The sequence below is a fragment of the Carex rostrata genome, chromosome 26 (assembly GCF_964058835.1).
Source record: "Carex rostrata chromosome 26, lpCarRost1.2, whole genome shotgun sequence".
NCBI lineage: Eukaryota > Viridiplantae > Streptophyta > Magnoliopsida > Poales > Cyperaceae > Carex > Carex rostrata.
In genome coordinates this window covers 813335-885423 of record NC_135943.1, presented here as the reverse complement: position 1 = coordinate 885423, position 72089 = coordinate 813335, and the positions used below count along the sequence as shown (strand labels likewise).

At 32.1% G+C, this 72089-nt stretch overlaps 2 protein-coding genes, 2 long non-coding RNA genes and 1 pseudogene across 8 annotated transcripts; 1 reads left to right on the top strand and 4 right to left on the bottom strand.

The window, feature by feature from the left end:
- Window positions 1–17472: 17472 nt before the first annotated feature.
- LOC144544418 (uncharacterized) lies at window positions 17473–24741 on the bottom strand. Its single transcript, XR_013508223.1, has 2 exons — window positions 24708–24741; window positions 17473–17861 (listed from the first exon to the last, which is right to left on the bottom strand). It is a non-coding gene; the product is annotated as an uncharacterized LOC144544418 (long non-coding RNA).
- Window positions 24742–33193: 8452 nt separating this feature from the next.
- Window positions 33194–39211, bottom strand: LOC144544253 (uncharacterized). 5 transcript variants are annotated; one of them, XM_078292703.1, is made up of 15 exons: window positions 38840–39211; window positions 38291–38564; window positions 37950–38038; window positions 37518–37618; window positions 37211–37333; window positions 37019–37088; window positions 36750–36836; window positions 36592–36657; window positions 36390–36482; window positions 36254–36310; window positions 35599–35727; window positions 35225–35315; window positions 34725–34813; window positions 34092–34285; window positions 33194–33478 (listed from the first exon to the last, which is right to left on the bottom strand). In XM_078292703.1, the coding sequence occupies exons 2-15, from the start codon at window positions 38517–38519 to the stop codon at window positions 33397–33399; spliced, it is 1500 nt and encodes a 499-aa protein (XP_078148829.1). In that variant the 5' UTR covers window positions 38520–38564; window positions 38840–39211; the 3' UTR covers window positions 33194–33396. The 5 variants fall into 5 exon arrangements, 3 of the variants coding, with proteins under 3 accessions (XP_078148829.1, XP_078148830.1, XP_078148831.1); XR_013508188.1 differs by lacking the exon at window positions 33194–33478 and adding an exon at window positions 34989–35069 and having other exon boundaries at window positions 34219–34285; window positions 38840–39186; XR_013508189.1 differs by lacking the exon at window positions 33194–33478 and adding an exon at window positions 34989–35069 and having other exon boundaries at window positions 34219–34285; window positions 34744–34813; window positions 38840–39186.
- A 10921-nt stretch (window positions 39212–50132) lies between these two features.
- LOC144544525 (uncharacterized) lies at window positions 50133–51917 on the top strand. Its single transcript, XR_013508246.1, has 2 exons — window positions 50133–50347; window positions 51595–51917. It is a non-coding gene; the product is annotated as an uncharacterized LOC144544525 (long non-coding RNA).
- Window positions 51918–54641: 2724 nt separating this feature from the next.
- On the bottom strand, window positions 54642–56961 carry LOC144544049 (uncharacterized; annotated as a pseudogene).
- A 936-nt stretch (window positions 56962–57897) lies between these two features.
- LOC144544048 (uncharacterized) lies at window positions 57898–60297 on the bottom strand. The gene is made up of 6 exons (XM_078292466.1): window positions 59863–60297; window positions 59651–59775; window positions 59143–59427; window positions 58515–58975; window positions 58321–58439; window positions 57898–58196 (listed from the first exon to the last, which is right to left on the bottom strand). Exons 1-6 carry the CDS (start codon window positions 60295–60297, stop codon window positions 58161–58163), a joined length of 1461 nt encoding a protein of 486 aa, XP_078148592.1. The 3' UTR covers window positions 57898–58160.
- Window positions 60298–72089: the final 11792 nt, after the last annotated feature.

Here is a 72089-nt window from a genome sequence, read left to right as displayed (position 1 = left end):
TTATATATATATATCTCAGATAACTTAAATACATATAAGAAATGAAATATATATCAGAAAATAGCATCTGGATCGGTTTTTAGCAATAAAACCGATCCAGATACTATCAGGAACGGTTTTATTGCTAAAAACCGTTCTTGATAATTTTTTTTTTTTTTTTTTTTTTTTTTAAGGTAGCATTGTAAAACCTGGCCAGCTTTCAAGTATGTTTTTTTTTTTAAAAGAGGTTTATAATTGAATTAATTTCTTTAAAGAGGTCAAATTAAAGATATTTCATTCCCTATGTACATCCTATATATGAACCGTCTGATAAAATTCGAATCAATATGGTCTTGGTCTAACCATATATATTTTGTTATCTCAGGTAATATGAATTCGTTTCCATTTGTTCATGACATCAATTAAGCAATTAATTTTATGGTATTAATTTATAAATAACAAATAAATAATTAAACAAACAATTATACAAACACAAACAAGTTGTTAATTTTTTTTTAAATAATCTCTGGTTATATATATATATCTCAGATAACTTAAATACATATAACAAATGAAATATATATCAGAAAATAGCATCTGGATCGGTTTTTAGCAATAAAACCGATCCAAATACTATCAGGAACGGTTTTATTGCTAAAAACCGTCCTTGATAATTTTTTTTTTTTTTTTTTTTTTTTAAAGGTAGCATTGTAAAACCTGGCCAGCTTTCAAGTATGTTTTTTTTTTTAAAAGAGGTTTATAATTGAATTAATTTCTTTAAAGATGTCAAATTAAAGATTTTTCATTCCCTATGTACATCCTATATATGAACCGTCTGATAAAATTCGAATCAATATGGTCTTGGTCTAACCATATATATTTTGTTATCTCAGGTAATATGAATTCGTTTCCATTTGTTCATGACATCAATTAAGCAATTAATTTTATGGTATTAATTTATAAATAACAAATAAATAATTAAACAAACAATTATACAAACACAAACAAGTTGTTAATTTTTTTTTAAATAATCTCTGGTTATATATATATATCTCAGATAACTTAAATACATATAACAAATGAAATATATATCAGAAAATAGCATCTGGATCGGTTTTTAGCAATAAAACCGATCCAAATACTATCAGGAACGGTTTTATTGCTAAAAACCGTCCTTGATAATTTTTTTTTTTTTTTTTTTTTTTTTTTTTAAAGGTAGCATTGTAAAACCTGGCCAGCTTTCAAGTATGTTTTTTTTTTTAAAAGAGGTTTATAATTGAATTAATTTCTTTAAAGATGTCAAATTAAAGATATTTCATTCCCTATGTACATCCTATATATGAACCGTCTGATAAAATTCGAATCAATATGGTCTTGGTCTAACCATATATATTTTGTTATCTCAGGTAATATGAATTCGTTTCCATTTGTTCATGACATCAATTAAGCAATTAATTTTATGGTATTAATTTATAAATAACAAATAAATAATTAAACAAACAATTATACAAACACAAACAAGTTGTTTATTTTTTTTTAAATAATCTCTGGTTATATATATATATCTCAGATAACTTAAATACATATAAGAAATGAAATATATATCAGAAAATAGCATCTGGATCGGTTTTTAGCAATAAAACCGATCCAGATACTATCAGGAACGGTTTTATTGCTAAAAACCGTTCTTGATAATTTTTTTTTTTTTTTTTTTTTTTTTTAAGGTAGCATTGTAAAACCTGGCCAGCTTTCAAGTATGTTTTTTTTTTTAAAAGAGGTTTATAATTGAATTAATTTCTTTAAAGATGTCAAATTAAAGATATTTCATTCCCTATGTACATCCTATATATGAACCGTCTGATAAAATTCGAATCAATATGGTCTTGGTCTAACCATATATATTTTGTTATCTCAGGTAATATGAATTCGTTTCCATTTGTTCATGACATCAATTAAGCAATTAATTTTATGGTATTAATTTATAAATAACAAATAAATAATTAAACAAACAATTATACAAACACAAACAAGTTGTTAATTTTTTTTTAAATAATCTCTGGTTATATATATATATCTCAGATAACTTAAATACATATAACAAATGAAATATATATCAGAAAATAGCATCTGGATCGGTTTTTAGCAATAAAACCGATCCAAATACTATCAGGAACGGTTTTATTGCTAAAAACCGTCCTTGATAATTTTTTTTTTTTTTTTTTTTTTTTAAAGGTAGCATTGTAAAACCTGGCCAGCTTTCAAGTATGTTTTTTTTTTTAAAAGAGGTTTATAATTGAATTAATTTCTTTAAAGATGTCAAATTAAAGATTTTTCATTCCCTATGTACATCCTATATATGAACCGTCTGATAAATTCGAATCAATATGGTCTTGGTCTAACCATATATATTTTGTTATCTCAGGTAATATGAATTCGTTTCCATTTGTTCATGACATCAATTAAGCAATTAATTTTATGGTATTAATTTATAAATAACAAATAAATAATTAAACAAACAATTATACAAACACAAACAAGTTGTTAATTTTTTTTTAAATAATCTCTGGTTATATATATATATCTCAGATAACTTAAATACATATAACAAATGAAATATATATCAGAAAATAGCATCTGGATCGGTTTTTAGCAATAAAACCGATCCAAATACTATCAGGAACGGTTTTATTGCTAAAAACCGTCCTTGATAATTTTTTTTTTTTTTTTTTTTTTTTTTTTTAAAGGTAGCATTGTAAAACCTGGCCAGCTTTCAAGTATGTTTTTTTTTTTAAAAGAGGTTTATAATTGAATTAATTTCTTTAAAGATGTCAAATTAAAGATATTTCATTCCCTATGTACATCCTATATATGAACCGTCTGATAAAATTCGAATCAATATGGTCTTGGTCTAACCATATATATTTTGTTATCTCAGGTAATATGAATTCGTTTCCATTTGTTCATGACATCAATTAAGCAATTAATTTTATGGTATTAATTTATAAATAACAAATAAATAATTAAACAAACAATTATACAAACACAAACAAGTTGTTTATTTTTTTTTAAATAATCTCTGGTTATATATATATATCTCAGATAACTTAAATACATATAACAAATGAAATATATATCAGAAAATAGCATCTGGATCGGTTTTTAGCAATAAAACCGATCCAGATACTATCAGGAACGGTTTTATTGCTAAAAACCGTTCTTGATAATTTTTTTTTTTTTTTTTTTTTTTTTTAAGGTAGCATTGTAAAACCTGGCCAGCTTTCAAGTATGTTTTTTTTTTTAAAAGAGGTTTATAATTGAATTAATTTCTTTAAAGAGGTCAAATTAAAGATATTTCATTCCCTATGTACATCCTATATATGAACCGTCTGATAAAATTCGAATCAATATGGTCTTGGTCTAACCATATATATTTTGTTATCTCAGGTAATATGAATTCGTTTCCATTTGTTCATGACATCAATTAAGCAATTAATTTTATGGTATTAATTTATAAATAACAAATAAATAATTAAACAAACAATTATACAAACACAAACAAGTTGTTAATTTTTTTTTAAATAATCTCTGGTTATATATATATATCTCAGATAACTTAAATACATATAACAAATGAAATATATATCAGAAAATAGCATCTGGATCGGTTTTTAGCAATAAAACCGATCCAAATACTATCAGGAACGGTTTTATTGCTAAAAACCGTCCTTGATAATTTTTTTTTTTTTTTTTTTTTTTAAAGGTAGCATTGTAAAACCTGGCCAGCTTTCAAGTATGTTTTTTTTTTTAAAAGAGGTTTATAATTGAATTAATTTCTTTAAAGATGTCAAATTAAAGATTTTTCATTCCCTATGTACATCCTATATATGAACCGTCTGATAAATTCGAATCAATATGGTCTTGGTCTAACCATATATATTTTGTTATCTCAGGTAATATGAATTCGTTTCCATTTGTTCATGACATCAATTAAGCAATTAATTTTATGGTATTAATTTATAAATAACAAATAAATAATTAAACAAACAATTATACAAACACAAACAAGTTGTTAATTTTTTTTTAAATAATCTCTGGTTATATATATATATCTCAGATAACTTAAATACATATAACAAATGAAATATATATCAGAAAATAGCATCTGGATCGGTTTTTAGCAATAAAACCGATCCAAATACTATCAGGAACGGTTTTATTGCTAAAAACCGTTCTTGATAATTTTTTTTTTTTTTTTTTTTTTTTTTTTTTTTTTTTTTTTTTTAAAGGTAGCATTGTAAAACCTGGCCAGCTTTCAAGTATGTTTTTTTTTTTAAAAGAGGTTTATAATTGAATTAATTTCTTTAAAGATGTCAAATTAAAGATTTTTCATTCCTTATGTACATCCTATATATGAACCGTCTGATAAAATTCGAATCAATATGGTCTTGGTCTAACCATATATATTTTGTTATCTCAGGTAATATGAATTCGTTTCCATTTGTTCATGACATCAATTAAGCAATTAATTTTATGGTATTAATTTATAAATAACAAATAAATAATTAAACAAACAATTATACAAACACAAACAAGTTGTTTATTTTTTTTTAAATAATCTCTGGTTATATATATATATCTCAGATAACTTAAATACATATAACAAATGAAATATATATCAGAAAATAGCATCTGGATCGGTTTTTAGCAATAAAACCGATCCAAATACTATCAGGAACGGTTTTATTGCTAAAAACCGTTCTTGATAAATTTTTTTTTTTTTTTTTTTTTTTTTTTTAAAGGTAGCATTGTAAAACCTGGCCAGCTTTCAAGTATGTTTTTTTTTTTAAAAGAGGTTTATAATTGAATTAATTTCTTTAAAGATGTCAAATTAAAGATTTTTCATTCCCTATGTACATCCTATATATGAACCGTCTGATCAAATTCGAATCAATATGGTCTTGGTCTAACCATATATATTTTGTTATCTCAGGTAATATGAATTCGTTTCCATTTGTTCATGACATCAATTAAGCAATTAATTTTATGGTATTAATTTATAAATAACAAATAAATAATTAAACAAACAATTATACAAACACAAACAAGTTGTTTATTTTTTTTAAATAATCTCTGGTTATATATATATTTCTCAGATAACTTAAATACATCTAACAAATGAAATATATATCAGAAAATAGCATCAGGATCGGTTTTTAGCAATAAAACCGATCCAGATACTATCAGGAACGGTTTTATTGCTAAAAACCGTTCTTGATAATTTTTTTTTTTTTTTTTTTTTTTAAGAACAACTTTGAAAATAAAATAGTATTAGAATCAGTTATTTCAAATAACCAATTCTAATACTATTTTTTTGTATATGGCATATGGTTCAATTATATGGTTGTTGTATATGTAATTAGTGTGGTGATTAATAGAATATATATATGGTTGTTGTATATGGCATATGGTTCAATTATAAATATTTTTTGATGAAAATTAATGTAATTTATATTATTAAAATTTATGTGATAATATAATTAGTTATTTGACATTGATATTTCATTTTGAAGTCATTTTGACTATTGAATTTTTTTATACAATCATGCATGATGCATCAATGACTTGTGCCATATAATAATATACATAGGACTTGAACCCTTGTTGTGTGGGGTTGTGAAGGAACGAATACGAATATTAGCATTTGGTCGATCGGAACCGTTAAAATGAAAGAATGTCATATTAATTTCACCATTATAAAATTTGATACAATTCGGGATTCGTGTACTAGTTCATCAAAGCAAAACAATATAGCAACATCGCACGGCCGTAAATAGTTTACGTTGGATCAAAACTTACAGTTGTCGGGCCTTCGGCACTTTTACGTTATTAATGTTCCATGTTATATCTTGATCATTTTAAAAATTATTACATGTCATTTAATTACAGACCCACCGTTGGATGATCATGCAGAAATGAACGGTCTGCATTCCATTTAACAATTTGATGCCATTAATAATAATAAAATTGTACAAAATTGATCATAGTAGAGTTGATTTGGCCATACAAACACAAATAAATAAATTTGATATTTTTCACATTTTTCTTAATATTTATCTGTGTACATGCATTATCAACAGAAAAGAAAATAAATGGTAGCCGTTTGATGGTTGATAGACCATCAATATGAGTGGGGTTTACCGCAGTGATCTTTCTTATATATAGTATCAGGATCGGTTTTTTATAAAAAACCGATCTTGATACTATTTTTTTTCAAAGTTGGTTCTGCAGCAAAAAAAAAAAAAAAAAAAAAAAAAATTATCAAGAACGGTTTTTAGCAATAAAACCGTTCCTGATAGTATCTGGATCGGTGTTTTATAAAAAACCGATCCTGATTTTTTTTTTTTTTTTTTGCAGAACCCATTTTGAAAAAAAAATTTATCAAGATCGGTTTTTATATAAAAAACCGATCCTGATACTATTTTTTTCAAAGTTAGTCCCGCCAAAAAAAATTAGTATTAGGATCGGTTTTTTATAAAAAACCGATCCTGATACTATTAGGATCGGTTTTTTATAAACAACCGATCCTAATGATAACTCCCTATATAACCTGCTTAGGGTTCTTCTTATTTTCATTCCGCGCCTCTCATTTTCAACTTAGCGTCTCTCTCACTGTCTCCGTCTCTCCCTCTGTACTCTTTGTGTCTCTCTCTCTGTCTCCGTCTCTCCCTCTCCTCCGTGTCTCTCTCTCTCTTTCTCTCCGTCTCTTCCTCTCAAAGCCGAGCCTCTCGCACCTCTGGCTCGGCCGATCAACTATTACGGTATTAACTTTATATAATTTTCTCATTATTATGCTTTAAAAACACATTTTTTTGTATTTTTTATTGTAAAATGTTTTTCCATCTAATTGTTACATTTGTTTTTATTTTTAGGATCTTTTTTAATCTCAAGTGATGTGATTGCAAAAGAGGTAATTATTGATTTTTTTATTGTTGTGCTTTACATTAATTGCATAAATGTGTGTTAATTGAAGAAATAGCTCAATTAGTCACTTGTATGTTTGTTAATTAATTTTTTTTGGATTTAAATTTCTTGTTATAATATGTAATGCTTCACAAAACTTTGTATGAACATGAATTTTTTGTAATAATTTAAGATGTGTATGATATTTAATTTATGATGTGTATATGATATTTGATTATTGTTTCTTACTGTGCAAAAAAAAATATATTTAGGATGCTGGCCAGCAAAATATATATGGAAGCTGGTCAAATAAATAAAAATATTTTTTTTAGCTTCAATAAAACATCAGGATCGGTTATTTTAAACAACCGATCCAGATTACTACTATTATGATCGGTTATTTTTTTAAAAACCGATCCAGATTTCAGATCCTCATTCCAACAAAAAAAAAAGTATCAGGATCGGTTTTATATAAAAACTGATCTTGATAGTTCGTATCTGGATCGGTTTTTATTTAAAAACTGATCTAGATATGAAATTTTTAATAAAAAAAAATATTCGAAAATATTATCAAGAACGGTTTTTATATAAAAACTGATCTTAATAGTTCCTATCTGGATCGGTTTTTATTCAAAAACTGATCTAGATATGAAATTTTTAATAAAAGAAAATATTCGAAAATATTATCAAGAACGGTTTTTATATAAAAACTGATCTTAATAGTTCCTTTCTGGATCGGTTTTTATTCAAAAACTGATATAGATATGAAATTTTTAATAAAAAAAAATATTCGAAAATATTATCAAGAACGGTTTTTATATAAAAACTGATCTTAATAGTTCCTATCTGGATCGGTTTTTATTCAAAAACTGATCTAGATATGAAATTTTTAATAAAAAAAAATATTCGAAAATATTATCAAGAACGGTTTTTATATAAAAACTGATCTTAATAGTTCCTATCTGGATCGGTTTTTATTCAAAAACTGATCTAGATATGAAATTTTTAATAAAAAAAAATATTCGAAAATATTATCAAGAACGGTTTTTATATTAAAACTGATCTTAATAGTTCCTATCTGGAGCGGTTCGTATTCTAAAACGGATCTAGATAACTACTATTAAGATCGGTTTTATGAAAAAACCGATCCTATTAGTTTCTATTTGGAACGGTTCTTTAAAAAATATAAAACCGATCCTGATAGTATCAGTATCGCCTTCATCAGGATCGGTTGGATTCCGTTACTGATATGTGTATATAACCGATCCTGATTCGAAAATATTAGCTTGAGACATTTACATGAAATATGATAAATTTGAAAAAAAGAAATTATGGTACTTCCAAATCAGTGATATATCTAGAGGTGCTATCGGCTCGGGTCGGGTCCGGATACTATTATATTTGGACCCATACTCTAAAAGTGTTCGGGTTCAAATTTCGATCTGTACACTTATTTGTTTTAATTCGGGTCGGGTCCAGATCCGGATACCTATTTATCCGTAGATATTTCAGGCCCAGTCTTTCAATTCCGGGTAGATATATACCTATAACTTGTTTGTAGATTATCGGGTCCGGTTTGGATACGGAGCGGGTATATGTCACAAAACAATCAGGAGGATAGAGAGAAAATAACTTTTGGAAAAAAAAATATTGAAGAAGATATATAATTTTTAAAAAGTAAAATATTAGAGATGACGATTTATTTTTCTATGTTCAAAAAATCTATTAATGGAATACTAATAATTTGTAGAAATGACATATCAATGAGAGCAATAAATTTCCATTATTATGCAGAGATATCAAGGAAAATATTGAAGGATGTATCTATAGTAATAATTTTTATTTAAAAAATTAATGCGGTTGTTATGGAAGGAACAAATTTGGCATCCATCTATGTGTGTAAACATAGCGAATATGTCACTGCATTCTATTTTCTCACATTCAAAAAAATACTGGGCTCACACCATAGTTTATGCAAAAATTAATATGCAAAGTTGTATTTTTATATATTAATAGTTATTAATATATGTTTTATCGGGTATTTATACCGGTATCGGGTCGGGTTCGGTTATGGGTCGGATAATTAAATGAAAACCATATTCTACCCATTACAGTATCGGTTTCGGTTCGGATCCGGGTCAGATATTAAATTATTAAATTTGTAACCATATCCATAATTTAACTGATTATATTTTTTAAACCATACCCTATCCAAATTAATCGGATCCGGGTCGGTTCCAAGTCGGATACGGTTCGGTTCCGAATCAGATTCGAATAATCAGATAAAAGTAGCACCTCTAGATATATCATGAAACTGAAAAAACTAAAACAACCCTCCTAAATTTTCAATTCATCCGAGTCCGAATTGGAAAACTTCTTATTTCCATTATTGAGATGTCCAACATCAAATAAAAAAAAACACAAACAGAGTGTGTATAGTGTGAACTCAAATTCTCTGCCTCCCGGGTGCAGGAAAATTCTGCCCCCTCTGTCTCTGCAATTGGGACCGTTCACTGTTCATTTTTGGACTAGGGGTTCACTAATAGTGACTTTGGGAGCAGAAATTTTTTACCCCAGGAGCAGACGATTCGATCTCGTATAGTGTATAGACTTCAAAATTAATTTCAGACTTGCATGCATGTACTGACAAAAAATGGTAGCTCACACTAAAAAAACAGCTTTCCACCACAGTATTCTATGAAAGGTGGTACATCAGCCGGTTTAAACAAATCAAAACAATTGGTGCAAATTCTATAATTACCTTCCCCACATGACTACTTCACAAACCCAAATTACACCCGATTGACTTTATTTTTTTAGTCACATCTAACCACTGCTGACGCATGTACTGTTTAAGAGATTCCCAATAAAGATTCATCTTAACTATCTCTCACTGTCACTCAAATCACGATGGAAATTGAATAGGTTGGTTAAATTTATCGTTTAAAACAACTTGATATATTTTAAAGTGGTTCTTGAGATTAAGCTTATATACTTTTAATTTTTCTCTCGCATTGATTTCAATTACTAAACCAATCCACTATATTTGACTATGTAAAACCTTAAACTGACTGCTGCTACAATATCACTAAATCATAATGAAATTTGTGAGTAAAAGGTTCGCTGACGGCCAACCCAATAATTACTCAAATTATATATATTAAATCAGAAAGAGTGATGCAAAATCAAAAGAATGTATATAAATAGATATATGTATCATATATGGTCAATATATGAAAAGCTCATAAATTTTAAATATTAAGACATAACATTAATCCAACAACCATTACGGCAATAAAACACATGGGTGTGTTTGAATGAAGACTTAAGTTAATGAGAATAGTGAGCTAATTCAAATTTGAGATAATGAGCTAACTCAACTAAAAGTTGAGTTAGTAGAATATAACATGCTAACCCACAAAAGATAAACAAAATAGTTCATTTTTGCTAATCCAAACACATTCAAATATAAAATAATAGTTCAGAATAGTAACTAACCCGAATTAGCACTATTTTTTGCCTCATCCAAACGCACCCATAAAAACTAGGGAACAAAAACTTCAAATATTTCTAACAAAAAATTGAAGAGCAGTGCAGGACTTCTTTCTGAAGTAGAAACTACTGTCGAGCCAGCTTATGTCTAAGCTTGTCGAGCCTTGCATCTTGATCAATTCACGCAATCAGGCTTGTTCGGATGCCGACAACATTTACGATTTAAGGGATCACAAACATTATTAGATCTTGTTGCATTTTGTGCAGATAGCTGAGATGCTAAAAGCAGCAGCATTAAAGCAAAGAGGATGAAAATTGCAAATCTTCTTTGATTCATCTTGAACAGCATACGAAATGAAATAACTCGGCTAAAAGAAATGTTTGAAGGGGCACAGATATATGTGCAATGTTATTCCACATTACTGTAGCCTGTAGGGTACTGCAGAGTACAGACAACTTAAATTGTACAGGCAGGAAAGTCGATAAAGGGACCATTAGGGGCGGAGCTACAGGCAGGAAAGTCGATATAGTTGCCTATCCCTGTATTTTGAAAAACACTACCATATTGGTATATAATTGGGTTAGATTTGAATTTTGCCTATCCAATTTAGATTTTGCCTACCCTGAACTGGGGCTCAACTCTCCGTGAATTAGTCGGGAACGATTAAATAAGAAAATTTATTAGAAGGTCTAGGTTTGTGCTTTGGGACAAAATGTCGAAGTGATTTGGAGGACGTGTGCTGTTGGGGAAGAAAAAGTATGGTTCATTTGATTTTTTAGTAGACTTGTTTCACTGTATTATTCTTTCAACACTTTTGAATATGTTTCATGGTTCATGATAGACCAGATTCTGTTATATAAACTGAGTACATTTATTACTATTCTTACATATGGGTATTTCGGAAGTGTGGTGCTTAAGCTCTCCCAATGTAACGGGTCAATTTCATATATTTTTATGATTCGCCACATGTGTACTCATAAAGACACATTATGCAAAACATAATATAAATTAGTGGATTCTTACATATGTCCACTGAGTTACTGACTCTTTCTTTCCCTGTAATTTTGCTTAACTATAGAATGCTATGTATGTGTTATACATTATTTATCGATTAATTAGTATAATATTTTGTACGCTTGTATTTAATTATTTAATACACTAGTGGATTATATAAGTGACATTTTTGTCTTTTGAATAAATTATTATTTTATTATTTTTTCCTATAATGTTAACACGAAACAATTTTTTTTTCATTTGCTTTTCCATTATGTGTAAGAATTCATTAAACTCTCTTAGTTTTATATATCAGTGTTATATAGTAGATTATTAGAGTGTAATATATTGTCTTAATATAATTTTTGACAAAACAATTATTTGCAAATATTTTCTATTTTTGAATAAAAGATAAGGTTATTCTGGAAAAATTCAAGTTTCTACTCCAATTCAGCCGACTCGCATTTTTTTCATCTGATTTCTATTTCATGGTCAACTTATCGATTTTACTTGCGATTCTAATTTTAGAACTGTGATTTTATCTCGATCTTTTACTGAATTGTTTGGAAAGAAAAGAAAACTTTATTTTTTAAAAAGGATGTCTTAGCAATTTTAGTATTTAATAAGAAAATAATAATGAATTAAATAAACAATTAATAAATAATAAATAATAAGTTTTGCCTACTCGTGATTAAAATCATGATTATGCCACTGGGACCAACCAGTGGTACGAAGTTTCAATTTAGGATTGACTTTTCTCCACCACGTGTCCACGTGAACTGATAGATCTGGAGGCATTCATTTATTAATCAGAGGATTTAGATAGAGCGCTAAGAATAGCGCAAAAATTCTATTATTGAGAGTTTAGAGAATTTTTTTCTCATTTAAACCAATTTTGCCCTCAATAAATTCTTGTTCCAATCTTTATCTTAGATTAAGTAACTATTAATAAAAGAAATATTTGAGACTTCACAATACAAATGGCAGATCTTGTATATTTATAGAAATCATAAATAAGTAATGCAATCATTTTGATTTTACCCATATGATCGATCGTGATTAAATTATAAATAATTAAGTTACTTTGTCTTCAAGATTAATATATTAGCATTAAAATACAATAAACTAGGGGTGCAAAATTGCAAACTGGTCGGATAATATTCGTCGATCTGTATTTGAATTTTTGTAGATTTAGGATATGGATACGGGTGCGGATATGAGTTATTAAGATACATATATGAATACGGATAATTATAATTATTCGTATTTGTATTTTTTTTTTTACTTTTCAAATATCCATTTGTGCAGATTCGATACGGTTACAGATAATGTACCGTATTTGTATTTTTTTTTTATTCTCTTGTTTTAGAATCATATATATTTAGAGAGGAATATTTTTATTTTGTAAGTATCTATTGATTAAAATTTTACTTATGTTGGCTATTAAGTTATGTCAACGAGATATATATCTTATAAGAGGATAACAAGTTTAACATTAGAAAAATATTATTTTGTCAGTTTAATCCCCGATATGTATTCATGTCCGTTTAATATCTAATTTGTATCCGTATCTATTTAGTATTCAATCTATATCTATATCTCTATCTAAAAAATAAAAACAAACACAAAATATGATTTTTATCACTATCCAATCCGGATTGAATCCATTTGCTCGCACCCGTACAACAAATGATATCCACAAAATGAAATTATCTTTTGTAATTGACAATAGAATACTGAGAGAAATATCTAAGGATTATAAACTTTCAAAGATTAGTCAATGACTCTTCAATTGAAAAGGTTTCAAAATGTAACATGTTATATATGTATTCATAATTTTAATTGTATATATTGGAACTAATCAAATTTGACCATTTTTTTATTCAAATAATTTTTCTTTGATAAAATAGAGAAGAATTTGTTGTACCAATAATTTTTTTGACTAATCTCAATGAATTATCTTATCAATTAATTATTTAGAAAGTTTCTTTGGACTGTTCTAAATTTGAATCAATATAGATTTGTACATGTATAATTTTGTTTCTTGTTTCACTCTATTAGGCAGAATTAATAACATTAATTATTTAAACAAAAAATAAAACTTCATACCGTGTAGGCATTAATTCCCCTTCCATAAGTGATAGTAGGAATTAATTAGAACCAGAATAGGAAAGCATTTAATAAGGGGCAAAATTGTATTAAAAGCAAAAGAATTCTCTCAGCACTCAAAAGTAGAATTTAAGCCCTCAAAATAGCACTCCTAAAAAAAAGATTTATGATTAAAGTTCGGAATAACAACGGAACTACGGAATAGCTAGATTAAAAATTTTATGACAACTCATTCTTAAGGCGACACAACGTCAATACTAAGGTAATTACTTTAAATAATGAGGAGGGTTCAAATGCCTCCATTTTTTGTGCCTCCATCATGCCTCCATTTTTAAAAACTTTAATAACTCAAAATTTAAAACTTAGAAGATAAAATAAAACCGTTGGATATGATCTACATCATTTTATCTATGCACGTGTAAAAAATTATGGCATTTCAATTTTGTTTTGGTTGTCATCAAGAGCTTGTAAAAATGGAGGCACAGTGGAGGCACAAAAAATGGAGGCATTTGAACCCTCCTCTTAAATAATTTATATAGTATGTTGAAATTATCAGTGTAAATAACAATATGTGTTTATTGGACGGACAAAACACCGTCAAGTGATTAATCGAAATTTTACAAATAATTTTGTATTTTTATTAAAATTTTGTGTATATATTTTTAATCATTAAAAATGATTAATTTAACTCGTCAAACTTATCAAAGAAATTTATTTTAATTTAATTTCATTGTTTATTAATAAAATTTAATGAAATCATAATTTAGAAAATCTCAAATAAGACAAAAAAAAAGTATAGTACATATAACAGATAAATGAAGAAAAAACAAACAATAAAAATGACCAATTAATTAGCAGTATAAATGAAAAAGAGACGATTTGTAACAGTTTCGTCACCGCCAACGACTAATCGGTCGATCAGTCGGACTACATAATTGTTTTTTGCAACACTGGAAAATATTATAAGGTTACAAATATAGATATATTCTCAATTATTTTGATACGATGCGTCCAATTTGAATCAATTTAAAAATAAATTAAGCATTTATACTGAAATTATTAAAACTCTATCCTTAAAATTTTAAATTGTTTAATGGAATGCAGAATGCTATAAGAAAATAAATAAATTTTTCCACATTTAATACGCGTATTATTTGAAAAATTAAAAAAAATCTAAAATTTTAACCTTTTAATTCAAATAATATATATTTTCTAAAATGGTAAATTGATGTTTATTCAAAAAATATATGTTTGAACTATTATTTTGTTTACGTACGTTAGGTGACCTGGTCAACTGTCAACATGGTACATGGGCACTCGGCACTCCCAAGCAAAGTATAAAAAGTTCTTCTATGGAGTACGGAACATTTACTTCAGCTCAAGTCTTCGGATGAGTCAACTATAGGGAATTTCACGTATAGCCCTCAAAAACTTCAAAATTACGATTTTCTCCTCTAAATTTTGAAATTACATATCCTCCCTCTAAATTTCAAAAAATCACATATTTACCTATTTTATTTTCTTTTATATTAAAACACATTCTAAATTTATAAAATACATATTTTACCATTTTATTAAAAAACATAAAACACCCATTTCACTTCAATTTGAATCTGAAGGTTCCTCTACTGTTTGAATTGCTTTAAGATTTGTGCGTGCTAGATCAGCACGAATATTGAAGCAATGTGCAAAGATCTTAATGCAATTCACACTGATCAAAATTACTTTGATATCCGTGCGGGCTAGATTAGCACTAATATTGAAGCGAACACATAATAATCGTATTGCAATGCGCGCGGATCGGACGGTAGAGGAACCCTTTAGATTCAAATTGGAGCTCGATGGAGCGTTTTATACTTTTAATGAAGATAAAGTAGGTATTTTATAAATTTAGAATGAGTTTTAATATAAAAGACAATAAAATGAGCAAATATGTGAGTTTTTTTAATTTAGAGAGGGATCCCCTCTAAACTTAATTAAAAACTCACATATTTTCAAAATCAAAAGGACGAATACATAATTTCAAATTTTAAAGGATGAAATACGTAATTTTGAGGTTTTTGAGGGGTATACGTGAAATTCCCCCATAAATATAATGCATTCCTCCTGCATGTGCTATTTAGATTTCCATTTTTTTTTCCCAGTCGACTAAATCAAACAAACGATTACGCAACTGATTTTATGCACACAAGTTAACTACCATTACCAGCGTCAGCAAAATGTACTGAAGTGAACGTAATTTGTACATCATGTTACGGGGCGTCGGGGCGGATACAGAGAGGCTCAAGTTTGAAATATTTATTAGATCTAGTGGTAAATTAAACTTGTGCTTATTTCTCAATAAATTTGTGTCTAACTCTGAATCACTTATTGTGTCGTGATTAAGTCAGATTTTTAAGTGTCATGCTATGCTATGATCAAATTTAGAAGAATGATGATGGCACATTAGTCACGCTTTCACGCGTGACTGGTTTTTCACGTTTGGACATATTGGACTATTTTTTCAAAATATATATTAGTTTATTCAAGATTTACTATTCGATCAAGATTTAACAATCCTAATTACACGTGACTCATGTGACCATATGTCACGTTATGATTAAATTTTTCGCATGACGCGCATATCATGCAAACTGTCACAGCATGGGACATGTGACCGGCAAATATGTCGTGTCGTGACCGAAACGTATCGTGTCACTATGTATCTGGTCATGCCATATCTTTTTTAAAATTCCTATCTGCTACTCCGCTCTTATTTGTCAAAAAAAACATTTGCACTATTATCAGCAATTTGTGCCTACTCTTCATCAAAATTCTGAATCCGCTCCTAATCATGTATAGACATGTATTAGTTAAGAAAAGTCCCAGAGTAAAAAAATAATCTGACTATCCAATAGTACTAAAAAATTCAAATATCCAAATTAATTCTAACCGGCCCAAACTCAATTCGGTATCTATTGAAATTAGAGTGATGCTTCTATGGACATAAGGACTTATTTGTAAAATAAACATATTTTTATTTTCAAAGTTCAAACAGTCGATCCGAACCGTTCATCTTGTTCTCCGTATTAATATGTGCTTGGAGACTAAATTTTACATTTTTCTGAATTTTTTTACTATTTATTAAGATGGGTACAAAAAATATCAAATTCAGACCATTGAATTTTGTACCCATCTTAATAAATATTAAAAAAATTCATAAAAATGTAAAATTTGGTCTCCAAGCACATATTAATACGGAGAACAAGATGAACGGTTCGGATCGACTGTTTAAACTTTGAAAATAAAAATATGTTCATTTTACAAATAGGTCCTTATGTCCATAGAAGCCTTTGCCTCGAAATTATAGGGGTCTTCTTTGAAATTTGTGCCTAGTTAAAAGAACGATCCGAATTTATCACTTGCAGTTTAGAGCATCTACATCCCTGAAACTCTTGGAGTTTCTAAATAACTGTTAACTAATTTTTAGAAACTTTATCTCTGAAAGTTTATAAACCCTCACATCCCTGAAACTCAAAATTAGAGTTTCTTAATTGCCACATCATCAAATAAATTACAAGAGAAAAGAATTTCAGCGAATTATTTGGCCACGTCAGAGTTTATAAACGGTTTCTTATTAAGAAACTTTGGAGCAAAGTTGCTAAATAAGAAACTCATCTGCATTCCTGAAACTGGTTTAGAAACTGCCACATCAGATTAGAAACTCTAAGAGTTTCAGAGATGTAGATGCTCTTAGATACCTAGGATGATACGGATTCAAGAAAACTAGCCGCCTCATGAGTTCAATTTCCTGCTGCCTGACCAATTCAACTATATATACAACTATCAGACTATCAGAGACATTTTCAGTTTGAACGTCTAAAATCGTGGAAACAGACTGGTCACGAAAAATAATAATTCAACAAAATTACTAATTAATAGCTTGAAAAGCTTAAAACTTTAAATTATCATATTTTCAAAATTAATAATTCTAACAAACCCTGACAGCAACATAACACATTGAATCATGAAGATGAAGATCCGCAAACATGTTTGACTTTAACGACTTGACTGGGCCCAATATATATTTGACTATCGAGGATCCACAAACCGTCAGATCACAATGACTAATATTTCATCAAAATTATTAATAGCTAATAAAATCTTGAAATATGAAAATAACATATTTTAAAATTAATAATTCTAACCATCCTTACAGCAACATAACACAACAGGACGTGCAGAAAAGGTTCACATCAATATATGCACCAAAAAAAAAAGAGAACTACAACAGTTTTGAAGTAAAAACTACCAAGGAAGAAGCTTATATTGAAACTTGTTGCTTAGACTTGCATCTTGATCACTTCTTGCAATTGGGCTTGTTCGGGTACCGGCAACAATCACGATTGAAGGGATCACATATGGTATTAGCTGCAGACAGCTGAGATGCGAACAGGATTAGCACGAAAGCAAGAAGGACGGCAGCTGCAAAACTTCTACTTCTCTGATTCATCTTGTTATTAAACAGTATGCTGATGCTGCCTGAAGAACTGAAATAACTCGGCTCAAAGAAATGCTAAGGCTGAGGTTTCTCGGATATATTTAATAAAAGTATCGTAGGGTATACCATATACGGACTAGCTAGGGAATAGGGACTGCCTTTTATAGCCAGAAAATTAGAAAAGTCGGGAGCCGTGTGTAAACTTTTAAAAGTCTTCCTTTTTTTTCTTTTTTTTTTTGTGGGTGGGGGGGGGGGGGGGGCATTGAAGTGTGTAAAAGTCATAAAGTAGGAAACTGCACTTTATTTTCCTGAGAGCAAGGAGATAAATGGAACAATTAATTTGAAGGCCTCGGGATGAATAGTCAATTCAAAATGAAATTTAGACAAGAGATGGACGATAATTTACTTATTAATTAACAGTAAGTACAGATAGAATTATATAGGAAAATATATATAGCTTGCATTGCATGCATATATATATATAGTTCGAGACAAGAAAAAGATAACTAGATTACACTCATACAAAGTATTAAGGCAAGTACAAACTGCTAAAGAGGCATATAATATAAATTTTTAAAGAGCTCTTATTAGTTTGACAACATCTTCATAAATTAAGCACCGCAAGGGGGATCATTCGCACCGCGGCAACAACCTGTTAACGGGTCGCAAACTATACCAGAATTTGCTCCTACTCTCAGAAACAACTGCGAAGCCAAAAGGAAGCACCCCAAAGCAATGAGGACTGCAACGACATCAATAAAATTCTTAATTTGGTGATTCATCTTGCAACGACACCCAATTGGGGAAATTTAGAGAATGACAGAATGATTTAATTAATGTGACTGTGGTCTTAGCAATGCGCATTGGTTTATATGTATGCTATTTATAGAGATAGTTAACTTAGATCCCAGGTAATCGTGTGTGGCTCATCTTCTCATTGATTTTCCTTTTGTGGAATAAATGTCACTAGATTAATTGAACCTAAACTTGTCGATATCTGCACTGGGTGTGGAAACATCATATTATTCCTTTACTCGTTGTTAGCTTGTTTCATTCTACTCTTTGGTTTTCCATCTTGAACTTTCCACCAAGTGCTCATATTCAAATTGTCAGTTGCGGTCAATTAACGGAACATTAAATTATGTTTGGATGGTCGAAAATTAATCAACGTTCTACGGCAGTCATAACTAAAACCAAAGAATAAGAAATTTACTCTTCATTAAGCCGGTCTACGATCGTGCGGGCCAGCCTAAGTTTAAGTCTGCCTAAGATGACATAAGCTTATAACTTTAAAATCGATCCAAGTTAAATTATTTATTTAGATATTTTAACTATTTTATTTATACGTCCTTCCCTGCTGCCAATAAAAAAATAATATTAATATTATCTCCCTGCTGCTTAATTTAGGCATCATTCTCTTTTCAGTCTCTTCAAGGATTAAGAAAATAGGTGAGGTTTTGTCCAAAGAACTTTTGAACAAAGTCTTATTCAAAGTCGGATCTAATTTGTTCAATTAGTGTAAAAAATTTACTTAGAATGTTTGAATTTACGAAACCATTTAAATTTATCAAATTTTAAATATGTTCACACAAATTTTAATGTACGTCGGACCGTCTAAATCTGATTTTGGATAAAATTAGTACAAAGTCCTTTGAACCAAATCAATTCCTAAGAAATAAAAGCCTAATAAAAGTCATGAATTTAAACATCTCGGCCTGATCATGTCCAACGCATACTTTGGAAAAAGCAAACACTTAGCATCGATCATTAGTTTGTTGTGCAAGGGTTGCTTGAATACCGGACCCCTAACTACCTATCGTTAAAGCAACCGCTCTCACAAGCAGGGGAGAATAGAAGATTAAACCAAAAGAATTACACACAGCAAAGAGCAGCAAGGAAAATTCTCGTCTTCCAGATTAATTTTGGCGAAAAGTAATTAACTTGCAAGAAGAAACTAAATGGGGTTTAGATAATTGCGTAAGAGATTTTTGACGAGATTGAAACATAACTTGTATCTATATATATACTTACTGCATGCATTGTTGTAAATTATCGAGTTATGGTCACTTAATTTTTATTCACAAGGAGTGCATAGACCTCCAAACAATGATAAATATATTATTGATGATTATACTATTATTGCACACAATAAAGATATTTAAGTTTCACAATTTTTAACTTATGCACCATCTCCATCCATCCGATTCTATTATCTTTTCTTATTTGTTATAATATGACTATATGAGGGACCATATTTCTCATATAATGTGTTTCTTTGTAGGAACTTTCATGCAGTTAATTGTATTTATTATATAAATTTTTAATTTTTAAAAATATTTTTTTTAATGTTTAAAATTTTATTTAATTGCATGACTTTTTTTTTAAATATTATAATTAAATTAAATTTATTTTAAATATATACTATTATTTTTAAAGTCAAAGTCAAGTATGAGAAACAATTTTAGTACAGGAAATTCCATTATTTTTCCATCGCTTTGGTCAAATTTTCAACTCCTCGCATGTTGAACTTTCAACCGGTTAATTATTTATTAAATCATTATATACATATGGACGATCTCGCAAATTGAGGAAATACGAATGACAGGTGGGCCTCCCATTCTCCGAAGCTCCAACTACAATGGATTTCTTGTATAAAGTTACAAACACAAACAACGATTGTATTTTTTACACTGACACGTTCTATACAGAAGCGGATTCAAAAATTTAGTCCGGTTAGGACATTAATTAGATTTAAACAGTTAACTGAGTTTAAATTCATTAACTAATTAGATACTAAATAAAAAATGATAAAAATAATTCAACCCATAATTTTGTATAATTTTAATTTTTACTAACAATTCCATGTATTATTACCATTTAATCAGAGCAACCGACCAACCGATTGCTTCCAAGATTAATTTGTATCGGTTCAAAAATTAACTCAATTTCAGAGAGTAACTACTGTCTAGTGAAATTATTTTCATTTAGTGTCAATGTCTTACAAAACTTTACTAATTCAAATTTGAAGGAATCATATCTTCTAACATGTTATCTTCAAGGTACAACTGTGTGAGGTGTCACTACTCGCTGGGGCTGGCGTCTGGCGCTAGTTTGGAATTAAATTAATTAACATATAAGGTTCTATTAATAAGTGATCCCTCTTTTATATTAAAATAATTAAAGCTTACAAACTTAACATATAAGCACGTTTTTTCTCTCAAAAAAAAAAACATATAAGCACGTCTCATAATATAAATCAGTTCGAATGATTTAAATTTAATTAACGATTAAATAAATTATGTAGATTAATTTTAACCATTTGAATTATTCGTTTAAAATCATTTTGATGAATTTTGTTCCACAAAACTCAAGTCAACGTTGCTCCCTCCCAAATTTCCTTCTCATCTTTGTATAACCAAAGTAGGTTGCACTGACCGAATCCTCATCGTCTGCATTAACTCAAAAGAGCATCTTTTGAGTTAATAGATATCAGTCATCCAATTATAAACGGAGCACATTCGGCCCACACTTAAAACATAGGGATCTTATATTTTAGTGCGGATCTAATTTTTACGAATCTCAAAGCTAATCAGACGGTCCAATACATTAACTCAAAAATTCCTTTTTGAGTTAATGCAGAGGATACGAATTCGCACTGACCAAAGAAAACTACAAAACAGCATGCTTATGTTTGCTGAAGAAATGAATCAATGAGGCGGTTCACAAAAAAAATACATGATGAGGAGGTTTCTGATTTCTAGCATATATCTCTCTCAGAAATGTATTGTAGGGGAAGGGAATAGGGAACTACTTATAGAGTTCAGATCCTCTGAAATTCAAATTTTGAGTTTAGATGTGGACCGTTCTATCAGGGATAATTCAGGTCAATCCGACCTGATTATATTGTACGGAGTCCTTTGATATTGGTACCAAAACAGATTTAACAGTCCGGATCGAAACTCAAAATTGGAGGTACTTAAGGTGGTGTATTTTTTTTTTTTTTATAGGCAGAAAAGTCAGGATCCGTGACTTGAAAAAGTCAATAGTAAGAAACTACACCTAGACCTTAGCTGACGGATGCACGTATTAATTTACGCTTCGGGTTATTTGTGCCGGAAAGTCTATTTTGGAAGTCTATTTTTTATTGTATGAATCAAGTAATAGTACGACTCAGTCGAAAGGTGATATCATTATAATAAGAGTGAGTCTATGGTACTATGCATATCATGGATTGGTCCGTAATACAGCTCAATATTTGATTTTTAAAAATTCTAACGGTCGATCCGAACCGTTCATCTAATTCTCCATGTTAATATGTGTTTGGAGACCAAATTTTACATTTTTTGAAACTTTTTTACTATTTTTTTAGATATTTAGAAAATCATTTGATCTGAAAATTCTGAACCAAATCGTAATATGCATAGTACCATAGACTCACTCATATAATAATACAAAGATAAAAGAAGAAAAGCAAAGCAAATTACTTGAGAATTTTACAAGTAATAGTACGTTCCTCGGTTCCTGTTTATATAACTTGCCTCTTTCTCTCGTTGTCATTGCCTCATTGGGCGAATCCAGGATTTTCGTACTGTGGATAAAAATATATCGAATCAGATTTAAATAACTAATGAAGTTTAAACCCATTAACGAATTCGTACTGTGAATATAAATATATTGAATCAGATTTAAATAACTAATGGAGTTTAAACCCGTTAACTAATTAGGTAATCGATAAAAAATAATAATACTCTAACTTATACTGTCCAATACTCTGACTTATAATTTCTGATTTTCTATCATATAATTATAATTACCAATCATAATTCAAAAAAATTATTTCAATTTTAATTCTAAATTTAACCTGAATTACAAATCATACATTCAGAGGGAGGCAAAAAAAATTTTCAAAGAAATAAAATCGATCAGAACATTCAGATCTCTACTAAAATTCGAAATCCAGGGAAAACAACTGCCCTCCTGAATGTACATGGGTCCACCCTTGGTTGTTAGTGAATCCCCACTTTTCATAATATATATTGTGTGTTTTTTTTTCTCTCTCAACACAATTTTACAATTTTTTTGACATGGACTCGTGATGTGAAAATTCCTAATTATTAAGAAGAGGTTATTAATTTCTCTTCGGTTCCTGTATATATATATATGTTGTTCCTGGGAAGTATATATTTATAAAATCTTTTGTAAGACATTTTGCGTGATATAGTTATTACAACCTTAGAAGGAATATTGTGTGCTTTGGAAGTTTTTTATTTTGATGGCTTCTTCGTTTGTTGATTTGCCTTTCTAATTATTTATACAATTATGCATCGATGTTTTTCTATTATGACGGTGAATAAATTAAATTAGATGAAGAAAATAAGACACTTATGTTCTTGCAATATGATTGCAATGAATGAGGTTACAACTAAATTGGTGTTGTTTTGTGTGACTAACTGGTGTTCTATGCATGAGTATTATCTTGTAGAATCAATTCCTTTTTTTCTTTGACAAGTTAACACTAACTAGATTTGAAATGTTGTCCAAATTAAATGCATCACAAAAATGCAGTAATATTTTTTTAAAATAGCGGAGATACACCAATTTCATATTAAAACCAAAAAGACTCTTGTAAAGGTATTCAAAATGAAGACCTAAAACAAGTGCCATAAGTTTTACATCTGTTAGTACAGCAAACTAAAAGCATTAATAGAACATCCACTTAAACAACGTTAGTATAAAGCTGGGAGAGATATCAACAAAAACATCCAAAACAAGTCAACTAAAGTATAAAGTCACTCCCTCGCTCCATGCAATAGAATCATCATCCTCATTGGCTAGTGCGTCTTCAAACATTGGACTATTGGAGTGGAGTGGTCTTCTAAACTTTGTACTCTGTTACGAATTAGTCACTCAAGTTTGATTTGTACTAATCAAGTCACTCAACTTTTCATTTGTCTCAAATTAGTCATTCAACAACTTTTTCATCTAAAATACTAACGGAATATTCTAATCATGTTAGTATTTTGGACGGAATATGCTCATTCCTTTAGAATTTTGGACGTAATGAGCATATTCCGTTAGTGTTTTGGACGGAATGAGTATATTCCGTTAACGTTTTGGATGAAAAAGTTATAGAGTGATCAATTTGGGACAAATTAAAAGTTGAGTAACTTGATTGGAACAAATCAAAATTAATTGACCAATTCGTGACAAAGTATAAAATTTAGTGATCTCCAACGAAATTTACTCTTTTTTAAATGATCAAGATTGTTAAAATAAAATAAAATAAATAGTAAGTGTCCCCTGTAGTATTAATTGAATTATAGCTTACAAACTTAATATAGATCAATTCAAATAATTTAAATTTATCGTTTAAATCAATTATGTAGATTAATTTTAACCATATGAATTAATCGTTGGAAATCATTTTGATTAATTTTGTTCAACAAAAAGTCAAGTCCACATTGCTCCCTTGTTTCCTTCTTATTTTTGTATAACCAAAGTAGATCGCACTTGACCAAAGAAAACAGGGGCCCTCGTGTCGTGGTCAATGCCGTCCCTGGCTCCCGGCTTTTAGTACACATTAATACCATGAAGAGAATGATCGAATCAATGTACAAAAAATATATATATTAAGTGCTGCAACAGTTCTATTTGAAGTAGAAACTAGAGAGGAGTTCTGAAGCAAGCAGAGACATTGCATCTTGATCAGTTATTCCTGCAAGACGGCTTGTTCGGATACTTGCAATAATCACGATTGAAGGGATCAAATGGTTCTAGGTCCAGACGACAGCTAGCTGATCAGATGCCAACAGGACTAGCACCAAAGCAAGGATTTCTGCAGCTGCAAATCTTCTACTAGGCGGAGGTTTCTCAGAAAATTATTGAAGGGGAAGGAAATTAGGGATTTACTAACAGCCACGGTAGCACCAAAGCAATTTTATGCAAGAAGGTCTGCAGCTGCAAATCTTCTACTAGGCGGAGGTTTCTCAGAAAATTATTGAAGGGGAAGGAAAATAGGGATTTACTAACAGCCACGGTACCATCCGTTAATTCCAGAAATAGGAAATTGGAAATATGGATTTCTCAGAAAAGTACCGGTACAGCCACGGTATCATTAATTCCAACAACTATGCATACATTACAACAATTGAACACATAAAAACTAGGGACTAGGGAACAGAAACATCAAAACATATCTAACAGAAAAAATTAAAGAGCAGTACAAGACTTCTATTTGAAATAGAAACTACTACTGATGTGGCGACTTGTTATGAAGTTTGCCGAGACTTGCATCTTCACTTTGTGCAACCGTCCTTGCCCTCGTTCCAGCAACATTTACGAATGGGATCACAAATTCTAGGAGGTTTTGCAGACAGCTGAGATGCTAACAGGAGAAGCACCAAAGCAAAGAGGATTGCAGTTGCCAAACTTCCCTGATTCATCTTGTTCAAAGTCATGCTAGCAGAAGAATTGTGAAATAACTCGGTTGGAAGAAGTGTTTGAGGGCTCAGATATCTCTCAGAAAAGCATTGCAGGGGAAGGGAATAGGGAACAACTTATATAGTCCGCATCCTCTGAAATTCTAGTTTTGACTTAGACGTGGACCGTTCTATCAGAATTACCTGACTATATTGTACGGAGTCCTTTAATATTCGTACCAAAACAGATTTGACGGTCCGGATCTAAACCCAAAATTGGAGTTACTTTAGGTGATGTGAATTCCTTTTATATAGGCAGAAAAGTCAGGATCGATCCGTGACTTGAAAATGTCAATAGTCGGAAAGTCGGAAACTACACCTTCTTCCTTATTAGCTGACGGATGCACGTATTAATTTACACTTCCAGTTCCGACAATTGAAAAAATTAGGGTGATTTGTCAGTGGACGATCTCGCTTTGAGGAGACTGAGTTTATTTTATTTGAGATTGTAAATAAATATAAAATTACTAAATTAGGAACTTTGTGTAAATATTTTTTTTTATTAATATATTTGTTAGCATTCTCTCCAACCATAAAAAAAAAAAATGTTATTTTTTTCTTTGCAATATAACATAACTTATTTCCGAAATCATTCAATAATTTACTCATGATCATAGTACTTCTCCGAAATAATTTATAGAGGAGCCTGGCTCCTCCTTGCCTCTTCCTCCCATTGTCATTGTTGTTAGTGAATCCCCACTTTTCATAATATAAATTGTGTTATTTTTCTATCTCAAAACAAAAGTTTAATTTGTCATGAATTTGTGATGTGAAAATATATTCCTGATTATTAATTAAGAAGTGGTTATTAATTTCTATTCGGTTCATGTATACATGTTGTTCCTGGGAAGTGTATATGTAGTCATAAAATCTTTTGTCAAGACATTTTAAGTGATATTGTTTCAGCCTTAGGATCATGTTTGATTGAGGTATAAACTATAGAATAAAGGATTTAGGTCTTACTTAAATCGTCAAACGTGATATAATTGAGTCACACTAAGATAGCAAAAGTTGATCTTTAAGTCAGCCTAAAACGTAAAAAGTTAAGCCACCTATCAAGATAGTTTAACGTTTAGTCCACATCTATGGCTTAATTAAGCTTGCAAATATTAAGTATAATATAATTCAAATATTTACAGATTGTCCAGCAAACTTGTTTTTATATGATTCTTGAATTGCAATAAATTTATATATTTGTCTAAATAAGAAATTCATCCCTGACTTCAATTTTGTAGAATGGAAAATTTTTATTGTTTAAGAAGAAATGTATATTTGAGTCGTTGAAGTTGCTATAAAATATGTTTTTTTTTTCAACTATCATAAGTACATAATTTGATTATGTATAAGATTATAAAATATAACATATAAATATATACATTAAATAAATCATGTACCTAATATCATAAAATATACAAAATTATCATTTCTAATCCCACCCATTTAAATTATCTGATTATAATATTAACTAAATGCCAATTTTAATCCCATCTATAATTCTTAATTGTTAAATATTGCTTTGATGTTATGCTATTATCTTTTCTTGATTTCATATAATAAAGTTATTATTTCATTACTGCATATTCAAACGTACGTTGTATTTTGACCTTGAATATATTGTCTACCAAAAGTCCAAAACAAAATAAATATAGTGTTTTTAATAAATAAGCGTAAAGAAAAGAAAAAAAAATTACAGATCCTTGGCAATAAAAGATTGTTAAAGGGTTTTTGAATGTTTCTTGTTTATGAGAATACTCTTTTTTTTTTTTTTCCTTTGATTCCATTTCATGTTTAATAAAGCTCTACGATCCCTAATTTCTTCTGTTTCGTTTTTCTCGTGGCCCGTGGGCATCTGTAAAATATCTCTGAATAAGCAATAATTAATGAGTGAGTCTATGGTACTATGCATATCACGGGTTGGTCCGTGCTACGGCTCAATATTCGAGTTTTCAAAATTCTAATGGTCGATCCGAACCATTCATCTTGTTCTCCATATTAATATGTGTTTGGAAACCAAATTTTACATATTTTGAATTTTTTTTACTATTTTTTTAGATATTTAGAAAATCACTTGATCTGAAAATTCTGGACCATCCAAAAACAGTGATTTTCAATAAATCTAAAAAAATTGTAAAAAAATTTCAAAAATTGTAAAATTTGGTCTTCAAACACATATTAATATGGAGAACAAGATGAACGGTTCAGATCGACCGTTAGAATTTTGAAAAGTCGAATATTGAGCCGTATTACGAGCCAAATCGTAATATGCATAGTACCATAGACTCACTCATAATTAATTATGATAAAAAAACAAAGAAAACCCCTACTGGTACTAGCAGAAAGCTTATTTTGCTTATTTCCACTCATGATTTTTTTTTTAAATGAGAGGTTATATTGATAATTATGGCTATTAATTATATAATTAGTATTATAAAATTGATATGGATAACTAATTGGCAACAAAAATAATTTCTACATATACTAAATGTGGTACATAAATAATATTTTCATTATTTATTTATTTTATATTTTAATAATTAATTTTTGTCGTAATAGTTGGTGTATTAATATGGCTATGCGAAAATTATTGGCGTAATTGTTGGCGTATTGTATATTTCATTTGCACTAAAAATAGAAGCTATTTTTCGTTACTGTTTTGTAATTTGTAAAATATTATTTGAAAATTCTGGAAATTAACTTTTAAGCCCTTGATAAGATTTCTTAATATCTGACAGATTTTATTAATAAATTGAACACTTGAAACATAAATACGAGATTAACACGTCATGATGCAGCCGCTGCCTTATTTTATTCAGAAAAAAAAAAGATTAACACCCAAATTTTTGAAAATCATGTTGAACGGTTTGATCGATTGTTAGAATTTTTAAAACAAAAATATTAATCTGTAGTATGAATCCATCCGTGCTATGCATGGTTCCATAGACTCACTCTTGTTAAAAGATAAAAAATTGTTAAGTAGCACCTCCTTCTATATTGAATTGATTAACTTTTACAACTTAACATATAAACACATCCCTCATAATATAAATTAATTTGAGTGATTTAAATTATCATTTGAATCAATTATAAAGATTAAATTTGACAATATAAATTGTCTAAATTAATTTGATGGGTTTTGTTCAACAAAAACTCAACTTACTGTTGCTCCCAATTTTCCGTTCCATATTTTCAATTTCTTATAAACAAAGTAGGTAGCACTGATCAAAGAAAACAGGAATTCGCAACTCTGAGATATCTCATATTTTGGGTGACTTTTTGAGAAATCTCAACAGTTGAAATACGTTCTACACGAATCTCAGAGTTCAAATAATACTGGCCCCTGCGCTATCCCCGAATAGACACCTGACACGTGGATCGCGCAAAACTTGAGATATCTCAGGATACGCACTCAGAAAACAGGGCCCCATCTGTGTCAATTTTGTCCCTGCCTTACTAGTAGTACGACGGTACAACTGTCGCGTAACTATCAACGAAAATTAAAAAGGTACGACCGTACAACTACAAGCAACATGTTCGACTTGAATAATTGAACGACTTAACCTAGCCCGATATATTTGAATATCCAAAATCCGCAAACAGGTCAAAATAACTAATAATTCGTCAAAATTATGAATAGCTGAAAAATCTTAAAACATAAAATTAACATATTTTAGAAGTTAATAATTCCAGCAATTCTTGCAGCAACATAACACAATAACAAGAACAAAAAGGATAAAATCAATGTATTGCGCTCTAATATAATTAAGAAAATTCCACCTTTTCTTGAGCAAACTGCTGCACATAATATTTTACACTTCCGAATTCCAATTTATTGTGCCCGAATTAATATAAGAAACTTTTTTTACATTTCTGCCTATTTTTTCTTTTGGTGCTTTTTTATGTTTCAAGAAAATATCTCGTGCGGGTTCTGAATTCGTATTCTCTACTACGCAAGATCTCGTTTTCATAGTTCTGATTGTTTGATTTCAAGTGAACAAATCAAATTGATTAGATTTTTTTTTTTTTTGAAGGTTAGACGATTAGATTTAAATTTAGAAAATCCTATGATGTATGAAATAGTAGTATTTTTATTTATTTATTTTAAATTAAAATGGGTGATATTACCATATTCCCGTCGGACCTTGAAATAATTAATACAAAAGATAAAAAAGGAATGCAAGCAAATTAATTTAAAAATTTATACAAAAATGTAATAATCAAAATTTAAGAAGAACATAATGAACGATATTTTTTTTTCTGAAATATCACATAACTTTTCTCTTAAATCATTCAATAATTAACTCATTAGAGTGGTTTTTTGAAATATCCCGTATCCGTACTATGCTCGCACTTGATCGTGTGGTGCCATGTTGTCATCTATCTACATCACCATCGCCTAGACAAGTATAGTCACAAGATTCGCAAATTAAATCCGAATAATTTGTTTTTCTGATGATGCCGAACCGAATGTCGAATTATTCGGTTTACCGAACTTTAATCAAATTAAATCCGAATAATTCACAAATTTTACAAACTTTTTATGAATTTTATGAATTATTTGCGAATTTTTTCTGAATTTTTCTCAGGACTTTTTTTCTTTTGCTCTCTTGCAGGACTGAAATCTCTAATCCGGATAATTCCTTGAATTATACTTAAATCATTTCCGAATCACAAATTTGTAATCTCACTGAACCGAATCCGAATAATTTGTCACTGTGCACTATGCTGACAAGTACATATATAGACACGACAGATAAATGAGTTAGGCTAATATGACATTGGTGTTATTTGAAACTAAATAACACCAAATCTTAAACCCTTAGATCTGCTTTAAGATTCGTACAAAATAAAGTGCTTGAACAGTAAAAGCGGATATTACGAATCTTAAAGCAGATCTAAGGGTTTAAGATTTGATGTTATTTAGTTTCAAATAACATCAATGTCATATTAGCCTAACTCCAGATAAATGCCGTGCGAAAGACCGTATTTTAGTGTAGTTGTCTTTCCCTAAAATGTGGGCCCGATATTTGAGAAGAGAAGCCGTATTTTTCAAATATCGCTTTTCATAACATGATTAGGAAACCCATGATTCAAAAAGAGATTAGAAGGACGCGCATTCAAAAATATACGGCTAATGACAGTGACAAAAATGCTCTCTTCGAGCGGATTTGGCAGTTTTTCCATGTCGGACTTTAATAAACAGAGCTATATGTATTATGAGAAGGAATCTAAGTTACAACAATTTTTGGATTACAACAAGTTACAACAAGCATTTTTTACATTTTTAAAGTTTAAATCGTCGATCCAAATCGTTAGATGTGATCTCTACAATAAAATGTGTTTGGAGACCAAATTTTACATTTTTTGAAATTTTTTTACTATTTATTAAGATGGGTACAAAATTAAATGGTATGAATTTGACTAGTTTTTTTATCCATCTTAATAAATAGTAAAAAAATTTAAAAAAAAAATTTGGTCTCCAAGCACATTTTATTGTAGATATCACATCTAACGGTTTGGATCGACGATTTAGACTTTAAAAATGTAAAAAATACTTGTTGTAACTCAAAAATTGTTGTAACTTGATCCCTCTTCATATATTATATACTTGTATTTTCGCTTAGATATGGAGTGTGAAAGTTGAAGAGATTCGACGGACATTAGATCAGATTCCATTGCACTCTCGATCTGGACTGTTCAATTCGCGTCGTGCGTCTGTTTAAATTTACAGGACAGGTTAAATCGTTCAAATGCCGTGTTAGTTAATTATATATTAATTTTGTATAACTTTTTAGCTCATTTATTATACAATCATGTGTAATTAAGTTAGAATTCAAAATTTGTTTAATTCACTTATTTTGTAACTTTTTTTTACCGCAGAAAAGTTGATGTAAATTGGATATAAACACACAAGTTATGATGTAAATTGAATAGCTAGGTTGGTTAAATTTATCTTTTAAAACAACTTGATGAATTTCAAAGTGGTTGTTGAAACTTGAAAGTAAGCCTAGCTACCTTTTCTGTCGCTTTGACTTCAGCTACTAAACCAGGTCGACTATATCTGACTATTAAAAACCCCACAAACAAATCATTGCTACAATATAGCACTAAATCAACGTAAAAGGTTGGTCGACCCAATACATTAATTCCTCAAATTATATATTAAATCAGAAATATAGAGTTACAAAAAATCATAAGAATGTATTTGCATGGAATTAATCAAGGGAGAAATAGACATATTTCATAGTCAAAATATAAATAGCTGAAGTATCTTAAGAAATAACATTAATATATCTTTAAAATTAATAATTCCTACCATTACAGCAATAAAACACATAAAAACAAGAGAATAGAAAAATCAAACAGATAAATAAAAAGTTAAAGAGCAGTGCAAGACTTCTATTTGAAGTAGTAGATTATCCTCTTATTTTGAAGCTTGCCGTGACTTTCATCTTCATCGGTTCCTACAAGACGGCTTGTTCGGGTACCGGCAACAATAGCGATTGAAGGGATCACAAATAATTCCAGCTGCAAACAGCTGAGATGCCAACATGAGTAGCACTAAAGCAACAAGGACGGCAGCTACAAAACTTCTACTTCCCTGATTCATCTTGTTGAACACCATACTGATGCTGTCTAAAGAAATGAAATGAGTAGGTTCAAAGAAATGCTTCAGGCTGAGGTTTCTTCGATTTATCTCAGAGAAGTACGCAGGGAAAGGAACTCGTGACCTTTTATCGGCAGAAAAGTCAGGACTCGTGACCTGAGAGTCAGAGTAGGAAACCACACCATCTTTTCCTGAGAAAACATTCACTTTTTACTTTTGTCTTTTTGTACGTTTTTGTTTCAAATAAATAAGTCCTGTGGGCCGAGTCCGCATCGTCTGCATTAACTCAAAAGAGCATATTTTGAGTTAATAGATATTGGCAGTCCGATTGTAAACGGAGCTTATCCGCCTCCGTCTAAAACATCAGGGGTCTTTAATATTAGTGCGGATTTAATTCGCACGAATCTTAAAGATGATCGGACGGTCCAGATGTATTAACTCAAAAGATTCCTTTTTGAGTTAATGCAGAGGATACGAATTCCTGGACCCCGAGTCCTTGTTAGCTATTTTAATTAAATCGCTTGTTTCGGCTCATTCCTACTATATAAGCTTAAACAGCCACTAAAACTTCAGTTGTTGTGGCCCATTCGTTCTATTTATCACCTCCTTGTTTGTTTTTTTCTTTCTGACGCTAGCTGATTTTGTTGGGCCACGATTTGTTTCAATGGTATGCACCGTATGGACTTTATTGAACAGATCAGATAGAGACTAGCATTCATTAGTTGTACTGCTTTTGTTTTTTATGGGGTGCTTCCGGAAGAATTTTATGTCCGAAAACTAAATTTTAAGAAATAAAATTACAAAAATTTGAAACGTATAAAAAAGTTTGAAAATTCAAGCGATTGATACTTTCACGAATTAATGTTCGTTTGTGGGAAACTTTGGTTATTTTGAAAGTAATATTACTCGGAATTTTCTTTTTAGAAAATATTTTTATGGTAGTAATAATGGTCATGTTAAAAATGGTAATTTTGATATAAAAAAAAAAAAATCAACTAACAGGCAACTCTGTCCCTTGGATTCATATCTAATGGATCAATTTTATTCTGGATGATCCGTCTTCCGAGAATTGTATTTCGGGAGTTCTTATATAGTGATTATACACATTAAAAATTAATAAATAATGCAAAGGTTTATTTTGGGTCTGTACAAATCAATTCTCTATCCCACAGATTATTTCCACAACGTTGCTTCCCTGCAATTATTGGAAATATAGGTGGTATAAATTTTACCCTTTTCACACTGAATTGTAACTAGACAAACATTCGTACAGTACTTTTACAATAGCATCCTACTGCTATTATGCCTCTGCAGCTTGAGAAGTCTTCTTCAAATTGGCTTCAAAATGTTCAAGATACTCTTTGCTATTTAGTTCTGTCAATCTGATAGAAATGAAAGACAAATCAGACGTTATTAAAGGTCAAACAAAAAATTTAATTCTCAACCTCAGATCAAGTTGGTCCTAATTTTGTCTTAATAGACCCCCCCCTAATCAGACAATTCTCTGTAGACAAATCAGATGTTTACTACAAATACACCCCCCTAATTATGCAGCTTTCGTCTCGATTTTGAGTTTTGGATGCAATTTATGTTCCTCAATTGTGTCTATTGAACCCAATAACACCCAAAAAAATGATTGCCAGTAGTAAAATCAGGAGCCAAGTCAACCAGTACTGTACATATTATAACAATAAACAGGCAAAATGCACCAAAATAAACCCCTTCTATACCTCTGTAATTCCAATTTTTATTAATATAAGTACCCTCTATCGTGCTATTTTGCCTCAACGGCATCAATTAACCTCACAATGGTACAGATACAACAAGGTTTCCTGTTTTCCCTTGATTTCTGCAGTTAAGCTTCAATTTAATCCAAAAACTTTTGCATTTGCATCCAGTTTGGCCTGAACACGCATATAATTATCCAGAACTGGTATTGATACTACAAACTGCTGCTACCTAAAGCTGGTACAGAGTCCATAATTACAAGCTTACCTACTAATGGTGCGGTCCTTGGCAAACCCGAGTTCATTATCTACACAGAGTTCAAGATCATCTGTTCTCTGGGACCGAGATGAAGACCTAGGAGAGAACTTCTTTGCATCAGCAATTGTCACAATACTCTCAAATAATTCAACTGGAGATGCTTCAGCCGTGCATAGCAATCGCCCCTTGTTCTCATACATCACCTATCAAATATATTTCTTTCATTTTGAGGAAGGAAAAGAAATAATGACATTTATCTCCAACCGAAAGGTCCTTCTCTGTATTTTATAATAATTTAAGTTTGGTGCAAACTAGACCTGCAGAAATAACATTACTGCATGTGCACCTTTTTGCACACAGTTCAAGCCCATCAAAAGTTCCTAATGTGATTTAAGTTATACAAAAGAATATTTGTATATTCATAGTTAAATACCACATATGTACCAATTTACTAGAGAAGCATTTCTGTAAATATGAAAACGTACTAGAAGAAGCACTGTCAAGGTTTCACAATTTTCCATTTTTTTTATGTGCTGTTTAATTTTTGCAGCTTTTTGAAATTAATTTAGCAAACACACCAAGTAACAAACGATTAATACATTCAATTCTAATAGATGATTAACATAAAAAATAAAGGCATACGTCAACTAAAGTGACAAACCGATAAGCTGCTGTCCTGTTACTTTGCCCAAACTTTGGCACACCTTCGAGCGCTAGTGTATGGAACTTTTCTGAACAAATTTAAAAGTAATATAATTAGCTTTTAACTCAAAAAGCATCACCTATTCACAACATATTCCATACAAGGAGCAAATTTTCATGTGTACCACTGCCACAAAACAAGTAACCTCAGATAATAATCACAAATATCAACAAAACATGTAATTTGAACCAAAACCCTCATACATTATGTTGGCAAACTACTCACAATGCCCTTGCTTTCTAAGGACGTTGTCTACAGAGAATTGGCATAGATAGCAGGGGAGACTGGGCATCACCATGTGAAAATATTAAAAACACAATATCATACATTTTTGCAAAAAAAAAATTCGTCAATTTTTTTTAAGAGTAGCATCTGATATGTGTTAATGTTTAGAATGGGGAACATGAGACTAACATCAATCATAAGAAACAATCCTTACTGAATAATCCGAAGTAGTCAGCTGCACCTAAAGGCCTGTCACATAGTTCCTCAAATGGAAAATACGCACATCCATTTGCCCCGAGTGGTACCTAATTTAAAATTTGTTAGGCCAGTCATCACCATGTTATCTACTGGTAGCGTACACTCAATAAGAAGAATTTCAGTATTAGTTCTGTTTTCTTTGTTATTAATTTTGTTATAAAGGTTCTAAAATTTATAACTTGCCAGGTTTACTGGAATAAGAGCAAGTCTGATACAAAACCTGATCTCTACAGTTGCATTGACAGTACTAAAACCTAAACCTGTATTCCAATTTACGACTTCAAAAATATCTTTGTATCTTACTGGTCAGGTACTAATAATGTACTTTACCTCCAATTTACGACCCATTATAACTTCTACAACTTGAGGCCTTGGCTTCTCATCTCCAACTAATTCTTGAAATTTCTGTTTTAACAGTTGATTGTATTTGCTTCCGACATAATAATAACCTTGCTCAGCCTGCATAAGATAAACTAATATCAATTATTTTCCTGAACAGTTCCATGTGTCCACCTTCAAGATGTAAAACTACCATAATTCCTTCACATTTGCTCAAACGTACACACCAAGACTGCCTACCCCCCCCCCCCCCCAACCCCCGCAAGAAATGAGTAAATAAATAATATAAAAATCGACCCGAACCAACCGTCTGCAATAGGTTCAACTAAGAAACTTTATGGGAAATTTTGAGATCCTCGTGCAAATTCACCAATGTCAATTTTGTTGAAGTTCTGCCATGCATTTAATATTGAGCTTATTTGTTCAAGATGGAAATAATAAGATTTTTTGTCAGATTCATCTCTGTTCCATCCATTTGTTCAAATAACAGAAATATATCATAAAAATTTTAAAAATAAAAACAAAGCAATAGCATATTGCATTTGCTACATTAAAGTATCCTTATCTTGAATAATAATTAAGATTTTAGGATCCAAATGAAAATATATGTATCGGAAGTATGGAAAGAATAAGAAATTAAGCTTACTGAGCCCATCTTTCGGTAGTCAGTTGATGAACCGATTTCATGAACCATACATCTTTTCTGTATTTCAATTTTAAAAAAGAAGAAGCATAAATAACAAAATAGGGTAAATTGCATATTGTAAGATCTTAAATTATACCTTTAAGGTTTCAATAAAAGGAAGAAAAAGGTCCCTTTGTAAGCCGCCCTCATACAGGTTATCTGGAGCTCGATTTGATGTTGAAACAAGGATCTATTGTTAAGTATTCAAAACAATAAATATGATGAATAACATGATAAAAAAATTGCAGTTAAAACTAAAAGAGGACAAAAGTGGAAATTATAACAAAATACAAACATACAACACCCGTGCTGAAGAGATGCCTAAATAGCCTATTTAGTATCAACGCATCAGCTACATCCGACACCTATTATAATGTTAGTATGCAATTAGATCGGCACAAAGGTAAGGAGGTGAAAAGCAACCAATATAACATAAGATTTCACTTAATTAACATACCATAAATTCATCAAGACATAAAATAATGGCCTCATCAGATATCTCAGCTGCCACCACCTCAAGGGGATCAGTTACACCTTTATGCATCTACAATTACAAAAAAAGAGTTGGTCAATTAACTAGCAACATATTTTCATTTTGTACAATCAACCTACCTTTCAGAAGCTTACAGAAAATGTTAAATCAAGCAATTGACCAACTTATGTATATTATATTTAGTATTAACTCAATCAAACTTGCATATAACTTAACAAGCAGTAAATTTGTACCTGCAGGCGGCTATGAACATGCAACATAAAATCATGAAAATGTATTCTTTTCTTCCTCCAATTTAATGGCCTGTATCAAAATAAAAACAGTAAAAGAATATATATCAATAAAACAAGAAGTTCATATAATTTTGAAATAAAAACACTTGAAATTGATTAAATATGCAGTGTGCTGACAAGGAGTGTTCTTACAGTTGCTCATAAAACAAGTCCATGAGCATGGTCTTTCCCGTTCCGACACCTCCATATAGGTACAAACCTTTTACTGGTGCATAAGTTGATTGAGGTATGAGCCTGGACCACAACCACCTACTCCTGTTTACAAATAAAAAATGATTCAATTTGAGAGCATGATATCATTATACCAGTGTGCCCGTAACAGTATCAGTTAAATTTAGCTTCAAAATATATATGAATTTGAAAACAAGCAGGCTTCAATTTTTTTTTTCACTAAGCTGAGGTATAGAAAGGTTACGAACTTAAGATTGTCAAACCTAACCTCCCTACTTTCTCAGAAGAACTGTAACGATCCAATTGGCACTCATCCTCCTTTTCAGTAAGTTCATCATAGAGCCTTTGCAGTAGTTGGATTGTATCAACCTGAAATTCATACATAAATAATCCATTTAAGACTAAAAGGAAAACAACTACCATCAAGTTCACCAAAGTAAAACCTAATATAAACATGGAAAAAACAAAAGAAGTATTAGTCAACTGCTCGTGATGATATATTTCTTATGAACAGTGCTAACCTTTCAACTTGTAATTTTTGTAGAGTATAAGTATAGGTGTATTATCCTTACACACACACAAAAAAAAAAAGAAGCATGCAAGGAAAAGGGCATTACTGATCATGCAAGCAGGGTAATTGGAATAGAACACAAATTGATAATTTCCAAACTACCCCAACCCCAACTAAAATAAATTTCACCTGGAAGTGGTCACCTTCAATAAGTTCTCCTGATGCAATTCTCCTCTCATACTCCACTAGTGGGCCTGCTTTCTCACCACAAGAAGTAGCTAAAATCATAGCAAATCTTGAATTAAAAAGATCCTCTTGGATTAAATAGGAAATCAATTGCATGAAGCAAGACTCCAAGAAATATGGTACCGGTCATGAAGTAACATTATATAAGAGGAAGTAACCACCTGCAATCTACTAAAGTACTACTTCAATAATTGCATTTTTCCTTTTCTGTACACACCCAATTCAAACCAATTGCATGCAATAGCAGTTGCTAGAAATTCCATAAAAAGATGTAAAATATAAACCTATATCAGAGTCTGCGCTGACAGTGGAAGAGAAAGGCCTTGAAAAGACCAAGCTTGGTTTTGAATTCCCAGCAACCTTTTTAGAATGCAAGTACTTCTCCACCAAATAACTCGACAAATCCCTCCTAATTGGAACTCTCTGGTTTCCCACTAATTCATTTGATGAAATTTCTCTGTACATATGAGAGAAGCACCGGGTTTGGCGAATAGCTCGAGGTAAAGACCTCATCTCGTGTAAACAGGTTGGTTTTCACCTCAATTGGAAGAAATAAACCTGAAATTAACAAAATTCAGATTAATAGGTGGATAAAGCGAAGAATCGGAGTATATTCTAGTTATTAAAAAAAGATCAACTTTCACTTCAGAAGAAAAAAATATACAAAAAAAATTGTGATTGACCTCAGAAAATGACACTTGAGTAAGAGAGAATTAAAAATAATAAAACAACAGTACAAAAGTAAACTTGAGTACATACTTGTAAATAAAGCAAGTAATAATTTGGATAAAACAAGGGAACTCGGACAGGTCATCCAAAAGCTTCTCTTTTACCTTAAAAATTAGGAGCTTCTACCATAGCAAACAATAGTCCATTGTTCTATCAGCTCCCCACGATTCGATCCGCGATTATTGCGCGATTTTCCAAGTTGACTGGTTGTAACTTGTAACTTGTGTTTTGATTTTGCCCGAAAGAAAGCTTGAATCGGAAGGGAATGAGTTACGCCGATTCTTCCTTCCTAGTTTGTTTGTAACAAAGATTGAGTCTTCAGATTGGATTCCTTTCCCGATTATCCGGATGGGGTTGAATAGTAGATGATAGGAATTTGTAAAAGAGAGAGACTCTTTGATTGGGGGCAGCGTGCCGTGAAGTGTGTTTCGTGTAATTAAAAGGAGGAAGAAGATGGTGCTGTCGGCTGTCGCATCATTGTATGTTTTTCGTATAAAATAGTCAGTGGGGAATATTGGTTGTGATGTGTTTTTTTGCCGAATTTTTTATAAATACCCAAAACTCATAACAAATTACCGAATCTAATCCGTTTTTCAACTTATTTCGAAAACTAGCCAAACCAGTTATTGGATAACCGGAAAAACAATTTCTTTCCGGGTCACGGGTGACCGGATTTGGAGCAAGAAACCGGTTAACCATTAACCGGAAATATGTCATGCAACCGGTTATTGGTTAACCGGATTCTAGGTCCGGTTAATGGGTAACCGAAAAGGTTTTTTGTTAAGTCCGGTTATTGGTTAACCTTTTTTTTGAATTTTGCTTCTTTTTTTTCTTTTTTTTTTTAAAAAAACAGAAATTTCTAATTTGTTTATTTTTTGTATTAAAATATTAGAAATGTTGAATATATTTCTTTAAAAATAGATAAAATACAATATAATTTGATTTATTAGAAAGACTGCAACAAATAACTCGGATCAATATTTTTCATGCCGGATTTTTCGCGGTTGTAAGAAAAATTAATATATTTCTTTATGTGTTATTGGAAAAAAATAAAAATGCTTAGATTCTGAGTTATTGATCCCGGTTCAAAAGTCACTTCTAGGTAATCCAGAAAATATTGTCATCTTTCTAGTACATTTAATTTATAAAAATTTGTATCTATTTTGAGAATTTTTTTTGTAAAACAATCATTAAATAAATTAAAGTATTTGTTTTTTACAAAAATAGATACAACTTTTTATAAATTAAATGTACTAGAAGGATCACAATATTTTCTGAATTACCTAGAAGTGACTTTTGAACCGGGATCAATAACTCACAATCCAAGCATTTTTATTTTTTTCCAATAACACATAAATAAATATATTAATTTTTCTTACAGCCGTGAAAAATCCGGACTGAAAAATGTTGATCCGGATTATTTGTTACAGTCTTTCTAATAAATTAAATTATATTGTATTTCATCTATTTTCAAAGAAATATATTCAACATTTCTAATATTTCAATACAAAAAATAAAAAAAATTCTTTTTTTAAAAAAAAAAAAAAAAGCCAAAACCTGTTATAACCGGTTTTGGGTTTTTTTTTTTTTGCAAATCTAAATTTTTTTTAATTTTTTTTTTTTTTTGTATTGAAATATTAGAAATGTTGAATATATTTCTTTGAAAATAAATGAAACACAGTATAATTTAATTTATTAGAAAGACTGTAACAAATAATCCGGATCAACATTTTTCAGTTCGGATTTTTCGCGGCTGTAAGAAAAATTAATATATTTATTTATGTTTTATTGGAAAAAAATAAAAATGCTTGAATTGTGAGTTATTGATCCCGGTTCAAAAGTCACTTCTAGGTAATTCTGAAAATATTGTGATCCTTCTAGTACATTTAATTTATAAAAAGTTGTAACTATTTTTGTAAAAAACAAAAACTTTAATTTATTTAATGATTGTTTTTCAAAAAGAATTCTCAAAATAGATACAACTTTTTATAAATTAAATGTACTAGAAAGATCACAATATTTTCTGGATTACCTAGAAGTGACTTTTGAATCGGGATCAATAACTCATAATCTAAGCATTTTTATTTTTTTTCCAATAACACATAAAAAAATATATTAATTTTTCTTACAACCGCGAAAAATCCGACCTGAAAAATATTGATCCGGGTTATTTGTTGCAGTCTTTCTAATAAATCAAATTATATTGTATTTCATCTATTTTTAAAGAAATATATTCAACATTTCTAATATTTTAATACAAAAAATAAACAAATTAGAAATTTCTGTTTTTTTTTTTAAAAAAAAAAGCAAAATTCACAAAAAAGGTTAACCAATAACCGGACTTAACAAAAAACCTTTTCGGTCACCCATTAACCGGACCTAGAATCCGGTTAACCGGTTGCATGACATATTTCCGGTTAATGGCTAACCGGTTTCTTGCCCCAAATCCGGTCATCCGTGACCCGGAAAAGAAATTGTTTTTCCGGTTATCCAATAACCGGTTTGGCTAGTTTTCGAAATAAGTTGAAAAACGGGTTAGATTCGGTAATTTGTTATGAATTTTGGGTATTTATAAAAAATTCGGGTTTTTTTGTTCCATTTAGGATTTTGGAGGTTTCCTTTATTTTTTGGGTGAATTCCTCGGATGCCAATTGAAACTTCTGAAATAATTTATTTGTTACAAATTTATATTTGTTTATATTTTCATCAAAATTCAAAAAACTTTAGTATTCTTTTGTTTTCATTTATCAAAATAATTTCAATTGAAATGTACTTAATTCATCATTTGTTCTTTACTTAATTATAATTTGATCCTCATTGCTCTAATTAATAAAAAGAAAACTAATCATTATACTCAGTCTTTCAATTAAAAAATTAAAAAAAAAAGATTAATCATGAAAAATTAATATGGAAGATTGGAGAGACTGTTGATATATTTTGTTTATCCTAGTTAGGGAATGAGGGTAAAATAGTAATCTTAATCTGGGATAATGATAAATAAGCCAATCATAGTATATAATATTCTAATTAAGTTAAGAAAATGGAAAAAATATTTTAGCTTTGATGGGGAACTAAACAATTCTAAAACCCTTTTTTTTTTTTATCAAATTACATAGATGGCCTACTAATTAACAAAAAAAAATGTAATTAGATATTGTTTAAAATAAAGTTTTGATTTAGCAAGTTTATAATGTACAATTTCAAGACCCACATGATAAGTTAAATGAAAATTTGTTTAAGGTAATTGATGAGCAAGTTTATAATATACAGTGTCATGATCCACATGACAAGTTAAAACTGGTTTAAGATAAAATATTGATTGAGCAAGTTTATAATGGACAGTGTCATGATCCCCATGACAAGTAAAATCAAAAATTTATTTTAGTTATAATATTCTTATCAATAATTCTTATTTAACATGTATTGCATGTTAGTGCATAATTAGTAGTTAACATGTTGAAGGGTTCCATTCTGGGGAGCATGTGTTAATTATTGAACTTGAATTTAGTCTCTAAACATTCATTTATTATAATGTAATGAATTTGTAGTGTACCCATATAAGCATTTAAAATAGCCAATTTTCCCCATCAAAACATCATAATATCTAATATACCCATAAAAACTGTACATTATTTCTTATGTCCTTTTTATCTATTTAACTCTTTATTTATATTATGTTGTTTTAATGAGAAAATGGACTATTCTAAAAGTTTACATGGGCAATTTTCCCAAAAAAAAAAGAGTTGATTAATTATAATTATCATGCTCTTTAAGAGTATTGTGAATTGATTTTGAATTATCCGGAAATGACAATAACATCAGCTGTCATCTCCTCCAACCACGTCTCTGCATTTCTCTGTCGATGGAGACTATCAAATTGCATTCAAACCCTATCAAACTTCGATCAATGTGTACATCCCTTTCCTTATAGGTTTATTTCAAAATCATGTCATAACTCCCTCAAAAATCCATCCAAATCCCCCATGAATTTCAAACACATGTTAATCCGTCAAACACACCGCCAATTTTTAAAACCAGTTTCACATATCAAAACTCCTCCAAATATCATAAAAAAAAAAAAAATTAGCAAAGATAAATAATGAATATTTTTTGTTTTAATATGACTTGTGCTGCAAAATACATTTCAATGAAAATCTATTTTTTATTTGTAAAAATAATTCGTGTTTAAAAAGGCTTTGTTGTCTAAAATTTTATTTTTATTATTTTAATAGTATATTCTTAGGGAGAGCTTGAGAAGTTACGTCTGACTTAGTCTATTATTTTAATATAATTCTCCAATAATTCTCCAATTCTGAATTTTAAGTTTTAGTAGTGATTGGGATGTTTTGATTGACTTTGGCTCCCTCTGAAAAAAATTTTGCCCCTCTCTGGATGTTTAATTTATAATTCGAATTAAATTTAGGGTTAAAATAAAAATAAATTTATTAAATTATGATTAATAATTAGAATTATAGGTTAGAGAATTATAAATTATAAGTCAGGGTATTGGAAAATATAAGTTAAAGTATTAAATTTTTTTATCGAGTACATAATTAATTAATGGGTTTAAACTCTCAATTAGTTATTTAAATCCAATTTGATTTTTTTTTGGTCTCAGATGAAAATTCAAGGTCCACCCATTGAGATGAACACATTTATAAATAAGACCATCTTTATTCTATAATTATAAACAATGACAACTTTTTCTACATTAGTCATTTTAACAATGAAATCTTTTTCTAACCTTCTCATTTACACCACCATTAATTATAATTTCAGATGGAGAACTCGCTCAATAATTTTACACAAATTCAACGCTAATTATAATATTTTTATACAAATTTAACGCTGACGTTGACGTGGCATGAACAGTTCCAATTCCACGCGTCGCAGCTTCCTGCGAGAAGAGTGTACGGCACCTCCAACGAGGCGCGAGCAAAATTGAACAAGTTCTTTAAAAAAAAACAAACAAATAAACAAAATACTTTGGTCCCACTTGCTTGATTGGCCACAACCAAACAAATGATGTTGAATCCATTTTAGATCAATACTATTTAGTTCTTTAAGCAAATAAACAACTAAATAGTTGTGTAAGTGCTTAGTTTATATGGAGGCAGGGAATGTATTGTTTACATGTAATTGCATAAATAAATGAACCTGCAATATAAATCTATAATTTGATCAGAATTTGTATAAATAAATCTGCAAGATAAGTCTAAAATAATAGTTTTCAATGAAATATTGAAATTTATATGTGGATTTATAATAATAATTCACCTTATTAAGTTTACATTTGAATTGCATAAATCTGCAAAATAAGTCACAAAAAACATCTTATATAATATATATTTATATTTACATGCGGATTTATAAAAATAATCCACCTTATTAAATTTACATTGAATTGCACAAACTGATTTCAAAATTCATTAAATTTTGATAAGTGGTATTAATTTATTAAATGGAATATTCTATTGAGCTGAAGCTAATGTCATACAAATAATTTAATTAAAGTAATTATTCTTGTTTGCACTTTATAAAATAAAATAATTATTTTCACTCGTATTATGTACCTATTTTATTATTTTAGATTAGATATCTTAACTAAAATATCATTTACATAATATGTACTGATACAAATTCCGTAATGAATAATTATGGATTCGTATTTGAATCTCAAATTCTTATTAAATACGGATTTAAATGAAAAGCTTGTAAGATATTGATAAAAGAGGAGGGTTCAAATGCCTTCATTTGTTTGTTTTCACTATACTTTCATTTTTGAAAACATTAATAAATCAAAATTTAAATTATAAACGTCAAAATAAAATCGTTAGATGTGATTTATATTATTTTTTCTGTGCTTATAAAAAAAATCACATTTTCATTTTTTTTTTATGTGAATCTATCATTTAAATAATCAACGTCTAGAAATTATCCATATTATTACATTTTTACAAGTTCTTGACGACAACCAGAACAAAGTTAAAATGTCACAATTTTTTACACATACATAGATAAAATGATGTAGATCATATCTAATGATTTTATTTTAACTTTTAAATTTTAAATTTTAAATTATTAAAGTTTTTAAAAATAAATGCATAATAAAAACACAAAAAATAGAGATATTTTAACCCTCTTTTATTAGAGGTATCAAGTTACAACAAGTTACAACAAGCATTTTCTACATTTTCAAAGTCCAAATTGTCGATCCAAACCGTTAGATGTGATCTCTACAATAAAATGTGGTTGGAGACCAAATTTTACATTTTTTGGAATTTTTTTACTATTTATTTAGATGGGTACAAAATTCAATGGTCTGAATTTGACTAGTTTTTGTATCCATCTTAATAAATAGTAAACAAATTCCAAAAAATATAAAATTTGGTCTTCAAACACATTTTATTGTATAGATCACATCTAACGGTTTGGATCGACGATTTGGACTTTAAAAATGTAGAAAATACTTGTTGTAACTTGATCCCTCCTCCTTTTATTATACTGTAATACTTTAATTTCTGGATAGGTAGATGAACAGTTCCACCGCAAGTTTCTCTGCCATACTTCCAATGTAGCTAAGTGTATAGTGGATCGATCTTGGTATCTCGATACAGAAGCTAAAGCTGCTAAACGATGTCTTCTTACATGATAAGAGAAACAGAGAATCAAAAAACGACGGTACTGCATCTTCCGAAATTTTTATTAATATAAAAATAAGATAACAAATTTCACATTTTACATCAGTTTTTCTCAAATTTCTAAAACTACATAATCCGCAAAATGATTTACCAAAAAATTATTGAATTTCTGTTTTTCTCAAAATTCTAAAACTACACAATCCGCAGAACAATTGATCCGAAATTCATAAATTTCCGGTGAATTATTATGCGGATCTAGAATACAACTTTTTGCATAATAATTATGCAGAAATCCTATTCCCATTGAATAAGTAAGTGGAAATAAGATTTTCTATTTTCTATTTCAATTAAATAGAAAATGCTCTAATTTTTCTATTGCAATATTAGAAATATCTGTATATTTATTGAAAAATAGATGGAATACTAGAATTGAATTTATTAGAAAGACTGCGACATATAACACCTATCAATATTTTTAAGGCAAGATTTTTTGTGTCAGTAAAAAAACTAAAATATTTTTTGGTGTCTTGCTGGAAAAAATAAAGAAAAAATAAAAATTAATAACTCAGTAACACAATGAATTATTTTTTATATGTCCAAAATATTTCTTATTAATAAATCAGATTCAAAATATTTTTTATTTTTTTTCCGGTACCACACCAACAAATATTTTAGTTTTTTTTACAGCCACAATAAATTATGCTCGAATAATGTTTTGTAATACTTCTAGTACATCTAAATTATAAGGTATTTCATCTATGCTGTCTGATGTTTGTTCTAGGTTATTTAAATTGTATGTTGCTCCATTTATTTTAAAAAAAAATCCGTTGGATTGATGGGATATCATGCGACAGAGCCGAAGGGAGAATTTCTAGAGAAATAGATTGAGTACCTTAGAATTTGAATGTATTAGAAGGATCACGATAATTTTGTTATTTGAACCGGGATCAATAACTTATATTAAAAAATATATATATATTTTTTTCAATAACAGGCCAATAAATATTTAATTTTTTTTACGGCCACAAAAAATTATGCCTAAAAAATGTTGATCCGAATTATTTGTCAAAATCTTTCTAATAAATTCAATTCTCCATCTATTTTTCAAGATATAAAAAATTTTAATATTTCAATAGGAAAAAATTAGAACATCTTCTATTTATTAATTAAAAAAAATCATATTTCCTCTTAATTATTCAACGGAAATAGGATTTTCGCAAAATTATTACGCTGAAGTTGTTTTTCAGATCTGTAGAATAATTCACCGAAATGAATTTCCAGTGAATTATTCTACGGATTGTGTAGTTTTGGATTTTTGAGAAAACAGGTGCATAATGTGAAATTTGATTTTTTTTTTTTTATATTAATAAAAATTTCCGCTACATCTTTGTTGTGTTTCGGCTGTTTGCGTTGCTGAATTTAAGTCGCTGAACCAACTCATTTGGGATGATAACTGATTAATTATGTGCATTACAAATTAACTGTAATAAATTTTAAATTTAATTGAACTGAATTGCTGTCCATACAGACCATACTGTGAGCCAACGATCAGGGAGCGTCAAATCAGAACTGAATTAATTAGTATTTGATCTAGTGGTAAAAGACAACATTCTCTACATCGGAGGTTGTGAGTTTGAATTTCGAAATCCGAATGTGAAGTCGTAATTTTGTAAAAATTAAATGGAAGTTAGTAGGCTAGATCTTTACCTTTTTACAAATAACAAAATATATTTAACTTAATTGTTTGACATTTTCAGATACTAAGTTATAATATTTTTACGTATGTTCAGAGCTCTGTTCTGTTTTATACATATATTGTATGCCATTATATAACAATAAAGTTTTAAAACTTTATGTTCTATGTTATTATTTATATTTGACCGAGTCAATTCATTAATATATTATTTTTAAAGCCCTCAATTACTTAAATGGAAGATATTGCAACATATATATTGAGATAGATAGAGAGAGATTCCAATTCATTTATATTCTCCGTCATTTGTTTTCACTTTTCAACGAACGGTTCAAATAAAAAGGTCAGTCATTTTGTTGCTACCCCTTCTGCCCGAAGTCACGCTGCTTCTCTCCCATATTAATCAGTGTTGTAAAATTTGTCCGTTTAGGCTGATTAATTATTAGCGGTGATCAAATCGATATGAATTTTTTCACTAATCGGCTGATTATTTCTGCTTAATCGTTTGGTGGTACTCTGTCCGTCTGATGACCGCATACCATTTTATACAACACTGATGTTAACAGCGTGGGAACGGTTCGATACTGATCGAAGCCTTTCAATCCGAATTAAAATTTGTGTGTTCTTAATTTACATAAATTTAAAGTTGTGCGCACAAGTGTTAATACGGATTGAATAGTTCACATCAAAAATAATTTGATCTGAAGTCATCCATATGAACTCACGACAAAATTTAGGCCGGATTGAGCCCAAAAAAAAAGAAAAAGAAAGGAAAGAAAATTTAAATTCGTTTCCCACCAACTCAACCGAAATCTTTTTATCACCATACCACTTACTCATCTGGATCAGCTTGTGAAATATTCGATCACTGATCAGCTCCTCTCCATGACCAAATATGCCTTCTATTAATCATTTCTGGACTTATTTTTGTTTCTAAAATGGAAATTCTGAACGCAATTGAAGCTGGACGTGTAACCGATTGGACTCATCGTATGGTTTTGGTATTTGATCCGGTACAAGATGCATGAAACTTTTGGATTACTTAATACCTATGGAGCAAAAATGGGAATTGATGTTCCAAAGCATTTCAGAAATTAGAAAATTAAAGATAGAATTAGGATTCGTTTGTGGTGATCATAATCATACTTTGTAACGGCCTAAAGCAGTTGGTTTAATGCCGTCACAATCGGAGATTTGGCCAAGAGAAGCATATGAATCAACATGTCAAGAAGCTGGTGGTTTAGAGCTTTTCAGAAGAAACATAGAAAAAGATTATGTTAATCTTATTTGGAATATCAGAAAATAAATTTGACTTGTGGTGAAGCTAGACACATGCTAAGGTACTAGTGTAGCCAATATTTTAGAAAATAGTTTAATGATTTCTTTCAACAAACTGAACAATTAGATGAAAATTGGCATATTGGAAAATACAAATATATTTTGGGCCGAAGTAAATGCTGATCGATTAAGCCCAATTTGGTGATCTGATATGATTACATTTGACACAGTCCAATTTGAAAGATTGGATATGACACAGCCCAAATCATATACTTTTCGTGACACTCAGAAAGTGCAGTTAATTTTCTTTTCTTTTCGTGAGGTGCTGTTTATGTTTTGTTGTCGATCGGGAATCTCACGTGGATGAATTAATTGTGCTCTCTCTTAATATATATTATTTGAATTGTAATTGGGAGTGACGATCGTTGTTATTTTATTAAGTACTTTGCACAGCCTAACTGCAATATATTGTTTTATATATTTTTACAGAAGTGACTGAGTTTCAGGTCGATCAAAAGGAACTTTTTGCACCGTTTACAAGTAGACCTTAATTTAAAAATTAACTACTTGGTAGTCTCCACCAAGTTTTGTTAATATAACCTAGGCAGTCTTTACTAAGTTTTCAGAAAAAAAAAAAAAAAAAAATCTACTTGGCTGATCTGTAAATAGTGCAACTGTAGTTGACTGTTTTTATTTATTCATATTTGCTATAGGAAGGCGTATGAAATATGCTTTGGCATATAATTCTATCCGTGGCAAACTAGTTAAATATTAATTGTGTGAATTGGTTATGGGGCGATTAAGATTGAGCAATTATAAAAAGAGGGGACCTATTTTAAAAATAGGTGGAATTTTTGTCCAAAAGACTTTGAACAAATGATTAATTATCCAAAGTTGGATCTGATTCGTGTCAAAATTCATACAGACAGGTCAAACTTATTAAGTTCTAATTTCATTCATACAAATCTCGATGACACAGATCAAACGATTTTGACCCCTTTTTAAATAAAATTTGTACATAGTTCTTGAGACAACCTAATTCCTATACAAAAAGAAAAGAAACAATGCAGGTAGTACATTTTCCGTAGATTTTATAGAATATCTACTTTTAAAACTTCAGTGAATATACTCTTCCACCAATATATTTGACAAATTTCTCATACGGACCTCCATTGGATAGCTTCATTTCCTTACATTTTTCTCATTCATTCCTCCCTCTTATTTACTTCGCCTAATCAAAATTATTCCTCTTCAATATAATATTTGACATAGATAAATACAATTGTGAGTATAATTTGAAAGTCCTCATATGAATTAAAATTTGAGCATATTTAATAAATATTTATTGAAAATGAACAGTTATATAAATCTAATAAGGGAATTTTTTTTTATGTCACTCCAAAACTTGAAAATTATCAAATTACCACCCCAAAACTTAAAATTATCAAATTGCCACTCTAAAATCATTCAAATTATGAAATTGCCCCAATTATACATCTAATATACATATTTGATTAAATTTATTCTGAAAAGTATTGTATTAAAAACGTATTTTAATATTTCTAATTTTACCCTTCAATTCAACAGATAAAATTTAAGAACTTGATCTCTCCAGTCCAACAGAGCCCTTCATCCCCTTCGCCTCTCTCTGTCGTTCCTCCACCTCTCTTGTGAACTTCTTCTGCCTCTCTTTCACCCTAAACCCTAAATATGGTCTAGGGCTAACCCCTTCACCTCTCTTCCTCCGCCTCTCTTGCTCCACCAGCACTTCCTCCGTCGATCCTCCTTCCTTCCACCAACCTTCCACCATCCATCGCCATCGGCCACTGGTGGAGAATCACACGACGTCCTCCTCAGAGATCTCCACAACTTCGGCTCAGCCAAGCCACTCCTCTCCGATGGTGTTGTGCCCCAACTGTGGCCACAAAGTGATCAAGCTCGTGAGCCAAACTCCATCGAATCGAAACAAAGTGTTTTACAAGTGCCAAAAAAACACAATGGTATGTAATTTTAGCAATTTTTATTTAGATTAAGCACTAAAATTTGATTCCATGTACTTGGTACTTTAGCCGATTTTTTTTTATTTCAGCGATTTGTGACTAGTAGGTAATCAGTGATTTCTTTGATATTAGCAATTTCAGCGATTTTTGAAACAATTAGTCACTACTGTAGGAGAGGTACTGGTATAGCTGTCTGTTGTAAGGGTAGCAGGGATTTTTCTGAAAGTTGTCCAATTGGTCTGAAAAATTAGTCCAGTTGATATTAACATATCAAGTAATTGGTATCATGCAATTAAATCTGCATGCAGTTCTATCTTAAAAATATGGTATAAACTGGAACAGTTGGTCTGAAAAATTAGTTCAGCCAGTTGAAATAACAGGTCTGAAAAATTGGTGCAGCCATTCAAATCTACTTTGCAATGAGAGCTTGGAGCACAAAAATGATAGTAAAGTGTGACTGATCGATACCTGACTTGTCTATCCTTTCTGATCCAGCAAGATCAACCATAAGCAACTTGCTTTTGAGAATTATAGGTACATTGTTAGAATTTCAAATGTCATATCTACTGGTAGCCACGAGGTTCCCTCATTTTCATCTTTGTACATGGACCTGTTCATGGAGTATGATATTATAAGATACTTAAGCGTAAGGGATCATCGTACTAGTTCAGACAATACATTACAATCATACCATTTTTTAGTTCAATATTAGTTAATATGCTAATGAGGAGTAGGTGAAAATGCAAAATTCAAATCCAACTAGAAATCATAGTCTATAGAAAATTCATTATTTTGGTGTCTTGACCCAATTTATTTTTTCATGAGACTTAGTCTATTTCCTATAACTATTTGAGAAAATATTAGTGTTGTATTAGTTATGGTCCATACCACTAAAATAGCATGGTTTCTAGATACAACTAGACATAAATATAAACAAAATAGTAGCTTTAAGTACTACACAGAATCGAGGCGGTGCACTTGTTCTTATCACTATATTTTTACTTCATCAGTGATCACTCATGTACCATGTGCTTTAAAATTTCAGATGTAGATTGCATTGAGCAATTGTAATGAGCAATTTCTGATGTAGATTACATTGAGGCTGCATACACACCTATTAGCATAAAAAAGGCATCTAAGTTGGGGTATTGATAAAGTAACTACCATGTATTTATGCTATGTGCAATTATAGGGGTAATAGGGTTAATTTGGATTATAGATAATGAACTTTTTTTTTGTAATTGTAGTGGAATCATAGTTGCAATTTTTTCATGTGGGAGGAGTACGAGGAATTTCTTTGCAAATTATGAATTGTGAAACAACGGAGTGATGTCGAGCATGTGGTATCAGACGTTCGTAGAAATAAAGCTCAATATGATGTTGAGATGGGAGAATGGAAGGAACACAACTCTCGCCTTGTTAAATTAGTGGAGCAAATCAAATTTCTCGTTGCTATCATTGTCTTTGTGATGGTCAGTATTTTAGTTGTAATGATATGCAAGTAGCGTTGATGTTTGGATGTTAGAATTTTAGGGTTCTGTTAGACTTTTAGGGTTATGTTTTAATTTTAGCTACCTTGTTGAATTTTCTTTGTAAAGTTGACAATGTTTGAATGCTATTTTGTTCAATTTTAATTCCAACTATTTTGTTCAATTTGATATATGATGATGTTGCCATATTCAATCTATTGTTCTGACCAATTTGAATACCAAAACATGTATTTAGAACCATCAAATAGCGACCATTGCATTGAATATATATAGAATGTGGTACTGCTGCGCTTTTATTCTTATTTTACAGAGAAATTGGTGAAATCAGGGAAGTTTCTGACATTCTGAGCTTTTGACGCGACCCGCATCATGGCCGACGCGAGTCGCATCACATCCTGACGCTACCACGAGATGCGAGGCACATCAAGCAGGTCGCACTGCCAATTCACGCGAGGCGCATCACGCAAGTCGTGCTGTCAACTCATGCGAGGTACATCAGACAAGCTCCAACGCGAGTCGCATCACTGGTGATGCGACTCGCATCGAAGTTTCCCAAAGCATGAAGCGGAGGCCCAATGACAGCCCAGTAAAGGCCCAAATTTGAAGGATCATTTGGGGAAAGCTATAAATAGACCACCCTCTGCCACTGGAGAGGGAGTTCAGAAAATTCAAGAATTCAAACCTCAAGGCCTTTGAAGTGTCGCTCAAGAAAGAGGAGGAGTTGAGGAGGGAAGATTGAAAGATTCTTGCTAGATCCATTTCTTCATTCGGTTTTATCATTATTTCTTCTCTTATCTTTTTCTTTATGATGTTTGAGTAGATCTTTCTTGTTTCTAGGGTTGATGTAATCTAAAATTCTGTTTGTATGCATTGAACTTGAATTTGAGTTTTTCTTGTGTTTGATTGCCTGAGTATTATTCTTCCATTGCTTGATTGAGATTGTTTGAATGAATCTTGATGTCTAATGTTGAATGTTTCTTGCAATTAGATCAAATATTTGAGGTAGATTTTAGATCTGAGAGGTGAGATCAATAGTAACTGAGAGGTGAAATTTCCATCTATTGAGAGATAGTGGATACCTTTAGCAAACCAGACAATTTACTTAGGTTGAACACCTGTAAACGAGAGTTTGAGGTTGTAGACCTAAGAAGCTGAAGTTGTACATCCTTACCAGGTTCATTAAGCCAATAAACGAGAGTTGAGGTGTAAGAATATTAGGTACGGTCAACAGATCCTTACACAAGCAGATAACTCAGAAACAGGCCAAATGCTGCATTCACTCGAGGACCACGCGAGTCGCGTAGGATACCACGCGGGTCGCGTCACAAGGGTCGCGTGAAGGTCCAGAGAGGAAGAGTTGAGGATGAAATCTGAAATCCTAGAAACTTCGTTTTAAAATCAAAGTAAAACCAAACGTTTAATTGTTTTCTTTTTCTGTTATTGAACTTAGGAATTTAAACAAATCAAACCAATCTTTTCTCAAAATCTAGTACCTAACTGAGACAAGCAAAGGTTTAGAGTTGAACTGTACCGTCCCTGAGGATCGATACCTGATTGTACTCTTGAACGAAAGTTGTGCACTTGCAACCTAATTCGAAAGCTAAATCACAGTTTAAAAGGGTATAGCTAGCTGTACCTGAAACTTTGTGTATACGTTTGCATGTGAACATATGACATGTGATTTGAATTATAAAGTCAAGTCCCTGGGATACATACATATTTATTCATAATTTTGTACATTTTATACATGTTTGTTTCATTAATTTTAATCATGGGGTCTGACAGGTCCTGTAATTTTTTTTTTGTTGAATACCAGACTTTGGAAATTAATTTCCAACAATTGGCTGAACCAAATTTCTTGTTCTTTATATAGAGATTCACTCGAAGTCATGTTCTATATTCTTGAGAAATTTCAGACCCATTAGAAGTTCAGAGCCATGTCAAATAAATATTTTCATGAATGGGTATTTGCTGATACCAGTGCTGGAATATTGCAGTTTTTGTAATTTTCAGATGTGAACTTTAAAATTAGCTAATATATAGCTAGAAAATGCTAAAATTGTGAAATTTGATTCTAAATCGTGTGTTTTGAAGTCTCTATCCATCTATCTTTGTTTTTACCATATTACCTTTTTATCAGTAGGTTCTGTATAGATTTCAGATGGTTGTTTTGTGGGCTGTTTTTTTATACCAGTTTCACCCTTGCCGACAGGCAATTTTGTGATTTTTATTGAGAACAATTGGTTGGGCCAAATTTGGAGTTCTTTATATGAAAATGACCAGCAAATCTTGAACTATATGCAGATTTAAAGGGTTCATATATTCTCGAGAGACTAACATTTATTTTTACACATGTTGTATTTATTTTCACAAAATTTCCAATGCCCAAGCATGTTCATAGAGATGAGCCATATCATCACATATTTACAGGAACACCTATAATACAAAACTTGGGTTTTGAAATCCAAAACCATTGACAAATGTTGCAATTATTTCCACTCATGTTGACGCAAAGCGATCAAATGAAATAGAGAAGAATCCCTGAGAGTGAGAACTGGGGAATACTGAAATCCTGATTGCATGCGAACTAGAAATTTTGTACACATCTGAGCACTCATGCCAATCACCATCACAAGTCAGTAGGATCCAAGCACTCATGCCAAACCAAACCGCTTAGCCACCTCTTACAAAAAAAAACTTCAAATTTATGATGAAGCTGCTTCTTTCATGCAAGATCATGAAGTTCAAATTGGCCCGTAGACATTCATTAAAAACACAGTGCAAAATACAAAAGTAACCATGCTGCTGCTGAGAATAGCACTCTCATTAAAAACATTGAAACAAACTAACTAATAAATAGCTACCATATCCAAGTTTTCGGTAGATAAATGATAAAACAAAAACAACAAAGAAACCTAAAAAAAAAACAATAGCACTCTCAACCCTCTGTGTCCATTCGAGTCTTTCTTGTTCTCTTCCTACACATAAGAAAACATCAAGTTTATTATTTATTTGAAAAGTAGTTTGACATAATAAACTCAGAAAATCAAAAAACAATGCAACAATACCTCTTGTTGGTGCTTGGTCCAGAATTGGAGGCGTCTTCTGTATCACCGGGAAGTGGAGCTTTGCATGTTCTTTCTTGGTGGCCATATTGCTTGCATCTCTTACATTGGTGTTGTTTTTTGGACCTCTTCTCAAGACAACCAGGGATCCTTTCTTTTTTAAGCCTCCCGGGTGGTCTCTTCGTCTTGGGTGGATGAATCATGAACCTCGGATCATGCTTGATCCATTATGGTTTATCGGTCATGGGTCTGATTACACCGGCATATGCAACTCTGAATCTATGAAGTGAATAATAGTCGTGTACATAATCCTTAAGACGGGCTCTTTGAAGTGAGCAAATAAATGCAATAGCATGAATGCATGGTGCTCCACTGATTTGCCACTCTCTATAAGTGCACTCTTTTCTATCCAACTCCACCGCATGCCTCCAAGCATTACCATCCGAGTCCATTCCACTCACTCATGCACACTTATCACCACCTTTAATAATGCTCACCTTCCCGACATTCCTGCCTTTGCATTTAATTGCTTGATCACATTTGGGAGAATCACATCTTAAAGTTTGGCACCAACAATACTCCTTTTGTCAAATGTCACCATTAATCATTGCCTAATCTGATCAACGATATGCAAATTCTTCAAGTCTTTTATCCAACTATTGAAGCTCTCTGATATTATTAATATACTCACACTTTTGGTAGCTCCGAGAACTTACTTCTACACCATAGTTGATTGTGATTCTTCTCGAGATATGTAATAGCCTCCAGTGATACTTTCTTAATCTCACTCAAATGGTGTTGGCACTTTTCTATAGTGTACGCCTTCGCTATAGGCCACATATGAGTAGTTAAGACATCACCACGGTACCTATGCTCCGAATTGGGAAATACACTTGCAATAGCAGCTGCTAATCCCTTGCATACATCCGAAGAGATAACCAACCCCGGCGGAGTTTCTATTGCATTCCTCAACTGACTCATAAACCATGTCCAATTCTCCGTAGTTTTTTGTATCAAAAACTACATATGCAACTAGAAACAACCAATTATGCCCATCAATATTGGCAGCAGTTGCTAGTTGTCCCTTCCACTTGCCTGTCAAATGAGTCCAATCAACCCCTAAATATGGTCTACAACCTTGTACAAACCCGTCTATGTAAGGTTTTAGAGCCACAAAAATCTTGCTAAAAAATATCTTATTGTCATCACTTTTGCAATCTATCTCAACAATGCTACCGGGACATCTCTTCTCCAACTCCGCCTTAAAATTGTACAACAATTGGAAGCTCTCCTCCCACTTCCCGTGGATTTGATCAAGAGCAACTTGCCTTCCCGACCAAGCTTTTCTATAAGTCACCTTGACATGGAACTCATTCTCTAACTTATTTTTTACTTCCTTTGCTCTAGCCGAGGGATGCTTTCGTAACTAATCGCCCACCCTATCAAAAACCCAAGACTTAGAAGCCATCTTTCCGTCAACCATGGTAGTGGATGGACATGTATATTTAGCTGGTAATAACTTCATTTGCAGTTATAAAAATTTAAAGTTATCATTACACAGTACATTACAAATTTGAATTACATGTAAATATACCTAAATTTTGCATAGAAACCATGAAAGTTTTTTTTTTATCTTGGAGTATAGAAGCATAAATTCTCAAGGACAATCAGGATGTTTGCACCTTCCTATGAACCTTTTCTTGTTCGACTTCAGTGTATGGACTTCAAACTCATTTTTAATGGCAAAATGCCTTATTGCCTTTCTGAAGGCATCGACATCGGAAAATAATGCATTAACCTTTATTCTAGGATTTTCAGGGTCAAATGCAATGATAGGTTCGCACTGCACAACATCATCTACCGTTGGCTCCTCGTGCACATTATCCTCAACAGCCTCTACTGTTGGCTCCTCGTCCACATTATCCTCCTCTGGATCAACGTGTACCCCCTTGATAGCATGGTTAGCACCCTCATGAGCAAGATCACCCTCAACATCGAAACTATACAGGATCTCATTGAATCCCACATAATCGTCAAGGTTATCAGATTGATCTGACATATTACATCCCTGGGAGCTCCCTATATGACTTTGACTACCAAGTGCTATGGTTGGTGATGGTTGGGATGGAGTGCATGGATAAATGGAATTCGTACCACTACATTTCGAGCTTCAATCCAAATTACAAACTACTATAAGAAGTGAGATTTTTCTTTCATTTTGGAACATCCTAAACATCTCTGATATTTGTGACTCAGACACTACTTCCACATCTCTATCATCATTTTTGTCAAACATCCATATCTTTGGTGTTTAATAACTCCCCCAACATAGATCGTCAAATAAGTCACTCCTCAAATCACACAAAGAGAATCTATCCGAATCCACCACCCATTTTAATGTTTTCCCTTGACATAATCCTTTTAACTGTCAATTGGCTTTTTGAGGAATCCTTCAATCTTAATCACTATTCTAAATGTAGTTTCTGGGTCATACCTATACATAATTATAGAAATAATGTTAGATTACGCACAATGCAACATTCATTCAAATTGAAATATAAATTTTACTCGCTAGGAATCCATGACTTGTCCATCTTATTCACACCCAATGTTATAAAATGCGGTTTCTATGCGGTATGCGGAAGGCCCCATACCGCATATACGGTATGCGGCCGCATATGCGGATTTTAAAATAAGAATTCATATATATTTGGAATACATAGTAATACAAATAGGAATAATAATTTATGAGGAATACAAACAACATAATACAAACACAAATTGCAAAGCATAATACAACCATAAATGTCACAACTCACAACATATACAAACAACAAACAACATAGACAATACAAATAAATCTAAATAAAACATAAGTTAGAACACAATTACCCTTCTAAATAAATAAAACATAAGTTATTACCCTTCTTCCTCAAGTGATACATTTAAATGGAGTTCTTCATCATCGTCGTCGTCATCATCATTATTGTCGTCATCATCATCATCATCAGTAATATCATCATCTCCTATGTCATCAATGCCCACCTCGTTGGTATTTCCTGCCAATGGTGTAGAGGAAGAAGTTGAACTTGAAGCTAAACCAATTTCTTCGGGCAAATCTAAGGCTGAACCCCCTGTCCAATCCCTCACATATTCATCTTGCTCTTCTTCTCTTGCACACATTGGATCAGATTTTCTCAAGATCTTCCGATCATTTATGCGTGCATTGAATTGAACAAAAACGATATCATTGAGACGTTACACCTCTAGCTTGCCCCTCTTCTTTGAATGGGTCTGTAGAAGTTAAGGTGCATATAAAAAAAAAACAGAAGATTAAGGTGCATATAAAAAAAACAGAAGTTAAAGTGCATGTCAAACCAAGTATATTAGAGGATATATTAGAGGAAAAAAACAGTACCCATTCGAATGTACTCCAGTTCCTTTCGCATCCAGAAGCACTGCATGTCAAACCAAGTATTTTGATGGCTATATTTCTTAAATAAGGTGCTTCTGAACCATGGATAGACCACCAATGAGCTGTCAATAAAAAAAATTATTGCAAATCAGTATTTTAACGAAAAAAATCAGAATTCAAAGGTGAAAGATACAAACCTGGATTGAAAGCTTCGTCATTATTTTCTCTCTGTCTCTTTGCTGTATCTTTTCCAAATTGTCCCATTGACTCTTGAAAGCTGCGCATTTCAACGGTCATGACAGTATCTTGAATCTTTGCATTCGGATAATACCGCACAATACAATTAGAAATGGCATCCATTATGGAAGGGTCTGTTCTCATCTCTTCAAAATCCCTATAAAAATAATAGGGATTGAGGTAGTACGCTGCCTTATGGAGCTCACCATCCAATCTACCCTTCATTCCATCAACAATTGCCTTTACGCACGGCTGAAACACATCTTCATTGTATCTAAAAGCCGCCTTTGCCTTCTTTATTGCATCTTTCAAACCTCCAAAAACAAAGCCCATAGGCTGCTTCTCCTCTCCATCAACAATACGAAGAAGAACAACTAATGGCTTAAAAATTTTGATTGCTAATGCCACTGATTTCCAAAAACTATTGGAAACAACAATTTTTGAATTTTTCTTCCCTTATCAGCAAATTTCTTTCTCTTTTTCTTAGAAGGATTAACCAATGCATTATATTCATCAGAAAGGACCATACGTTTTAATTGTAACTTCTTTTGATAAATGCTTTCTAAGGTAAGAAAGGAAGTAGCAAACCTTGTAGCTCCAGGTCGCACAATATCTCTATTTTCAGTATGACCACGCATCAAAGATAGCACCTGATGATGACTGTAGATAAAATTGGCAACCTCTTTAGTGTCTCTTATCACATCACTTATCTCCTTCTGCTTTGAGATGCTCTCCAACATGAGATCAATGGAATGTGCTGCACATGAGGTCCAATAAATTCGGGGGTATTTTGCCATAAACAATTCAGCAGCTTTCATATTTGCTGCAGCATTATCCGTCACAACTTGAAGCACATTCTCCTCCCCAAACTTCCTTTACTCCGCTTTCCACAAATTGGAGTATATATTCAGCCGTGTGAGATTCTGAAGATGCATCAATGGCTTTCAAAAAAATAGTTCCTTTCGAACTATTCACACAAAGGTTCATTAGGCTCCGACTTCTTCGATCAGTCCATGCATCTGTCATTAAGGTGCAGCCATTTTTTCCCCAAGCTTCCTTATGAACCTCCAAACTGGTGTTAGTTTTTGAAACTTGCCTCTTCAATAGTGGCACACGGTACTCATAAGGAGTTGGAGGTTTGTATCCTGATCCATATTGACCAACCGCTTCACAGAAACGAAGGAAATCCGGGTCAGCAAGTGAATTGAATGAAATTCCTCGCTTGTAAGCCCAAAAAGCTAAATAGTCATTGACTTTATCCCGTTGCTCCTTACCATAGGTATCCTTAATGACTTGTTGCTTTCAAACCCCTTTCTCTTTCACCAAATTCACCGGCTTCTTGAGCCGCAACCGCTTCTTGTCCCTCTCTGTCTCTAACTCCTCCGGCTCAGAATCATCGCTATTTATGTTAACATCTGCTACTAACTCTTCTGCTTTCTTTTTTCTATCTTCTGCTTTCTTCTTTAATATCTCCAAATACCCAATAATTTCTTTTTGCACTTCTGCATTAGCTTTAGGGCATTTTCGTATGTTACCTTTGATCCCCGCAAGATGCCACTTAAACCTGGTTATTCCCCCCGTACAAGGAAAATCGCACAATAAACACTTGACTAAATTTGGGTCACTCTTATCCGTCAACCTCCCATACTTCCACCCAGGATCCATTGAGTTTAAAGGCCTATACAAATTCGTTGAAGTAATGGAATCTGAGGTCGACATTGCATGAGAACCAGAACTAGACATGATCCTATGTAAAAAAAAAAATTCAGATATTGTATTTAAATACAGAAGGTGGCTGACAAATCAAATAAGATTTTGTATTTAAATTCAGATATTGTATTTCAATTCAGATATTGTATTTAAACCAGAATCAAGAGTTTATGCATTTTCTCTTGATTTCGTTGAACCAAGGTGGCTGACAAATCAAATACAGATATTCAATTGCTTAATCTCAGTGGTCTGGTCTCCTGTGAAGGCTGTTACCGATTGCTTGAACTTGAACCAAGGTGGAAAAAGAAAGAAAAGCTTTAGAAGTGAAAAACTAAAAAATCAGAAAAAAAAACACTCACGTTTAGGCTTGAACGTGAATAGGCGGAGCTGCAGAGGATTCAATCAGAGACGGAATAGGCGGAACCGCGGCATGTGATCTGTTTTGGAGGAGACGGAGGGCTGGAGAGTGAAGAGCGATTGCCGCTCGGTGGATCAATTTTGAGAGACGGAGGCGGATCTGGATTCTGAAGAGAGGACACGGGAAGAATGAGAGACGGAGAGAAATCAAATTAGGGATTGCGGATCTAATATGCGGGTAATATGAGGGTTATATCTAATATGCGGATTTTATGCGGCCGTTTATATATTATGCGGTCAAAATTATGCGGCCGATTATGCGGCCGCATATGCGGAACCGCATATTGAACCGCATATTAATTTTCTATGCAGTTCGAGACCACATACGCATATGCGGCCGCATAGACCGCATTTTGTTACACTGTTCACACCTCTAATGCCCTCCCTAAAGCATGCACCATCTTAACAAGGATTGCAATTTAAACTTTATGTTAATTCAAATAACATTAGAGTGGAAGCAAATATATGTTGTGGCCATTCATAATAGCACCAATTACAAATCAGAATAGAAAATTCAAGTGCAAATCCAGTTTTTTGTCTAAAATTTGATCAGCTTGCATAGGGTTGTATCGGCAAGTTCAATGCCACTTCATTTTGATGCTTTTCTACAAATTTATTAATAATTAAGACAATATAGACCTAATCAAGCAGGCTGTCAGCTTGGTCAAATACCAGTTTGGTTCACAATGAGTATGTTGGTGTCACTGGCCTTGATCTGAGAAGCTAGTTCATCCATTTAAATTACTGCCTAGAAACAAATAAGAAAGAACAATAAAAGATACCTTTTGAATTTGAGATCTAGTTTGATCATTTGCTTCCAATCTACTTGTCAAACTCAGCTCTGATTTGTTCACAAGAAGTTCGTTTTAAATGTCTCCCTGTTCAAAATTTACAGCTTTAAAAGTGCAGGCTAACTAGACTGAAAAACTTGTATTGTAAAAACAACGCTAAACATATTTGTGCATCCTTTTCTTTTGAGAACAATAATAATGTACCACATCTTCCAACTAAACTATAAAATTACTCATTATGTAATTAAAACATAACATATTAGGAGCTGTTTGCAAATGATATCCAATTATTGAAACCAAGAAGTTAAACAAAGTTTTATAAATTGTCTCTTCACTTTCTTGTATTATTCAAATCATATCATCACTAATTTCCATACACTTGGCATGGAATAATCAGGTACTAGTGACCAGATTTTAGCTCAAACATGCTCTTCAAAAGGGAGGCCTTTTAGAGTTAGGAGCGAAATTATCAAATTATGTTCTTCAAAAGGGATTGGAATGATTTGGTAAAATATAAAAAGTTTATAATATCATACCGTGTATTCTTTATAAAAATGAGAAATTCTTTTGAATACTCCCATAATAAAATTCATATCCTCTTGGTATAGGGACATTTACGAGTACCTACCAAATGGGAGCCATGAAGACCTTTACGATGCAAAAACAACAACACAACACAACACTTTGCCCCTGGCTGTTTAAGGAGGCTAAGAAGATGATCTCATTGGACTTTAGATGAAGTGATCTAACGAGGTGAGTTGGGAGAGGAATTCTTCAAAAGGGAGGCCTTTTAGGCAGGAGGTTCGGCGGATGAGAGCTGATGTCGGCTTGGCGGAGGAGGGGGGTGGAATCAGATTTAGGGTTAGCGGAGGAAATATTCTGGCGAAGGAGGAAAGGTGAAAGAGAGGCGAAGGGGAAGAAGCTTATTTGGTACTGGAGGGATCCATTTTCTAATTTTATCTATTCAAATGAAGGGTAATTTTGGAAATACCAAAATATATTTTTTATACAATACGTTTCAGAATAATTTTAATCAAATATGTATATCAGATGTATAATTGTGGCAATTTTATCAATTTAATGATTTTGGGGTAGCAATTTGATAATTTCTATGTTTTGGAGTGGCATAAAAAAAAATTTCCCATCTAATAATAATATTATTTTGTCAACATTTAGCTATTTCTTTTGAGGCATATAGATTTCATTAATATTAGTATAGTTCTAATTTTGAAGGCATCTATGATGATTATACTTGGGAAAAATTAAGTAATGTGACTCTTCTTTACAATTGCTAAACACGTCTTGAGAATTTTAAGAATACAAGTGTATCAAAAGAAACTGCTAAATGTTAAAACTTAATTAAAAGAACCAAGCTAATTAAATATCTATAAGAATGACATTTTTATTAAAATTAACTAGACCATAATTAATACATAGTCAAACAATTTTATTTCCAATAAATATAGGCTAAAAGGTAGATATTTAAAAAAAAGGGAAAATTCTTGCTCTTATAAAGTTTTAAAATAATCAATTTCCCTATCAAAATAATCAATTTGTAGAGAAATATTTCTATCCTCAGCCTTCTATCCATGTTTTGTCCACACTATTTTCAAATAAGCCGTCTAACAGTAGTGAGTATTAGCGTTGTTAAAGTCCTATTATCTTCCCATATAGGAACACTACTAGAATGCTCCAAACACCTTCAATTGTAGTGTTGTATTAGGGTTGTAAATGCCCTATTATTTTGCCATCGGGAGACACTACCATAGTGCTCCAAGCACTTTCAATTGGAGTGTTTTGTTAGGGTTGTAAATGCCCTATTATCTTGCCATATAGAGTCCGTACTAGAGTTCCCCCAGCACCTTACTTTTGAGTGTTGTATTAGGGTTGTAAATGTCTGATTAACTGCCATATTCAGACACTACTACAGTTATCCAAACACCTTCAAATGGAGTGTTGTATTAGGGTTGTAAATGCCCTATTATCTTGCCATCTAGAGACACTACTAGAGTGCTCGAAATACATTCAATTGGAGTGTTGTATAAGGGTTGTAAATGCCCTATTATCTTCCCCCATGGAGACACTACTAGAGTGCTCCAAACACTTTCAATTGAAGTGTTATATTAGGGTTATAAATGCGTTATTATCTTGCAATCATGATACACAACTAGAGTGCTCCAAATACATTCAATTGGAGTGTTGTATTAGGGTTATAAATGCCATATTATCCTGCTATATAGAGACACTTATAAAGTGCTCCAAAAACATTCAATTGGAGTGTTGTATTAGGGTTGTAAATGCCCTATTATCTTGCCGTATAGAGCCGCTACTAGGGTGCTCCAAACACCAACAATTGGAGTGTTGTATTAGGGTTGTAAATGCCCTATTATCTTGCCATCTGGAGACACTACAAGAGTGATCCAAACACTATCAATTGGAGTGTTATATTAGGGTTATAAATGCGTTATTATATTGCAATCTGGAGACACAACTAGAGTGCTCCAAATACCTTCAATTGGAGTTTGTATTAGGGTAGTAAATGCCCTATTATCTTGCCATCTGGAGACAGTAATAGAGTGCTCGAAACACCATCTATTGGAGTATTGTATTTCGGTTGTAAATGCCCTATTATCTTGCCATATAGAGACACTTATAGAGTGCTTCAAAAACCTTAAATTGGAGTGTTGTTTTAGGTTTGTTAATGCCCTATTATCTTGCCATCTGGAGACACTACAAGAGTGCTCCGAAAACTTTCAATTGGAATGTTACATTTGGGTTATAAATGCGTTATTATCTTACAATCTGGAGACACAACTAGAGTGCTCCAAATATCTTCAATAGGAGTGTCCTATTTAGGGTTGTAAATTCCCTATTAGATTGCCATCTGGAGACACTACAAGGGTGATCCAAACACTATCAATTGGAGTGTTATATAAGGTTATAAATGCGTTATTATATTGCAATATGGAGACACAACTAGAGTGCTCCAAATACCTTCAATTAGAGTGTTGTATTAGGGTAGTAAATGCCCTATTATCTTTCCATCTGGAGACAGTAATAGAGTGCTCGAAACACCATCAATTGGAGTGTTGTATTAGGGTTGTATATGCCCTATTATCTTGCCATATAGGGACACTACTAGAGTGGTCCAAACAACTTCAATTGGAGTGTTGTATTAAGGTTATAAATGCTTTATTATCTTGCAATCTAGAGACATAACTAAAGTGCTCCAAATACCATCAACTGGAGTACTGTATTAAGGTTGTAAATGCCCTATTATCTTGCCATATAGGGACACTACTAGAGTGCTCCAAACAACTTCAATTGGAGTGTTGAATTTAAGGTTGTAAATGCTCTATTATGTTGTAATATGGAGACACAACTAAAGTCCTCCAAACACAATCAATTGGAGTGTTGTATTAGGGTTGTAAATGTCCTATTATCTTGCCCTATAGAGACACTACTAGAGTGCTCGAAACACCAACAATTGGAGTGTTGTTTTACGTTTGTTAATGCCCTATTATCTTGCCATCTGGAGACACTACAAGAGTGCTTTGAACACTTTCAAGTGGAGTGTTATATTAGGGTTATATATGCGTTATTACCTTACAATCTGGAGACACAACAAGAGTGCTTCAAATATCTTTAATTGAAGTGTCATATTAGGGTTGTAAATACCCAATTATCTTGCCATCTGGAGACACTAATAGAGTGCCCAAAACACCATGAATTGGAGTGTAGTATTAGGGTTATTAATGCCCTATTATCTTGCCGTATAGAGATGCTACTAGGGTGCTCTAAACACCAATAATTGGAGTGTTGTATTAGGTTTCTAAATGCCCTATTCTCTTGCCATATAGGGACACTACTAGAGTGCTCCAAACAACTTCAATTGGAGTGTTGTATTAAGGTTGTAAATGCTCTATTATCTTGCAATCCGGAGACACAACTAAAGTGCTCCAAATACTATCAATTGGAGTGTTGTAAGGTTGTAAATGCCCTATTATCTTGCCGTATAGAGACACTAATAGAGTGCTCAAAACACCATGAATTGGAGTGTAGTATTAGGGTTGTTAATGTCTTATTATCTTGCCGTATAGAGACGCTACTAGGGTGCTCTAAACACCAATAATTGGAGTCTTGTATTAGGTTTCTAAATGCCCTATTATCTTGCCATACAGGGACACTACTAGAGTGCTCCAAACAACTTCAATTGGAGTGTTGTATTAAGGTTGTAAATGCTCTATTATCTTGCAATCTGGAGACACAACTAAAGTGCTCCAAACACCATCAATTGGAGTGTTGTATTAGGGTTGTAAATGCCCATTATCTTGCCATATTGGGACAGTACTAGAGTGCTCCAAACAACTTCAATTGTAGTGTTGTATTAAGGTTGTAAATGCTCTATTATCTTGCAATCTGGGGACACAACTAAAGTGCTCCAAACACCATCAATTGGAGTGTTGTATTAGGGTTGTAAATGCCCTATTATCTTGCCATATTGGGACACTACTAGAGTGCTCCAAACAACTTCAATTGGAGTGTTGTATTAAGGTTGGAAATGCTCTATTATCTTGCAATCTGGAGACACAACTAAAGTCCTCCAAATTCCATCAATTGGAGTGTTGTATTAGAGTTGTAAATGCGCTATTATCTTGCCATATTTTGACACTGTTAGAGTTCTCCAAACGCCTTAAATTGGAGTGTTGTATTATGCTTGTAAATGCTCATCTTGACATCTGGAGACACTAATAGGGTGCTCGAAACTCCGTCAATTGGAGTGTTGTATGAGGGTTCTAAATGCCCTATTATCTTGCCGTATAAAGACGCTACTAGGGTGCTCCAAACACCAACAATTGGAGTGTCGTATTAGGGTTGTAAATGTCATATTATCTTGCCATTTCAAAACCCTATAAGAGTGATTCAAACACTATCAATTGGAGTGTTATATTAGGGTTATAAATGCGTTATTAGCTTGAAATCTGGAGACACAACCAGAGTGCTCCAAATACCTTCAATTGGAGTGTTGTATTAGGGTTGTAAATGCCCTATTATCTTGCCATCCGGAGACACTACTAGTGTGCTCGAAACACCAACAATTGGAGTGTTGTATTAAGGTTGTAAATGCTCTAATATCTTGCAATCTGGACACACAACTAAAGTGCTCCAAACACCATCAATTGGAGTGTTGTATTTGGGTTGTAAAGAGATGCTACTAGGGAAACACCAACAATTGGAGTGTTACAAACACCAACTAAAGTGCTCCAAACACCATCAATCTGGACACTACTAGAGTGCTCGAAACACCAACAATTGGAGTGTTGCTTTAGGTTTGTAAATGCCCTATTATCTTGCCATCTGGAGACACTACAAGAGTGCTCCGAACACTTTCAATTGGAGTGTTATATTAGGGTTATAAATGCGTTATTATCTTGCAATATGGAGACACAACTAGAGTGCTCCAAATATCTTCGATGGGAGTGTCGTATTAGGGTTGTAAATACCCAGTTATCTTGCCATCTAGAGACACTAATAGAGTGCCCAAAATACCATGAATTGGAGTGTAGTATTAGGGTTATTAATGCCCTATTATCTTGCCGTATAGAGATGCTACTAGGGTGCTCTAAACACCAATAATTGGAGTGTTGTATTAGGTTTCTAAATGCCCTATTATCATGCCATATAGGGACTACTAGAGTGCCCAAACAACTTCAATTGGAGTGTTGTATTAAGGTTATAAATGCTCTATTATCTTGCAATCTGGAGACACAACTAAAGTGCTCCAAACACCATCAATTGGAGTGTTGTATTAGGGTTGTAAATGCCCTATTATCTTGCCATATAGAGACACTACTAGTGCGCTCGAAACCCCAACAATTGGAGTGTTGTATTAAGGTTGTAAATGCTCTAATATCTTGGAATCTGGACACAAATAAAGTGCTCCAAACACCATCAATTGGAGTGTTGTATTTGGGTTGTAAATGCCCTATTATCTTGCCCCATAGAGACACTACTAGAGTGCTCGAAACACCAAGAATTGGAGTGTCGTATTAGGGTTGTAAATACCCAATTATCTTGCCATCTGGAGACACTAATAGAGTGCCCAAAACACCATGAATTGGAGTGTAGTATTAGGTATATTAATGCCCTATTATCTTGCCGTATAGAGATGCTACTAGGGTGCTCTAAACACCAATAATTGGAGTGTTGTATTAGGTTTGTTAATGCCCTATTATCTTGCCCTATAGAGACACTACTAGAGTGCTCGAAACACCAACAATTGGAGTGTTCTTTTAGGTTTGTAAATACCCTATTATCTTGCCATCTGGAGACACTACAAGAGTGCTCCGAACACTTTCAATTGGAGTGTTATATTTGGGTTATAAATGCGTTATTATCTTGCAATATGGAGACACAACTTGAGAGATCCAAATCTCTTCGATGGGAGTGTCGTATTAGGGTTGTAAATAACTAATTATCTTGCCATCTGGAGACACTAATAGAGTGCCCAAAACACCATGAATTGGAGTGTAGTATTAGGGTTATTAATGCCTTATTATCTTGCCGTATAGAGATGCTACTAGGGTGATTCAAACACTTTCAATTGGAGTGTTGTATTAGGTTTCTAAATGCCCTATTATCTTGCCCTATAGAGACACTACTAGAGTGCTCGAAACACCAACAATTGGAGGGTTGCTTAGGTTTGTAAATACCCTATTATCTTGCCATCTGGAGACACTACAAGAGTGCTTCGAACACTTCTTTTTTTTTGAAATTGCTTGGTAGTGGCTACCAAGTTCACAATAAATAAATTTGTTTACAACATCATTGTTCAACCTCTCGAAATTAAGAACTCACTAAAAAAAAGAAACTCAATACTGCAACCTATTCTTTCCTCCAAGGCATCGAATCCACAGTTCTGTTTCTGCAAGAATTGTTCTCGCTAGCAACCAAGGGGGCATTCTTTTGCTTCTGAAAATGAATTCATTTCGCTCCTTCCAAATGCTCCGAACACTTTCAATTGGAGTGTTATATTAGGGTTATAAATGCGTTATTATCTTGCAATATGGAGACACAACTAGAGTGCTCCAAATCTCTTCGATGGGAGTGTCATATTGGGGTTGTAAATACCCAATTATCTTGCCATCTGGAGACACTAATAGAGTGCCCAAAACACCATGAATTGGAGTGTAGTATTAGGGTTATTAATGCCCTATTATCTTGCCGTATAGAGATGCTACTAGGGTGCTCTAAACACCAATAATTGGAGTGTTGTATTAGGTTTCTAAATGCCCTATTATCTTGCCATATAGGGACTACTAGAGTGCTCCAAACAACTTCAATTGGAGTGTTGTATTAAGGTTGTAAATGCTCTATTATCTTGCAATCTGGAGACACAACTAAAGTGCTCCAAACACCATCAATTGGAGTGTTGTATTAGGGTTGTAAATGCCCTATTATCTTGCCATTTGGAGACCCTATAAAAGTGATTCAAACACTTTCAATTGGAGTGTTATATTATAGTTATAAATGCGTTATTATCTTGCAATCTGGAGACACAACTAGAGTGCTCCAAATACCTTCAAATGGAGTGTTGTATTAGGGTTGTAAATGTCCTATTATCTTGCCCTATAGAGACACTACTAGGGTGATCGAAACACCAACAATTGGAGTGTTGTTTTAGGTTTGTAAATGCGCAATTATCTTGCAATCTGGAGACACAACTAGTGTGCTCGAAACACCAACAATTGGAGTGTTGTATTGAGGTCGTAAATGCTCTATTATCTTGCAATCTGGACACACAACTAAAGTGCTCAAAACACCATCAATTAGAGTGTTGTATTAGGGTTGTAAATGCCCTATTATCTTGCAATCTGGAGACACAACTAGAGTATTTCAAATACGTTCAATTGGAGTGTTGTGTTAGGGTAGTAAATGCCCTATTATCTTTCCATCTAGAGAAACTAATAGAGTGCTCGAAACACCATCAATTGGAGTGTTGTTTTTGGTTTGTATATGCCCTATTATCTTGCCATATAGAGACACTACTAGTGCGCTCGAAACACCAACAATTGGAGTGTTGTATTAAGGTTGTAAATGCTCTAATATCTTGCAATCTGGAAACAAATAACGTGCTCCAAACACCATCAATTGGAGTGTTGTATTTGGGTTGTAAATGCCCTATTATCTTGCCCCATAGAGACACTACTAGAGTGCTCGAAACACCAAGAATTAGAGTGTCGTATTAGGGTTGTAAATACTCAATTATCTTGCCATCTGGAGACACTAATAGAGTGCCCAAAACACCATGAATTGGAGTGTAGTATTAGGGTTATTAATGCCCTATTATCTTGCCGTATAGAGATGCTACTGGGGTGCTCTAAACACTAATAATTGGAGTGTTGTATTAGGTTTCTAAATGCCCTATTATGTTGCCCTATAGAGACACTAATAGAGTGCTCGAAACACCAACAATTGGAGTGTTCTTTTAGGTTTGTAAATACCCTATTATCTTGCCATATGGAGACACTACAAGAGTGCTCCGAACACTTTCAATTGGAGTGTTATATTAGGGTTATAAATGCGTTATTATCTTGCAATATGGAGACACAACTAGAGTGCTCCAAATCTCTTCGATGGGAGTGTCGTATTAGGGTTGTAAATACCCAATTATCTTGCCATCTGGAGACACTAATAGGTAGTATTAGGGTTATTAATGCCCTATTATCTTGCCGTATAGAGATGCTACTGGGGTGCTCTAAACACCAATAATTGGAGTGTTGTATTAGGTTTCTAAATGCCCTATTATCTTGCCCTATAGAGACACTACTAGAGTGCTCGAAACACCAACAATTGGAGTGTTCTTTTAGGTTTGTAAATACCCTATTATCTTGCCATCTGGAGACAATACAAGAGTGCTCCGAACAATTTCAATTGGAGTGTTATAATAAGGTTATAAATGCGTTATTAGCTTGCAATATGGAGACAGAACTAGAGTGCTCCAAATCTCTTCGATGGGAGTGTCGTATTAGGGTTGTAAATACCCAATTATCTTGCCATCTGGAGACACTAATAGAGTGCCCAAAACACCATGAATTGGAGTGTAGTATTAGGGTTATTAATGCCCAACTATCTTGCCATATAGAGATGCTACTAGGGTGCTCTAAACACCAATAATTGGAGTGTTGTATTAGGTTTCTAAATGCCCTATTATCTTGCCATATAGGGACTACTAGAATGCTCCAAACACCATCAATTGGAGTGTTGTATTAGGGTTGTAAATGCCCTATTATCTTGCCATTTGGAGACCCTATAAAAGTGATTCAAACACTTTCAATTGGAGTGTTATATTAGGGTTATAAATGCGTTATTATCTTGCAATCTGGAGACACAACTAGAGTGCTCCAACTACCTTCAATTGGAGTGTTGTATTAGGGTTGCAAATGCCCTATTATCTTGCCCTATAGAGACACTACTAGAGTGATCGAAACACCAACAATTGGAGTGTTGTTTTAGGTTTGTAAATGCCCTATTATCTTGCAATCTGGAGACACAACTAGAGTGCTCGAAACACCAACAATTGGAGTGTTGTATTAAGGTTGGAAATGCTCTAATATCTTGCAATCTGGAGACACAACTAAAGTGCTCCAATCACCATCAATTGGAGTGTTGTATTAGGGTTGTAAATGCCCTATTGTCTTGCCCTATAGAGACACTACTAGAGTGCTCGAAACACCAACAATTGGAGTGTTGTTTTAGGTTTGTAAATGCCCTATTATCTTGCCATTTGGAGACACTACAAGAGTGCTCCAAACACTTTCAATTGGAGTGTTATATTATGGTTATAAATGCGTTATTATCTTACAATATGGAGACACAACTAGAGTGCTCCAAATATCTTCAATGGGAGTGTCGTATTAGGGTTGTAAATACACAATTATCTTGCCATCTGGAGACACTAATAGAGTGCCCAAAACACCATGAATTGGAGTGTAGTATTAGGGTTATTAATGCCCTATTATCTTCCCGTATAGAGATGCTACTAGGGTGCTCTAAACACCAACAATTGGAGTGTTGTATGAGGTTTCTAAATAACCTTTTATCTTGCCATATGGGGGCAACTAAAGTGCTCAAAACACGGTCAATTGGAGTGTTGTATTAGGGTTGTAAATGCTCTATTATCTTGCCATATTGAGACACTACTAGAGCTCTCCAAACAACTTCAATTGGAGTGTTGTATTAAGGTTGTAAATGCTCTATTATTTTGCAATGTGGAGACACAACTAAAGTGGTCCAAACACCATCAATTGGAGAGTTGTACTAGGGTTGTAAATGCCCTATTATCTTGCTATATAGAGACACTATTAAAGTGCTCGAAACACCAACAATTGGAGTGTTCTTTTAGGTTTGTAAATACCCTATTATCTTGCCATCTGGAGACACTACAAGAGTGCTCCGAACACTTTCGATTGGAGTGTTATATTAGGGTTATAAATGCGTTATTACCTTGCAATATGGAGACACAACTAGAGTGCTCCAAATATCTTCAATTGGAGTGTCCTATTAGGGTTGTAATTTCCATATTATATTGCCATCTGGAGATACTAATAGAATGCC

Bases quoted from the DNA above. Each gene is read 5' to 3' on its own strand.
- LOC144544253 (XM_078292703.1), bottom strand. From the start codon at position 38,519: ATGAGGTCTTTACCTCGAGCTATTCGCCAAACCCGGTGCTTCTCTCAT. The intron at 38,039-38,290 runs GTTTATATTTTA...CTATGATTTTAG, and splicing joins CAGCGCAGACTCTGATATAG to CTACTTCTTGTGGTGAGAAA. The intron at 37,089-37,210 runs GTAAGAACACTC...ATTTTGATACAG, and splicing joins GACTTGTTTTATGAGCAACT to GCCATTAAATTGGAGGAAGA.
- LOC144544048 (XM_078292466.1), bottom strand. From the start codon at position 60,297: ATGTCTAGTTCTGGTTCTCATGCAATGTCGACCTCAGATTCCATTACT. The intron at 59,776-59,862 runs GTTTGAAAGCAA...TGGGCTTACAAG, and splicing joins ATTTGGTGAAAGAGAAAGGG to CGAGGAATTTCATTCAATTC. The intron at 58,440-58,514 runs GTTTGTATCTTT...TTTTATTGACAG, and splicing joins TGACGAAGCTTTCAATCCAG to CTCATTGGTGGTCTATCCAT.